At 37.6% G+C, this 72,089-nt stretch overlaps 3 protein-coding genes, 1 long non-coding RNA gene and 1 pseudogene across 4 annotated transcripts; 4 read left to right on the forward strand and 1 right to left on the reverse strand.

Moving 5' to 3' along the window:
* Nucleotides 1-5,407: 5,407 nt before the first annotated feature.
* Nucleotides 5,408-6,828, forward strand: LOC140816144 (uncharacterized). Its single transcript, XM_073175217.1, has 2 exons — nt 5,408-5,540; nt 6,437-6,828. The coding sequence occupies exons 1-2, from the start codon at nt 5,408-5,410 to the stop codon at nt 6,826-6,828; spliced, it is 525 nt and encodes a 174-aa protein (XP_073031318.1).
* Nucleotides 6,829-6,939: 111 nt separating this feature from the next.
* Nucleotides 6,940-10,510, forward strand: LOC140816145 (uncharacterized). Its single transcript, XM_073175218.1, has 9 exons — nt 6,940-7,030; nt 7,139-7,498; nt 7,973-8,066; nt 8,168-8,312; nt 8,553-8,675; nt 8,912-9,206; nt 9,420-9,717; nt 10,006-10,255; nt 10,373-10,510. Exons 1-9 carry the CDS (start codon nt 6,940-6,942, stop codon nt 10,508-10,510), a joined length of 1,794 nt encoding a protein of 597 aa, XP_073031319.1.
* A 5,087-nt stretch (nt 10,511-15,597) lies between these two features.
* Nucleotides 15,598-20,152, forward strand: LOC140816438 (kinesin-like protein KIN-10C). Its single transcript, XM_073175702.1, has 16 exons — nt 15,598-15,916; nt 16,530-16,695; nt 16,783-16,983; nt 17,073-17,256; nt 17,347-17,552; nt 17,653-17,888; nt 17,973-18,012; nt 18,293-18,382; nt 18,468-18,521; nt 18,655-18,736; nt 18,815-19,074; nt 19,153-19,199; nt 19,565-19,586; nt 19,666-19,734; nt 19,824-19,862; nt 19,960-20,152. The coding sequence occupies exons 1-16, from the start codon at nt 15,702-15,704 to the stop codon at nt 20,002-20,004; spliced, it is 1,956 nt and encodes a 651-aa protein (XP_073031803.1). The 5' UTR covers nt 15,598-15,701; the 3' UTR covers nt 20,005-20,152.
* A 12,727-nt stretch (nt 20,153-32,879) lies between these two features.
* On the reverse strand, nt 32,880-39,590 carry LOC140816461 (mitogen-activated protein kinase kinase kinase YODA-like; annotated as a pseudogene).
* A 27,597-nt stretch (nt 39,591-67,187) lies between these two features.
* On the forward strand, nt 67,188-67,677 carry LOC140816261 (uncharacterized). The gene is made up of 2 exons (XR_012114514.1): nt 67,188-67,303; nt 67,468-67,677. It is a non-coding gene; the product is annotated as an uncharacterized lncRNA (long non-coding RNA).
* The last annotated feature ends 4,412 nt before the right edge of the window (nt 67,678-72,089 follow it).

A 72,089-nucleotide genomic window follows, 5' to 3' on the forward strand; every position in this document is an offset into this window, starting at 1 on the left:
AAGTCATAAAGAACATACCACCACCAGCCTCGGTGAAGGGAGTTCGAAGTTTTCTAGGCCACGCCGGTTTTTATAAGCGGTTTATCAAAGACTTTTAAAAAATTGACAAACATCTATCTTCCTTACTCTTGAAAGATATGCCTTTTGATTTTAATGCTAGCTGTTTACAGGCATACGAGTATTTGAAGGGGTGCTTGGTGATGACTCCTGTCTTGGTGGCACCGGATTGGGATCTGCCTTTCGAGATCATGTGTGATGCCAGTGATACGGCGGTGGGGGATGTGCTTGGCCAGCGTCAAAACAAGGTATTTCATACAATTTACTACGCAAGTAAGACCCTTGACGAGGCTCAATTGAATTATGCAACAACTGAAAAGGAATTAATTGCAGTAGTATTTGCGCTTGACAAATTTCATTAATACCTTGTTTTGTCCAAAATAATTGTTTACACAGATCAATCGGCATTGAAATACTTACTTGCTAAAAAAGATGCAAAGCCACGCTTACTTCGGTGGATTTTATTATTACAAGAATTTGATCTAGAAATAAAAGATAAGAAAGGTGTCGAGAATGTGGTAGCAGATCACTTGTGTAGGTTGGAGCTAATTAGTGATGATTGTGTAGATCGAGCTATAAATGATTGTTTTCTTGATGAGCAGCTCTTTGAGGTGAGACACTGTCCTTGGTATGCAAATTTCGCTAACTTTCTGGTCACAGGCACACCACCACCAAATATATCGTTTCACCAACAAAAGAAATTTTTCTCTGACGTGAAACACTACTTTTGGGAGGAACCATTTTTGTTTAAGATTTGTGCAGATTCCATGATAAGAAGGTGTGTCGCAGAGGAGGAGTTTGGGCAAATCCTTAACCATTGTCATGACCGTGAGGTAGGTGGTCATTTTGGACCAACAAGGACGACATCTAAGGTACTTGAATGTGGCTTTTATTGGCCAACCCACTTTAAAGATGCTCGTGCTTATGTGTTAACCTGTGATAAATGCCAGCGGTCAGGTAACATCTCTGACCGTCATGAAATGTCGTTAAACAATATTCTTGAGTGTGAGGTTTTTGATGTATGGGGGATAGATTTCATGGGACCGTTTCCCAGTTCGTTCACGAAAAAATACATCTTGGTTGAGGTTGATTATGTGTCGAAGTGGGTACAGGCAGAAGCATATGCCACTAATGATGCTCAAGTTGTCCTGAAATTTTTAAAGAAAAATATTTTTAACAGGTTAGGGACACCAAGAGCAATCATTAGTGATGGTGGAACCCATTTTTGCAATAAACTATTTGAAAAACTCTTGAGCAAATACGGTGTCACACACAAGATCTCTACCCCATATCACCCCCAAACGAGTGGTCAAGTGGAAGTGTCGAACCGAGAGATAAAGCGGATTTTGGAGAAAGTTGTAGGTGTCAGTCGGAAAGACTAGTCAGTGAGATTAGATGATGCGCTTTGAGCATATAGGACTGTTTTTAAAACACCTATAGCCACTACACCGTATAGGTTGTTGTTTGGTAAAGCACGTCATTTACCTGTAGAGTTAGAGCATCAAGCATACTGGGCAACAAAAGCACTGAACTTTAATTTTATTGATGCAGGTGAGCAACGCTTACTTCAATTAGATCAGTTGGAAGAGTTCCGAAATCTGGCATATGATCTAGCACTGTCATACAAAGAAAAGACAAAGAGGGCTCATGACAGGGGAATCATCAAAAGAGAATTCCAAGAAGGCGAAAGGGTCCTGATCTACAACTACCGGTTGCGACTGTTTCCCAGAAAATTGAAGTCGCGATGGTCTGGTTCATTCGTGATTTCGAAAGTTTACCCATCAGGAGATGAAGAAGTGAAAAATGGAAAGGATGTGACATTTACGGTCAATTCCCAGCGCTTGAAGCACTACATGGGTGGCACAGTTGAGCCATAACTTGGAATTATCCGGTTCCAAGACAATCCGAACTGAGACTGACCGACAGTCTAGCTCTCGACTGTAAATTGAGAACTATTTTTCGTTCCCTTCTCTTGAATTTAATTTAATTTTTCCTTCTTGTCAGTATGTTTTATTTTCTTTTACTGTTGTTTAGTTTTTATTTCGAAAAAAAAAGTGGGTGTCAATTTTCCAGAGAGCTCGGCGCTCGAGCGTTCATTTGTACCGCTCGAGCGCGACCAGTGATTAAAAAATTCTACAGAGAGCTTGGCGCTCGGGCAGTAATATTTTACCGCTCAAGCGCGCCCACTCATTTCGCAAACATAATTCCAGAGAACCTGGCGCTCGAGCGGTAATTTTTTACCGCTCGAGCGCGCCTGCAGATAAAAACGCGAATTCCCTTTCCCCTTTCCCCATTTTGAAATTCCCTCAAATCCCTAACACATCCTCTCGCCCCTTTTCGTTTTCTTGCAGCAAATTCCTCCACAGATCCGGACTCCAGCACCGTGGGCGCACTCGTCCTTAAGAATCAAGCGGCTTCTTCACTCCACAACCCTCTCCGGTCACCCACCATCTCCGTCAGCACTACCATGGCTCCCAAGAAACAGCGAGGTAATCCCGGTTCCTCCTCTTCATCTTCATCCTTTGATAGAAATCGGTTTGTGAGTGAGGCGGCTAGGGCTAGATACGATCATGCTGAGATTCACAGAAACCCTATAGCCGAGAGAGGATTTCGTAGACAATTTGAGGACTGAGATCTAGAGCCTCTTGTGGATTTGGACCGGCGTGGATGGGAACAATTTGGGACTCAACCCAAGGCGGCGGTAGTTTCAGTTGTTAGAGAATTCTATGCGAATGCGGCAGAAGGGAGAGATGGTAGAGTCTTTGTTAGGGGTCGACTAGTTCCGTGTGACTCTGTTACGATCAATGCACTATTAGAAACAGCGGAAGTGGATGAATCTCAATTCGAGGCATTGGGCTCCGACCCTAATTATGATACAATCCTCGCAGAGCTGTGCCACCCGGGCGCAATATGGAAACCATTTGGCGGACCGCCGAGCTGTTTTGACGAGAAGTATTTGAAAGCGGACATTGCCCTTTGGTATCTATTTGTGGCCCGACGGATGATGCCGGTTTCGCATAAGAGCGAGGTGCAAAAGAGCGGGCGGTGCTCCTGTATGCTTTGACTGTGGGATACAACATAAATGTAGGCAAGCTGATAAATTCTCAGATCATGTTGAGTGCCCGCAATAGTCATGTCGGTCTCTTTTCCCCATCATCATCTCTGAATTGTGTGCAAGAGCGGGAGTTGTCTTCCGTGAGGATGAGGAGTGGTTGCAGCCGATGAAGGCTATTTGTGTAGATGACTTAAAGCGAAAGATGGCAAAACGACACGTCGACTTCCCCACTCAAGAGGAGGAGGCAGGTGGATCAAGCGCCACCGTCCCCCATCGCCCACAGCCCCGCAGGCGCACCCAGAATGACAAAATGGATGAGAGCCTTGCCTTCATGGCTCATCAGGAGCAGGTCAACGCCAATGTCGCGACCCATCTTGCCCACCTCGACTCCATGATGTGCACTATGCTTCTCCACGGGGGCGTAGATCCAGGGGCCATACCACCACTTCCGCCGTTTGTTCCTCCCTACCAGTTTCAGTATGACTACCTTCTGCAAGGGGATGCCACCAGAGTGCCACCACGGGAACACGATGAGGATGAGCTTTGATCAGGGGAGTTTACTGTTTCCCCTTTCTTTTCTTTTCTTTTGTCTACTGCATTATTTGTGTTTTCAAATTATTGTTCGTTCTGTCATTTATGTTGCATTTGTTGATGTGTTTGCATTCATGTTTGCATTTGTGTTCTTCGCCTTTTGTGCGATGGGGACATTACACACCTCTAGTATGAGGGGGTCATTTTTCGTATTTGTTGTCTTGCGTATTTGTCATGCATGAGTGTCAGATGATGGTGAAACTAGTAAATTGGTAGCCAATGATGATTGTGGGATAAATGAACTGCATGTTACTTAGTTTGATCACTTGTTATGAAACCCCCGATGTATTGAATTTGGTTTATGCACACATAGTGGATTTTAATAGTGGTGTCGATGATAGTTAAGTTCAAAATAATCTGTGAGGGGAACTGGAGAAACATTAGATGCGAGTGGAACTTGAATGAATACCTGTTGAAAGGAGTGACCAATTAGTAGCATAAACTCAAGTAGAAAATCAAACGTATTCCTCAAATATCCTTCATCCCAATCGTGCATAGGACCTAAAAATCTATTCCTAAGCCAGAAAAAAAATACCCTATATCCAAAGCCTAGGGAGTACGCATGAGAAAACTATGCACCAAAAAAATGGAATAATAAAGGAGATGTAAGGTGAGGGGGAGCCAAAAAGGGATGAAATACTATCCCAAGGCTAAAAATATGGAGATGTAAGGTGTTGAGGAATGTCATAGAAAATTTCTGACAAGTGCATAGTGAAAATGATCTATGTGCTCCCCATCTTTCTAAACCACTTGAGCATGTTGCCATTGACTCCCTATATTTTGTGGTTCGACTATGAAACTCTACCACTGTATGTGTTTACTGGTTGGTCCCAAATAGAAACAGGACTCGGAAAAGAGACACTTGTATTGACTGGTTGATTCGGTAACCCACATGATTTGCGAATAAAACTGTCTGAAACACAAGCTAGAAAGATCCACAGCACACACGACCACACCTTTTGGAAAAATACAATTTTGTTGTGATTTCTGAAAAGGGGTAGTAATGTATGTTGTGATTTGACTAAGTGGATGTGGTTCAAACACCCGCTTAGGCAGGAGATACCTGTTCGCTACTTCACCACCAGTTTAGTTAGTTCAATACCCTCCCTTTTGTGTTTGTTCCATGTTTTAATGTGTAGTATGTAACCTATTTTGCTTGAGGGCAAGCAAAAGGTTAGTATGAGGGGGTTGATACGTGTGGTTTTTACGTGTTTTATTGCATTAGTTTGTGTGTGTTTTCATTGTGCATGCGTACATTTCGTTTACATTTTGTTCATTTTAGAGTAAGCTTATGCATTTGATCATTTCTCACTTGTGCATGACGAATTTGCAGGAAAAATGGCCGGAAAACTAAAATCGGAGCCAAGTGCCAAGCCAAGAAGATAATGTGCAGAACAGGCGAAACTCGGGCGGTAATTTAATACCGCCCGGGCACGAGAAAAATCACGCAAAGTAGATGATGTCCAGAAAGTATGGCACTCGGGCGGTAGTTTTCTACCGCCCGGGCGCGAGATTGATCTTCCGAAGAGTCGAATTACAGAAAGTTCGGCGCTCGGGCGGTAACTTTCTACCGCCCGAGCGCGAGATGCCGCATGTCCCAAGCAGATTACAGAAGATGTGGCGCTCGAGCGGTAATATTCTACCGCCCGAGCGCCGTTTATTTTTGGAAAAAATTCATAGCCGATTCCTTACCTTATGTGCTGAATGGGGATGATATGGAAAGGGAGGTTGGACGTTTTGGAGGACATTCAGACGAGATTTCAGAGCCGCCACAAGCTTTTGAGAGACTTTTGCGATTGGATTGAAGATTCGAGGATTTCTGGGCACCGTTCTTCGCGTTTTTCGTCAATTCTAGTATTTCTAATTTAGTTTTCATCTTTTAAACATTGTTGTGTTTATTTTCAAAATGAATTCGAGTAGCTAAACCTTTATTATTTGTTGAGATTTAAGAGGATCCTACCCCAAACTTTGATCTAATTAATTTATAGTTCGATTGTTGCGTTATTCTTGATTATATTACTATTTTATCGTGTTGTTAAAGCGTAGCTAACTTTAATAACGATTTTATATTGCGAGTGAGTTCGAGAGAATAACTTGTGATAGGAACGAGTAGTATAATCCGTGGATCTACAATTTGCATAGACATATGAGGTTGGATACGCACCGATAGTCATAGTCCTAAGGGTCGAAAACTAGGGGATTTCATAGATCGAAATGCAATTCACTCTTGATAAATAATTAAAGACATTTAATTACTTCACTGAGTAGAATTATTTTGGCATAGCTCGTGAGAGTGTGTTCAATTGAATAGGAAATCCTGTCGGAAGTATAAAATCAACATCAAACGAATTAATTAATTAACGAGGAGTAGGTGAACCGAAACTCCCAACAAATTCATTTCTTATTGAATTTTACTCAACCATTTTAGATATTAATTCTCATTCTTTACTTATTGAATCATTTTATTTGCATGTTTATTTGAGAATAGTAGTAATAAAACAATTAATCAATTTTCGTGGTTAAAGATTTAATAATTGGAAATAATAATTGTCAAATATAGTCCCCAGTGGAACGATATTTGTAATCACGTACATTATACTAATACTTGACATCGTGCACTTGCGATTAATTTTTGAGCAAATAAAATCATATTTTTATTGAGGATTTCACAGTGCAAGTTTTGCTCGATCAACTATCTGCACATTGAGGATAATGATTGAGTTAGTTGTGCAGTGTTTCTTCTGACCAAGACTGCATGCATTTGGTGGGAAGCCACGAAGGTAGACATCAATGTTCAAACCATTATATGGAGTGAGTTCAAAGACTTATTTTATGACAAATATTTCTCTAATGATGTCAAAACCCGGAAAGTGAAGGAGTTATTGGAATTAAAGCAAGGTAACTTGAACATGAATGACTATATTTTGAAGTTTGAAGAAGGTTGTTTGCTTGATCCTTTCATTGCCTCGAATGACAAAGACCGAGGTGAACACTTCATGAGAGGCTTGAAAGCCGAGAATAGAAAAGATGTCAGAATGTCCAAGGCCGCAACGTACAAAGAGATCGTGGAGAAAGCTTTTTTAGTGGAACAGGACGAGAAAAGATTGAGAAGGAAAGCCAATTGAGAAGACAGTTTTAATCAAAAGAGCCAAGCTTCGAATCAAAGATGGAAAGGGGGATACAAAGGCAAAGGAAAAGAAGAACATCGAGGTAAAGCTCCTGTGGTTCAGTCTGAGATGAATATGCTTTTATCTCCCAAATGCAGCAAGCCACGCAAGGGTAAATGCTTTGTAGGAACCAACAAATGTTATAGATGTGGAGGTGCAGGTCACATTGTCATCAACTGTACCCAATCTTCAGGCCGAGGATGAGTCCAAGGGCACATCTTCTCTTTGACCAAAGAGGGTGTTAATCCTGATACGTTGGTTATTTCAGGTACTATTTTGATTTCATGCAATGTAGCTCTTACTTTAATTGATACTGGAGCTACGCATTCCTTTATGTCTGAAATTTTCATGAGATCGTTGGGTATTGCACCTATATTTGAACATCTCCAGTTTAATATTATGCTTTCGTCGGGAGATGTTATTTGCCCAACAAGTGTTATTAGAGCTTGTCCTATTCTAGTGAATGAGAGAATTTTATTTTCTGATCTTATTGTGATTCTTATGATAGAGTTTGATGTGATTTTGGGTATGGATTGGCTATCATCGTATCGTGCAGTAATAGATTGTGTTAAAAATACTGTGCGATTTCCGACAAAAGAAGGTGACAACAGGGTCTTCAAGCATTCAGGTACTTCGCTTGACACTTCTTTTATTTCTTGCTTGAAGGTGAATAAGATGTTCGTTGAGGGGTGTCATTGAGTTCTGGCGTCAGTCATGGATGTGAATAAATAATATATGTGGATGTGAATGATATTGAAATTGTTCGAGAGTATGCGGATGTCTTTGCCGATGATGTGCCAGGGTTGCCACCCAATAGAGAAGTCGAGTTTGTCATTGATGTTGTACCTGATACCGCTCCTATTTCTAAAGCCCCTTATCGAATGGCACCACTGAAATGAAAGAATTAAAGAACGAATTGCAAGAGCTGTTAGATAAAGGCTTTATTAGACAAGTTATTTGCCATGGGGGGAACCAGTATTGTTTGTGAAAAAGAAATATGGGTCACTACGTTTGTGTATTGACTACCGAGAGATCAACAAAGTTACAATTAAGAACATGTATCTTTTGCCACGAATTGATGATCTTTTTGATGAATTGCAAGGGGCAACTGTATTTTCCAAGATTGATCAGCGATCGGGATATCACAAATTGAAGATGAAAGAAGATGACATTCCTAAGACTGCTTTTAGAACTAGGTATAGTCATTATGAATTCTGGTAATATCTTTCGAGTTAATGAATGCGCCATCAGTTTTTATGGATCTTATGAATCGAGTTTTCAAGCCTTATTTGGACAGTTTTGTCATTATATTTATTGATGATATTCTGGTTTATTCGAAAACTCGAGAACTTCATCGAGAACATTTGAGAACTGTGTTGCAGCAATTGAGGAATAACCAATTATATGCCAAGTTAAAGAAGTGCGAGTTCTGGTTGGACCAAGTAACTTTCTTAGGCCATATTGTTTATAAATATGGAATTACCGTGGATCCAACAAAGATAGAAGCAGTGAAGAAATGGCTTATTCATATGACAATTTCTGAGTTACGAAGTTTTCTTGGTTTGGCAGGTTACTATCATCGTTTTATAGCCGATTTCTCAAATATAACCCTGCCATTGACTGCATTGACAAGAAAAACAACTAAGTTTGAATGAACAAATGAGTGTCAACAAAGTTTTCAGGATTTTAAGGATAAATTGACATCGGATCCAATGTTGTCACTTCCTGAAGGAGGTGAAAACTTTGTGGTGTTCACTGATGCTTTTAAGAAAGGACTTGATGCTTTGTTGATGCAGCGTGGTAAGGTAATTGTTTATGCTTCCCGTCAGCTGAAGGATTATGAAAAGAATTGTCCGACTCATGATCTTGAGTTGGCAGCTGTGGTTTTCGCTTTGAAAATTTTGCGACATTATTTGTATGGAGTGAAGTGTGAGATTTTCTCAGATCATAAAAGCCTTAAATATTTGTTTACTTAGAGGGAATTGAACATGCGTTAGAGGAGATGATTGTAACTTGTTAAGGATTATGATTGCACTATTAGTTACCACCCTGGGAGGCGAATGAAGTTGCAGACGCATTGAGTCGAAAGTCAAGAGTTGTGTTGAATTCTATGATTCAAAAACCTTTATTGTTGGACTTGCAAAGGAATGAGATCGCCTTGGTCGAGAAAGGTACGATAGCTCGACTTTCAGCTTTGGTGATTCGAGCTACTTTGAATGACATGATTAAAGATGGAAAACAGAATGATAACCAATTGCTGGAAATGAAGTCTAAGGCTGAGCTGAAAGGAAATTATGAATTTGGTTTAAACCGTGATGGGTTGATGACCTTCAGAGGTTGAATTTGTGTTCCTATAGACAATAATATTCGGCGATATGTTTTGATTGAGGCGCATACGGCATCATATTCGATACATCCAGGTAATACCAAGATGTATCAAGATCTTCTTCGACTCTTCTGGTATCCAGGTATGAAGAAGGATATTGCATTGTATATTTCTGAATGCCTAACATGTCAGCAGGTTAAGTTTGAGCACCAAATACCTGCAGGTTTATTGCAGTCATTTCCGATACCTCAGTGGAAATGGGAACACATCACAACGGACTTTGTTGTCGGACTTCCAAGGACGCAGAAATATTATAATTCAATTTGGGTTATTGTTGATCGTTTAACCAAGTCATCACATTTTTTTCCTGTCAAGACAACTTATTCGATGAATCAATATGCTGAGGCTTATGTTCAAGAGATTGTTAGACTTCATGGGATACCAGTGTCAATTATTTCTGATCGTGATCCAAGATTTACATCTGAATTCTTGAAGACCTTTCATAGAGCTTTGGATACAAAGTTGTCCTTCAACACATCTTATCATCCTCAGAGTGACGAACAATCAGAACGAGTTATTCAGATTCTTGAGGACATGTTAAGGGCATGTAATTGATTTTCCTGGAATTTGGGATTTGAAGCTGCCTCTTGTGGAATTCACATATAATAACAACTATCAGTCCTCGATTGGCATTACACCTTATGAATCTTTGTAAGGGAGAAGGTGTTGTTCACCTTTGTTTTGGGATGAAGTAGGTGAAAGAAAGATTTTAGGACCAGAGTTGATTCAACAAATGGTTGATGTTGTAGCATTGATTCGAGAAAGAATGAAAAATGCTCAGTCTCGACAAAAAAGCTATGCGGATGCTCGAAGAAGGCTTTGGCGTTCGAGATAGGTGATCATGTGTTTGATAAGATAGCTCCTCTCAAGGGAGTTATGAGATTTGGAAAGAAGGGGAAGTTGAGTCCTCGTTTTATTGGACATTTCGAGATTCTCGACAGAATTGGCGAGCGAGCTTATCGAGTGGCTTTGCCTCCGGATTTGGATATGGTGCATAATGTATTTCATGTCTCAATGCTTCGTAAATAAGTATCGAATCAAACTCATGTACTTTGTCACGAACCACTAGACTTAATGCCAAATTTGAGTTATCATGAACGGCCGGTACAAATACAGGATCGAAAGGTTAAAGTTCTTAGAAACAAAGAAATTGGGATCATGAAGGTGTTATGGAGTAATCATGTCATCGAAGAAGCAACATGGGAACCCGAGGAAGAGATGAAGCATCGTTATCCTGACTTGTTTACGTCTTGAGGTAAATTTCGGGGACAAAATTTTTTATAAGGAGAGGAGAATTGTAATATTCGTTTCTTTTATTATGAATTATGGCATGTTATGGTGATGGTTTATGGCTTTACATTATGATATGAATGTTATAGAATGGATTAGATAATTGATGGGTATAATAGAAAGTTGAATTTGAGTTAGATAATTAGTGGAAGTGCTGAAACAACATGAAATTGTGGCAGTAGTTGTGGTTTTTAGCATAATGTTTTTTATATTGATCCAATTGATGTAAGACCACTTTCATTAGAAAGATAAATATAAGGCTATAACTTTCATGTTTTGAGTTTGTTCAAATCATTAGGAAAGACGAGCCAAAAGCGCCCCGAAGTGTGCCGAAGTGTGTCATGTGTATCGTCGTTCCTACAATGACATATGTTGGGAGAATGAGAATAATTTTTTACTCAGACCTTCAAATGATCGGAGGCTAATTGGAGATTTAAGCCAAGACATAGGGCTACAACTTTCCTGTTTACCACTTTTTCTAATTCTGAAGGGAAGAGGCGTTTCAGAAGCAATTTTTACAATAGCTGTGCACAGAGCGCGCCCGAGCGGTAAGATTTGACCGCCCAAGCGTGGCTCGCTCTGGATTTTTGGGTTTTTGACAGTATGGTCCGCGCTAGGGAGGTAATATGTGACCACCCGAGCGCCCAGCAAGTTAAAAAACGTGTTTTGAGGATTTGGAAGGCTTTTAATAAATGTTGTGTCACTTTTTCCTCATTTTCTCCCTTTTTCCTTCTCTTCTCTCCATCGGTTAGTGCCAGAGTTCCTCATTTCTCTTCAATCCAACTTCTTCCAAGACATTAATCTTTGATTGAAATCTTAATCTTTGCTTGGAGCTTAGACGTTCTTCTCCTCAAGAGTTTAGGAGCAAGGTAAGAAAGCTATTCCATGGGATAGTGATTGAAAGAAAAATATTGGGTTGTTTGGTTTGAATTTTGAGGTAAGGTTGTTAATATAATGATTGATGGTATTATTAATATTATTGTGTTGTAGGAATCCCTCAAGAGCTTAGCAACCACTTGTGCATTGGGCTGTAAGTAGATTCTTGTTTGAATGCATCTCATAAACTATGTATATGATAAATGATGTTTTAAATTATTTTAGCTCCTTTAACTCATTGATTATGTATATTGTATGTATTGATAAATTGAAAAGAAATGAAATTGATGCCAAGGGCAAAGTAAAGGAGCTAAGGTTTTAGCACGTATACCACGTGTTTGATAAAATGTTTCAATGAATGTTTTTATGGCTTGATGGTTATATGGTATAGTGGTGTTACCTTTGGTAATTCTAAACCACACGACGAAAGTGGATCAACATAATGACATGTACAGTAACTGATTTTGACTTAGACGTACATGTATACCATCGACGGATGACCTATCAATGTCATGCAAAGGAAAAGAAAGTAATGTTTTATGGAATCCCATCTTATAATTGTTATATACACATTTTATTGACGGATGACATATTACAGATAAGAAATGATACAGATTCCTTCTTTACACTATGTTATATGTATTTGTTATTACAATGTCTACTTGCTGAGTTTTTATAACTCATTTCAATTATGTTCATGAGATGCAGATGCAGGTAACCGAGATTGATACGACGGGGTGTTGAGATGGAAGAAGGAAATGTGCAAAGCTTGGAGGAAGGATGGAATAATTATTTTGTTTATGGATGGTTAAGAATTTATTTTGTTTTGAAATTGTTGAAGTTGTGAATATCTTTTGTTGTAAAACACTTGATATTTTTGGGAGTTTAAACTTGACTCTGTTATTTTGGTAATCAAATGCAATACTTTTGTTTTTGTATATCTTTATGTAGTATTTGTGGGATTTTTTATGATGTATTGGTTTTATTACTTGAGACAGGTGGTGAGTTCCTTTTTACGGAGAAACTCTGTCAAAATTTTTAAAGCACATACTTTCCTCCAAGTCTTTTTTTTGAAGCTTCCGCATTATAGAGTTTACTTTTTCAAAATGGGTTAGGGTGTCACAATAATAATAAGCCTTGAAAATATTTATTTTATCTTGGTCGTCTCCGGCCTCTTTTCCCCTGCGTATTATCAAATATTCGGTTAAAATATACTATTTCCATAAAATCATGCAATTAGACCATTAATCATGTAGTATGCATCATGTAAGAATTTAAATCAATTAAATAAAACAATTAAGCAATTTAAACAATTTGCATGCATGTGGTTTACATAGGTTGGATTTTGGACGTTACAAATCCTCCCCCCTTTAAAAAAAATTTTGTCCTCGAAATTAAGACGTACTGAATAATTTGGGATATCGACTCCTCATCTCTGTCTCAGTCTCCCAAGTGGCTTCTTCATCCGAGTGATTCAGCCACTTGACTTTGACCATTTTTATCACCTTATTCTGCAACCTTCTTTCTTTTCTACCCAAGATTTGAGTAGGCTTCTCCTCAAATGACAGGTTTGATATAAGTTGCAGTGGCTCGAAGTTCAGTATGTGTGAAGGGTTTGACATGTACTTGCGGAACATCGATATGTGGAAGACATTGTGGACTCCTACGAGATTAGGTAACGCCACTCGGTATGTTAATGCTCCCACTTTTTCGAGTATCTCAAATGGTCCAATGAACTATTGTCAAATCTCATAACACTCTTCATAGATGTTATCTTCATAAACATGTGATCACCTACTGCAAACTAGAGGTCTCGCCTTCTCTTGTCCGCGTAGCTCTTCTGTCGACTCTGAGCAGTTTTTATTCTATCTCGGATATTGGCGACCATTTCTGCAGAGTGCTGAACTATCTCGGTCCCATCATAGCCCTTTTTCCTACCTCGCCCCAATGGATAGGCGATCTATATTTCCTTCCATAGAGTGCTACGTAAGGAGCCATCCCTTTAGATGACTGATAATTGTTGTTGTAAGTTAATTCCACTAGATGTAGTTTCGGTTCTCAACTCACGTGGAAATCTATTGCTCATGCTCGGAGTAGATCCTCTAAAACCTGTATGACTCTCTCTGACTGACCGTCGGTCTGAGGATGAAATGAGGTACTGAATAGTAGCTTAATCCCCAATGCTGCATGTAGACTATTCCAAAACGATGAAGTGAAACGTGTGTCTCTGTCCGACACTATAGACACTGGAATCACATGCAGTCTAACTATCTCTTGAATATATAGCTCCACATACTGTGTAATGGAAAAAGTCATCTTCACTTGTAAGAAATATGCTGATTTTGTAAGACGGTCCACTATTACCCAAATGGCATTGAGTCCTTTCACTGTGTTTGGCAATCCTACCACGAAATCCATAGTAAAATTATCTTACTTCCACTCAGGGATGAGGAGTGGTCGAAGAATTCCCACCGGTCTCTGATGCTCTGCCTTTATTTGCTGACATGTCAAGCATTTGGATACAAAGCGCATAATGTCTCGTTTCATTCTCGGCCACCAACATAAAAGTTGCAAGTCTTTGTACATCTTGGTACTTCTAGGATGAACAAAATAAGGGGTATTGTGAGCTTCAGTAATAATGTCAACTCTAAGTGAATCACCACTAGGAACCCATAGTCGACCTCGATACTTAACAATGCCGTCTTCGACTGAATATAACATGCTGCCTTCAATTCATCTCGTTGTATCCATTTCTGCAATTACTCATCATTAGATTGTCTGGCTCGAATTCTATCTCGTAAAGTTGAATGCACTATCATTGTAGCAAGATTAGGGGCCTTTCCCCTAGCATAAATTTCAATATCAAAGCGCTGAATTTTCATTTGTAGATGTTTTTGTACTGATAAATGTGCCAAGACTGTCCATTTCCTATAAAAGCGTCCGCCACTACATTAACCTTGCCGGGATGGTACCTAATGTCACATTCGTAATCCTTAACAAGCTCTAGCCACTGTCTTTGTCTCATATTCAAGTCCTTTGGGGTGACGAAATATTTAAGACTTTTATTATCCGTAAAGATCTTACATTTCTCACCATACAAGTAGTGCCTTCAAATTTTCAACGCAAATACAACTTCTATGAGCTCAAGATCATGCGTCGGATAATTCTTTTCATATACTTTCAGCTGTCTAGACGCATATGTTATGACTCGCTAATGTTTCATAAGGACTGAGCCCAATCCTAGCTTCGAAGCATCAGTAAATACCACATATTCCCCTTGCTCTGTCGGCATATCTAAAACTGGTGCTGTAGTGAGTGTTGCTTCAATTGATCAAAGCTATTTTTGACACTCCGGCCCCCATATAAATTTCGCATTATTCTTCGTTAAAGATGTCAAGGGTACTGCAACGGACGAAAAAATCCTTGATGAACTTATGATAGTAGCGGGCTAAACCCAAGAAACTGTGTATTTCCATCACACTTTTAGGCTCATGCCATTGCTTGACTGACTCGACCTTAGATGGGTCGACCTCAACTCCCTCTATTGATACTATGTGGCCTAAGAATGCCACTCGCTCTAACCAAAACTCGTACTTGCTGAACTTTGTATATAATTTCCGATCTTTTAAAATTTGCAAGGTCGTCCTCAAATGCTGATCATGCTCCTCACAGCTCTTGGAATAGATCAAGATATCATCGATGAAAACAATAATGAAATGATCAAGTCATTTGTCTGATAGACAAAAAGATAAAAAAAAAAGAAAAGAAATTAGTGATTATCGTTATTGTTAATAATATTTATTTATTATTATTATTATTTTATCAAATAATTTATTAATACTATTATTATTATTTATTATGAAAATTATTTATTACGAAAAAAGGTAATGCAATAATAAATAATATAATTTCAAATACTGAAAATGAATTTGTTATCATTAAGTTTTAGTAATCTTTGATATGGGGAAAATTGAAAAAGAAAGTGTATTTTATGATTATTGTATTATAAAAGGCTATATTTGATAATAATTAATAAAAAAGTTATTTTTAAAAATACAACTTTTGATTTGGGCGTAAATTATCTTATGGCTGGAATTCAAGTGTATTGACCAAACTACCCCTGACCCCAGTTTTAAACTTTGGAGAGCGTCATCCGAGGCGCCAGAATCATAGATTTCGAAAATCTCACACCCAACGGCTCGTTGCCCCCATTATTATCGAATCCTCATATCGTATCCTCCCTCTTCTATCTCTACCTCACAATTTATCAAGAATTTCAATGGCTTCTACAGTTGCAGGCTCAGACAACATGCAATCCAGTAGGTGCTCGAAGCCCGCAAATCGAGTGCGAATAGTGGGGAAGATCCGAGGATTTACAGATCAAGAATCTGAGTCCTTGACCCGAGAACGGAAGTCTTGGATCACTGTTCAGAATCCCCACGAGAATGGACAGCTTGCTAAAGCCAAAGTTTCTCTCGACACCCGATCCACTGGGTAATTTGTTTCCTTGCCTTCTTACTGTTTGATTTTCAGATTTGGGGGTTTGAGTTTACCTTCTTGATTTTCATGCTTAGCTACTGGTACCGTAGAATTTTTCGTGGTTTTTAGTTTTTATCTTATGATAGTACTGTTGTTTGTGATTAAGTAGATTTTGATTTCAAGATTCGGGGAGTAGCTTTTTACCAGGGGGGTTTTCCCCAACTCACAATTTTGAAGTCTTTTATTATGTCGACAAATTTTCAATTGTAGTGAGATTATATGGTAATCGCAGCTTTGTTTTTTAGGTTATGGGTGATGGGTTTTTCTTGAGCACGTTTGGTTTTAGCACTTGGACCTTTGATAAATAGTTTTAAGATTTGATGCACAGACCTGTCCTGCATTTGTTTTTTGTACCGGTTTTCTTGTTATTTTGAACATAAGTCGACATCAAGAATGGAAGGAAAATCGGTCATTGGTATATTCTTGTCTCTGTAGAAGAGCCTGAAAATTTTTACTTGCATAATTAGAGTTTAAGAATTTCCACACGTAGGTGAGTCATCTATTTAGTTAATTAATCAGATTACAGTTTAGGATGTGTTTTCACCTTTTCTATTTTATATATTTTCAGCCGCAAAAATGCTTATGAACTGGATTACTGCTATGAGCAGAATGAAGATATTGGCCTGATATACTCAAGAGAGATTAGACACATGATTTCAGATGTTTTTAATGGTCAAAATGCATCTGTAATTGCCCTGGGAGCTAGAGGAAGCGGAAAAACATTTACTATACAGGTCTTTCCTGTTTGCCTTCATAATAGTTTTACTATTTTTCTTGGATAATTTGATCCATGCTTGATTTAGATTCTTTCTTACATGAAGGGATCTATAGAGAAACCAGGTTTAGCAACTATTGCAATGTCTGAAATTCTTTCTAAAGCACGTGAAAGCAAGAAAACAGTGTCTGTATCCCTCTATCGGGTTACACAAGACCATGCTTTTGACCTTTTAGATCCTGATTATGCTGAGGTTCATGTACTGGGTGACACTCAAGGCAAACTCAACTTGAAGGGACTTTCTCAGGCAAGAAAACATGTTTTTTATTTGCTTAATTAATGGAATTTTCTGAAGCTGAATTTTAATTATATTTCTTTGCTAATGTTGTTTTGTAGGTCAAGGTGAAATCAGTTTCAGAATTCGAAAATATGTACTTTAGACATCTCAATTTGCAGAAAAGCCAAAAAATATCAATGGATCCTCGACGCTATCACAAGGGCTTGATGGTCCATATATCATCTGAAGATGACAAGATAATACCCAAGTTGGAGAACAAGATTAATTTTGTTGATCTAGCAGGTTTATATAACTAACAATGTAATTATATGCTCTTTCTTTCTATTAGTCCGATGATCATTCATGTAAGCTTTTTTCATATTGTCCAATTAGGCTATGAGGATCCTCGCAAGAGTGGCAGCGACAGAAACACACTTACTGAGAATTACAGGAGTAACAAATCATTGTTTGCATTGATAAATGTCATCAATGCTCTGAATTCCAATGAGATACGTGTGCCATATCGAGAGAGTAAACTCACTCGAATCTTGCAAGATTCCCTCAGTGGCACAAGTCACGTGTTAGTGTTTGCTTGCTTGGTAAGGTTCTACAAGAAATTTAGGTTAAAAATTTAATTGCAGTTTTTGAAATACTTTTATATATTAATTATTATTATTATTATTATTTTTTATGATGCAGAACCCTTTCTTTTGCAAAGACTCTATCAGCTCACTCAGTTTCGTTTCACGGTCCTGTCATAGCACCAAGCAAGTTTTGACTGACTCTACAAATAAATGTCAAAGTTCAGCCAAATCTAAGATGTTTTCGTCGTTGAAAAGTGGAAAAAGTACATCTACTTCTTTGATAGTGAAAAAGCATATGGGTCGTAGTCAATTACTTTCTGGAAAGAAGGCTGACTGCATCCTAAAGGGAAGGTAAAACTACCTTAATGTCCTATTATTTTACAGGATATATTGCTTCAAATAGTTTTTACTAAATTTTGGGCTACTCTTTTCAAGGAAACTCTTTGATGAAGAAAACATAAACAATCCTAAGCAGGTAATATGTATTAATATATCTTATCCATCAACCTGTTATGCCTGCATTTATTTCTTTTTCCTTCAAAACGCCCTCCTCCAGTATGTCTATATCAAATTTTTTTGTCTTGATGCAGTACTCAATTAAATTTAAGATTTGATTATGATGATTACCTTTTCGTTTTAACCTTTCAGCAAAGAGATATGCGTTTTTATATCACAATTAGTAGAAAGTTAATCCAAAATAAAAAAACAAGATGCCCATTTCATACAACTATATGTTGACCTAAAATGTCATGCAGTTGATATGCCTTTCTGAAGATACTTCATCCCACAAAAATAAAGTCCTCCAAGATCATGATTTGGTTGTTGCACCATTTTCGCTGGAAGAGGTATTCAAACCACTCGATTGATTCTTTCTAGTAGTCCCATATAAATCTCGAATAGCATTTGATTGCTCATTTTATTTTGGATCAGGATAATGTATTGCCCTGTGCCCCTAATGATGAGGCTATTATTCAGGAAGAGAAGGTTATAAATTTTTAGCTTGAATTGTAAAAGACAGAATATGTAAAATTATTTGCGGGATTCCAAAAACTCTATATCATTCATTCACTCTTAACATAGGCAAAACTCTCCTAAACTTACGGTTCTTATTTCTTAGGATCTTTCTACACACGGTCTCCATTCTCAAGAAACTATAAATGAAAGTTGTGATGGAAATGATCTTCTACTTTTTGATGATGGTATGAATTAAAACCCAACAAATTCGCTCATTTGGTATAACGACTTGATAATTCTCAGTAGATGATTCAATATTGTAGGTAAGTCATGCGAGTCGAACAAGACTTCACACTTTGATGGATCTGTGCCACTTAGTCAGAAAATCAAAGAATTATCCAAGAACTTAAAGTTGTTGTGTTCATCAACTCCAATGAAGGTGAAAATTCCGGAGAAGGAAATTATTGATTCATCCAATAGTCAATTAAGCTGCAATGATACTACTCCAATGGTGAAATTTGATGGTACGAAAAATCGAAGCCCAAGGGGTGGTACCTTCAGCATATGTGGTTCTAGTTTGAAGGTTTGTTACAGTGAATATATCATCACATAATTGATTAATTGCTGTATTTTTCTCATCAACCATTCTTTTTTATTGCAGAATTCTCTTGTTAAAGAACAACTGAATTTTCTGAATTCAGCTAATAAGTAAGTGAATACGCCAAAATTCACTCTCTACTCCATGTACTACGCTATATGATTTCTTTAGTTTATCTTACTTGTATATGAACTAAAAAGTAGATTCTTGCATGCTGATCGTATGCTACAACCACAATAGGCAAAAGTTATTTGCAAGTTCAGCAAAAATATATGCACAAGTTTAATTTTCAATCAAGAAATTCTACTTTCATCAATGGCCAAGTAGACATTTTATATATTGTTGAAAAGGTGTTGCTAGACTTGTGATTGATTTTTATTGGGAATTACATAATGTTTAGTGAGCTCCAATACAAGTAAGTGTTGCCACCTTGTAAATTTGGTCTAATAATTTGACCTTCCCCCTTTATTTGCAGGGAAGAGTTGAAAAAACTACGAGTAAGTCAATTCTCACAGTCTAAATTTTACTGGCACGAGTTAGGGAAGAAATCTCATAGTATGTATTGATATCATACAGGGTATTGGAGAAAAAAGGGCTTCCTACATTCTCGAACTTCGTGAAGAATTGCAAGAACCTTTCAAGAGTGTAAGTAACATTTATTTGCAGTATTTCTTGCATCGGACGAGAATATATTCCGGGACTGAATTTTTTTTATATTCTTTTGGGTTCTCCAGCTTGATGATTTGCAAAATATTGGCATGTCAGCAAAACAGGTATTATTGTCATTGAAGATAGATTTTTTTAAAAATAAAAACTTTCCAAATTCTTTAGTTCTTTCATCTGCATTTCCACTTCTTTGTTGTTATACAGATCAAAGGCATGATGAAAGGGGTGGCTGCCGAGCTTTTCAATTGAGTGAAGTTGCTATTATTTTCTTCTATCCATTCATCCATGCAATTCATTCCATTCCCCTGTTGTAAATCCAAATACTATTGTTTGTGCTATTGTATGGGTACAACTTAAATTATGGAAATTCAGTTATTCTAAATCATATTCTTTTACTAACCGACTTTTCTTGTAAGCATGCCAGTGCCTATTCCATTTTTGAGAGCATAGTTTGACTTTATTGCGTGAAATTTGAACTCGAGTTTTGGTCTTGTATTAACAAAATGATACATAAGTTTTCATTTAGTTGGTTGTTAAAATACGTAATGTATAAAATTATTAAGAGTAAAATAATTTATAAAATTAGACATAAAAAAGCTACAAGCCAAGCTAATTGTTAGGATCGATTTAACAATTTAGCAAGGTGAATAAAACAGAATGCTCGAGTTAAAAGAATCTCAGCTGGTTTAGGCAGATTATTCCTCAAATGATCATATTAATCGAACGAGTGTCTTGAATGCTTCAAATTCTGTATCCTTAAGACCATCTCCAGCAGCACAAGAAAAAAGTACATTCCACTAAATTAGGATATGGATTTCCCTCAACAGCACTGCATTTTATTGATCTTCCTTTTATTTTTATTTTATTATAATATTAAGATTTATCACAGAATTAGAAATATTCGTCTTATTGGGTGCAGAAATTTGATGCAGGTTGCAAGAGATGTACTTTGACATGCAACATATTTAAGACAAAAATAATACAGAACTTGCACAAAAATAATTTGAACGGTTGGAGATGGTCTAAACACTTCAATGACTGAGTGGATCTTTTTCAGAAAGTTGGCTTTCGTACAGATTGCATAGTAGACACAGTAGGCTCTATTAGGTGTATGCTATGGTGCACCAGCCGGAGAACTTTTCCCTGTGAGTTGAGCTATATCAGTCGTGATCAGAAACATATATGATGTGACCGGATAAAGAGGGTGCAAGATGTGTGAGCAATTTCACCGGGTCGGATTATGCAAATGATGAGGGATGACAGTACAGTGAGATGTGTCTAAACCAGATATTTTTCTCCCGAGAAAAGCTGGTGCTGACCTACAAACATGAAGATAACCACGTGAATGAATACCGGAAGGATGTCTAGTGTGGCCACTCCGATGCTAAAGTCAACAGGTGAACGAAAAGAACTAATATAGCAAAGAGAATGGTGTAAGTGATGTATATTCTAGAGGATAAATGATATGAGCAAGATATATGTCAATGAATGCTTTAATGTTTAAACAAACCTGGTATTTATAAAAAGAAAGTCAATAATGATGTTGTTTTCAGTGTTAATTTACTAATTATGGCAAGATGGTTCCTGGTACCCTGATTTTCTGACACGTCAAACTGTCCCTTTCGCTTTGTCAAATCCAAGCGATTTTGTCAGTAATGATTACCAAGATAAGATATTACATACTTGTGCACTCGAGTGAGGTGCAATTATCGAGGTAACCCTAGTAGAAAGCCATTTCCCGGGAACTCGTCTGGAAGCCCTGGCTTCTGGTAACCCGGAGGATAATGTCTCGGGCATTCATTTGCCCGAATATTTGTCGGATTGGCCCAAAACTTATCATAACCTGATCCATGACCTGGGATCACCTAATACCCATGACCCGGGCCTCCTCGGGGGGTATCACCACTTCCTTTCTAAATAGTTGAGCTAGAGTCTTTGTCGTTGTCCCGATCACTCTCTAGTTCCTGGTCAAGGAAAATTTTTATCGTCTCACATTTTCAAGCGGGTAGGACTGATGTCATGATGATGTGTACCATAGAACTTTAATGGCCCAAAAACACTTTGAATTCCGAGAAAGTGAACAGTCTGAGACGCTTCGTATTCCAAACCTGCCCTTTCATGTCCTTCCACAATTTCCAAGATGCATCCTGACCGTCCTTTACTTAGATCAACGGTGTAGATCCATTACCTCTATTAATATAAATCGAACCACTTTCTCCATTTAACACCTTTTTCGCTCTCGCTTTCTCCACAATCTTCCTCGCACCTCCGACGTATTGTGTGCTTCAGCTCCAGCGATTTCCAGTCTCTAACCAGTCAACCTTCAAACAACTCGTAAGTTTTTTTTTGCCTCCCTTCTTTCCAAAATATGTCAACTCTACTTCTTCTACTTCCGGAGCGACTGTGCACGGCTCGCCTGAGTACGAGTCTGTAGCAGCATGCTCTGGTTCTTCTTCCTCTCCCGAGAAATTCTCTGTTGATCGCCTCCCAAACAAATCAAAAAAACCCAAAATCAAACCCCATGCCTCAGGTCCTTCTCGAGCTATAAAAAAGGGCAAGGGTAAGACCCGGGCTTCTAGCTCGCCTCTCCATGGGGTTCCGAGTGCTATTTTATTCTCTGTTATGGAGAGTACTCTATGCCCTGGGGCGGAGGAGGATCTCAGAGTCATGGGCTCTATTCCCATCCTCTTACCAAATCTGAATTCTCGGTCCCTCAGATCAGGCTAACCAGCCACCAGAGGGTTTCTTTACCTTTTTTGAAGACCAGCTTCGTAGCAGCCTCAGATTCCACATCCCTTCTTTTTTGATCGAAGCGGCCCATTTCTTTGGGGTCCCGATAAACTAATTTTATCCCAATTCTTTCCGTGTAATGGCTGCCACTTACATTCTTTTTAAGTTGCACAACTTATTAATCTCCTCATTCTTCAATACTTTTTTGTGTGCTGGCTTGGGGACAATGCTTTTTCGTTGTCTGCCCATCTGAAGAGCCGGTTCTTTGATGATATCCCTTCTTCTTTAAAGGGATGGAAAAGCAGGTTCATTTATATCACCCTTCCCTTCCATCTTGGATGCTTAACTGCCTTCCTTCCTAGCCTTCCTGCTCAGCCCTGGTCTTCCCCAATCTTACAAATTTGAAGAGCCCTTCATCTGAAGCCAAGAGCTCATGGAGAGGAAGAAATTTTCTTCTTCTCTCCTCCTCTCCGAGGAAAACTTGTTGGCGTACGGGTTGAGTGCCCGGGCTGAAGACCTTATTGACCGGGTGATTGATGAAGTAGCTAGCTCGGGTGCTCAACCTGATAGTTTTTACCTCCGACCTCTTCATTTACTTTTCTTGTTGGTTTTATTGTTGTTTCTATCATCTTTGTCCCTTTGTGCAAACAATTCGAAAATGTAAGGAGTGAACAAGGCATTTCCCGAGCAACCCAATCTACTTCTCCTCCTCCGACCCAATCTCTCACCAAGCCCCTTCACTCCAGCCCGCAAAGAGTCCGAGACAATCTTTTCTTGGAGGGAGCTTCCCACACAGAAGTCAGGATCCTCAAGAAGATGCTTCTTCCTGCTGAGGAGGCCTATCTGAAGGGTTGGTTCTTTGCCGACCCCAAAGCTTTTTGAAGAATCTAATCAGGTCCTTTCCGTAAGTTCTACTCTTCTCCCCCTTTTTTTTACCAACTCATGCTGAACAGGGTGTTCAAATGCTGATCTTGGCTTTTGAAGAGGTAGCCACGGTGGCTATGAAGGAAGTTGGTCGAGCCCAAGCCACCCAAGAGCTTTATCAGCAACTTCAAGGGGAACTATCATGCGTTCGATCAGTTCACGAAGAAATGATCACTGGCCTTCGCAATGCTTTGGACGCGGCTTATCAGCAAATTTCAGCGGTCCAGGTAGATCTTGCTAAAACTAGAGAGAATGTTGATGTCGGCCTCTCCCGAGAGGAAACATTACAGGGGCATATCTCTGCCTTAGGGTCATATCTCTGCCTTGGAGTCAGAGAATCATTCTTTGACCGAGGAGATAGAGAACCAACAGTCCCGAGCAATTGCTACTGAGACTGCCCTGGCAGCCTCCGCGTACTCTCAGGAAAAATGGCGAACTTCCTTCCTCCATTCTCCTAAGTTCAAGACGACAGTTGAGGATCGTGCTTACTCTTTCTTCCGATCTGGCTTTGACAATTGCCAAGAGAAATTTGAAGAGGCCGGGCTTCTTCCAAAGGGTAGGTAAAACTTTCTCGACTTTGATCGAGCCACTAGCGTCCCTTCCCAAGGAGGCTGAAAAAGGAAACCAAGAGGCTGAAGGACAACCAGGTCCTAATGAAATAGATTTAGAGTAGTTTTGTAATTTTTCTTTTCTGGTTCTTCTCATGTAATTTTGGCCTTCGGCCTCTCACTTAATGAAATCTTATTTCGCCCTATCTTTCCCTTTGTAGATATACTCCAGACTGAAAAACGTCTTGAACTTAATTGAGAATTTAAAAATACTTTAATTCTTGAATAATAACCGGGTTTTTTTCTCCATAGAATGTCAAACTTTCAGAAATTTTCTAAGTATTGGAGAATAATTGGTGTTTAATATAATACAGGGGCCTCATGCCTCCCGGGTAAGCTACAAATCCCTTCTTTTTTCTGGATGACTTGGGTATAGAGCCCTGGGCCAGGGTACGGGTCCCTGGATTTATTGGATAACCAGGTACGGGGCCCGAGGCATGGTACTAGACGCTAGACTTACTTTATAACCTTGATACAGGAGGCCCGAGCCAGGGTACGAGTCTCTAGACTTATTGGATAACCGGGGTACAGAGCCCCGAGCTAGGGTACAAGTCCCTGGACTTATTGGATAACTAGGGTACGGAGTCCTTGGGCCAGGGTACAGAGCCCCGGGCCAAGGTCCCTGAACTTGCTGGATAACCGAGGTACTGGAGCCCTGGGCAAGTCTGTATCTTTTTCTTTTCCGGTTCTTATGGGGGGCACAGTTTTGCTTAGAAAAATCTGCAATGTGGCAACTGCAGAGGCAATCACCAGACGGAGAAATGTCGAAGAGTTGTGGTGGTTTTGGTCACATGAAGAGGGATTGCCTAACTTGGAGGATCAGAGTGGAGGCGGAGGTTCTATGATATGGTCTTATAGTAGAAACAGTCTAAGACCACTGTGTAGCAGAAAGTTTTTCCTGCTCCAGGTGTTGGGTAATCGATTTTCTTGTGTCCAAAAAGAAGCGAAAGTTTTTAAAAAATTATTTGACGTTCAAATAATGCTTTTGGACACTCGTATAATTTAAACGAATAAAATAATTTATATGATGTTTATTAACAACCTTAATGAATTATTCACTTGGCACCAACTATTCCGAGATTAGCTTAGATAGCTCTAGTTGTATTCCCTAAGAACAATCTTCTTGAAGTTTTCCATATCCAATAGAGTTCAGTGACAAGAATATTTGTTTCTCTTCTAAATTACACTAGAAAATTTAGAAGAGATTTAACGTTTGAGACAAAAAATAATAATTTGATGGTTCAAACCCTAAACCAAAAGAAGGTGACCGAAATTTTGAGAGAAAATTGAATTGAAAGACTGACCCTATGGTCCCAACGAACTAGAACTTTTTCTAGCTTGCATAGCCTTTTTATTAGAAAAATTGATCTCGGCTTGACGACAATGATTCACTAATCTTTTGTACGAATTCGGATCGTCATAGACAAGAAACCGATACAAAATCTTCTGGTTCAAACCATTCAAAAAATGAGAATATTTTGATGCAAAATTCTCTCTGATGTGAGGAGCGTACGACAACAAATCCTTAAAATGCTTTTGGTAATCCTTCATGCTCGAATTTCCTTGCATAGTGGTCAACAGTTCCATCTCCTTTGCCTGATAAAGAGCTGGCATAAAGTGATGATTGATGAAGGTCGGACAAAAATGTTCCCAACGAATCCACCCATGCTTATGAACTAGAATGACAGAAACATGTTTCCACCATTTCCGAGCTTTTCCTTGATTCATGAAATCAGCTACCTCCATCTTCTCATCCTCATCATAGTACAGCACTCGAAAAAACTGCTCAATGATATCGACCCAAGCTTTAAAAAATCAGCATTCTCATCTCCTGTCAACTGTGGAGGTCCAATCTCATGAAATCCATAATGTTGACGCAATTCCTACATCTCCTTTCATTGTGGTCTTGATGATGCCTTTTGTCACGATCTCTACGATGTTCTCGGCCAGACTCATTGTCGCCATAACGGACATCTCCCACACTTCCGTGACTGCATCTATCTCATGACATCTGAAAGGAAACAAAAATCAATCTCTAAATCCTCGAAACAAAACTACTAATGTCCCAAAAATCTTTGAATGCTCTGATACCACTAAATGTAGAGACTTTACCTGAGTCAATACTAAATAGACTAATAAGCATGCAAAATTTAAATTTCTAACAAAGATTAACCAACGAAAAAAATAACTTAATCATCTTACAACCCAAACAAAAATAGAACAATAATCTTTGCCTTAAACATTAAATACAACCATATCGAAACATAATCATGCATGATTATACGAAAATGTTTAAGGGAATGTTATAAGGTAATAGGTAAAGTTTGGAATGATTTCGGACGTCGTTTCGAGGTCTAGAGATAAATATGGAAATTTAAGCTTATAGGGGTAAAACAGTAATTTTACACCTAAAATTGTTAGACGTCCTGACATTGTCCTGAATGCTGTAAATAACGTTAATATATTTATTTTAAATGTTTATGAAATTTATGATGAAACTTTAATATTAAAAGACGTGTTGCGTGATTGGTTTAAAAGAAAAATGATTTATATATATGTATATATATATATATATATATATATATATATATATATATATATATATATATATATATATATATATATATATATATATATATATATATATATATATATATATATGCATGAATTTTTATAAGTGATGAAAACCTGAAACATTGGAGGAGGTGAAGTGATTGTGACTAATATGATGATACAATGATATGATTGAAAATATCGTGAGAGAAAAGACCCCAGAAGAAGCCTGTTTATGGGAGAAGACCCCAGAGGGTTCCCGATGACCGTATTTCCATCGACCTCAGCTGAAACGAAAGTCACAATTAACGATCCGAATTCAATAAAAGGAAAAAGTATATGTATATGACGAAAAGAAAAATGTATATGATGAAAGGAAAATGTTTAAGTTTATGCATGTTAATGAAAAGTTATTTTAAGTAAAAGTATTTTCACTGTTGCATGTGGATACATGTATTACTTGTTATCAAGGTTAAGGTTTGCTGAGTCAATAGACTCACTAGGTGTGATCGATGCAGGTGAGTATGATATTGATGTGAATGGAAGACTTGATGGTAGATCTAGCTAGATTGAAGGTATACACAACCCGAGAACCAGCGCTAGTTTTTCCGCACTTATGTTTATGACTTATGCTAATGATTTAAATTACTTTTAAGATTTTAATGCTTATGATACTTTTGAGAGGTTTTGAAAGGATGTTAGAGTTAAGTTTAATTTTGAAATATTGTTAGTTTAGGTTTGTTGACGTTTTATGACCTTATGTTTTGAATACGTTCTTTCGGATTTTCAAATAATAGTTGGTTGGTTTATTTTTAAATGATGCATTGTTATTTTAAAAATATGTTTATGTATATGTATATATTCGGCCGAATGAGTAAAATAGAAAAAGAATAAAAAAATTCTAGAATATTTTAAAGAAAAACGAGCAGTGGACGTTTTATTATATTTATTTCTTTAAGCATTATTATACCCTACTTATAAGTGGGAGTTTTGATTTATTGTTACTATATATTACATTAAATTATTGGAATCATTTAAATGTTAGTTTGGTATTACCAACAATTTAAAGTGAATGCCTTGACTTATTATAGACGAATATATCATAATATTAATTTCTTGGTACCATTTAAATGTTTGTTTGGTTTCACCAACGATTTAAATTGGAAACCTTGATTTAATATTTACAAATATATATATATATATATATATATATATATATATATATATATATATATATATATATATATACTTAACAAAATTTATAAGTTTTGGTGTATATTATATACTTATAAAATAATAATATATAACATAATATAAATATGATTATTTAATATATTGGAACCATTTTATCAAGTGGATTTCAATACTATTCATTAACGTTAACTTTATTAAAATACCAAGAGTGGATCTTCTAATCTCAACTACTTAAATTAAAATTATAGCAATTACAAATTACCAGATTCAAACAATTAAAATAAAAAAAAACAAAACAAAAGGACATTGTAGTGGATTTGTAATTAACTTAGTTTCCATGTGGATACGATATTCGGATTTACCGAATTATACTACTTGTGGACAACCTGTTCTTTGGAGTACAACAATCAAAGTCGCACCAACTCACTTGTACTGCGTAGACAAGAAGTTTGAAAGTATTTTTTTTAATTTTTTTTACCGTGAGAGACAAGTGAATATGACTCACAATAGAGAGTAGAAAAAAATATTAAAACCAAATTATAGCAAATTTTCGGACTTTTTTTATAAATTATTTTTATTTTGGAATTACACAAGGATAATTCGTGCTGATGAAGAACGAAGAATCACAAATTTACGAAACGTGGACGATAAAAATGATACTGATCTGACTACAAATGAAAGAATAATGTAGATATGAAAATTTAATAACGAGATACTTACTTGAATTCAATGAGCCAAAAGCTCTGATACCAAATGATATGAATCCTCGTACGCAAGAAAGCAAACACGATTAAATTGGAATCCCGCTCTCAATTCAATAATGAATAAGGATCTGTGTTGTGATGTCCCGATCTTTTGAATCAAATATTGCGTGATTTTCACCCCTAAACTACATGGTTTAGTAATAAACAATCACAAAGAAAACAATCGACACTCGATCGAACCTTCACAAATCTAGCCCTTGACAATCCGCGTAAAAACGATAGACAAACGCCACAAAACATAAACTTTGATAAATTTGATTTTCATACAAACAAAAAGCTTTTTTGTTGTTTGAGAGAAAACTTAATAACAATATATTCTATCAATGACTAGTCTAAATTGTGTGCAAAAATTTGTCCAAATCTTATTTAAATATCAAAAGATACTCAGTAATAAGTTACATAATTAATTAGGACTCCAAATTAGGTATTTCCGCATGCGTCACGCTGCGGTGCTGATCAAGTAGCGCCTAGGCACTACTACCGCTTCGAATTATGTAGCGCCTAGGCGCTGTGGTGCTAGTCCATCCACATTGCTTCACACTTAAAAGCATTCATATGGCATTCAAACTCACTCCCTTGCATCATGACTTATATATACACATCTCTATATCACCATATAATTGCTTGCAAGCTCTCCTCGATTACTTATGAATCTCTTCAAACTCACTCCCTTGCATCATGACTTATATACACATCTCTATATCACTATATCACCATATAATTGCTTGCAAGCTCTCCTCGATTAATAATTGCTTCGAATTATTGCTTGCAAGCTCTCCTCGATTACTTATGAATTCATGCAATGCTTCTTTGAAGCTCTTCATCCGGCCCTTCGTGATTGATCTTTCCGGCAACTCTAAAAGATCCCACGATTCCCTTAGAGCTTGGCCTCCCATGACCGCATCATGTATATTATATCATGTATTGATCAACTCTTGGTAATGCATAATATATTTATATACACATCTGTATATCACCATATATATATATATTATTTAAAAATTAAAGAATCATATTTAATTTCATTGATTAATTTATTACATTATTTCTAGATTTCTCTAAAATATTTTATTATAATTTTGTAAACATTAGTAGTTACTATTGTAGGAGGCAGAATACCATGAGTAAAGACGAACAAAAGAAGGAACTCATAGCGCGAGGACGTCGTGAGATGTTCTCGATTGTAGTCACTCCTTCAAGATAAAATATAAAACCTAACCAAAATTTTACCCAATTCTCTTTCAAAACAAAATTTAATTATTAATTTATAATCTAATATTCTCCATTAAAATTTAAAGATATTAATATAGAGATCGGTATTCCAAAAGTTAAAAATAAAAGGATTAAAACATAAATAAATTAAGAGAATAAAAAAAGTAAAGTAATTTTGTGATATCTTGATCTATCGATTTTTCCAAATAAAATTTATTCCCCAAACATAAATCCTCTTTATACGACTGCATCAAATAATTTCATTTTAACGCAAGTTAATAAAATGATCCGTCTGTGTTTGAAGCTGCCCGAGGTTAGATATGCCTTAACATATTTGTATATTCTTTTGATCTATGAATCTTGATACCCCAGGGATGAACCCATCAAGATCCGGCCCAAACTCCCGGCCCATCTCTGAGGCCCACAGGTGACTGGCCCATGACAAGCCCAGGTATTCTCCTATAAATACCAGGTTTGAGCGTATAATAATGGATTCAATTCAATATTGTTTTCAGCAGCACCCTTAGCTGCTCCCCCCATATATCCTCAGTCACTGACTTGAGCGTCGGAGGGGCTACGCCAGGTTATCAGTTGATATTCAATAAAATCAGGTTCCTCTTTTCAGTTCATGAATGTTGTTGTATTACGAGAGGGAAGGAGAAAATTTTTATTTTCCTACTAAGGCATCGCCTGGTAGAGGAGCAGAGGGCAGGAGAGAAATTTATTTTCCTACTAAGGCATCGCCTGGTAGAGGAGAAGAGTGAAGGAGAAAAATTTTATTTTCCTGCTAAGGTGTCGCCTAGCAGAGGAGTTTGAGGGTGAGGGTGGAGAATATGTATTTTCCTGCTAAGGCGTCGCCTGGCAGAGGAGTTAGAGGATGACGAGGTGGACTCTTTATTTTCCTGCTAAGGGAGGAGTTAGAGGGTGTGGGCGGTTGAATTTTTATTTTTCCTGCTAAGGCCCGGCTTAGCAGAGGAGTTAGAGGGTGGATGTGTTGATTTTATTTTCCTGCTAAAGAATCACCTAGCAGAGAAGTTAGATGGAGAAGTTGAATTTTTACTTTCCTGCTAAGACCCGACTTAGCAGAGGAGTTAGAGGGTTGAGGTGTTGATTTTTATTTTCCTGCTGTGGTATTACCTAGCAGAGGAGTTAGAGGTGAAGGTGTTAATTTTTATTTTCCTGCTAAGACCCGGCTTAGCAGAGGAGTTAGAGGGTGGAGGTGTTGAATTTATATTTTCCTGCTAAGACCCGGCTTAGCAGAGGAGTTAGAGGGTGGATGTGTTGAATTTTTATTTTCCTGCTAAGGCATCGCCTAGCAGAGGAGTTAGAGGGTGATGGAGATGCTGATTTTATTTTCCTGCTAAGGTGTTGCCTAGCAGAGGAGTTAGAGGGTGTTGGAGTTGATTTTTAGTTTCTGTTAAGGCATCGCCTAGCAGAGGAGTTAGAGGGTGATGGAGATGCTGACTTTATTTTCCTGCTAAGGTGTTGCCTAGCAGAGGAGTTAGAGGGTGTTGGAGTTGATTTTTAGTTTCTGTTAAGGCATCGCCTAGTAGAAGAGTTAGATGGCGGGGGTGTTAAATTTTATTTTCCTGCTAAGGTATCACCTAGCAGAGGAGTTAGAGGGTGGGGGCGTTGAATTTTTATTTTCCTGCTAAGGCCCGGCTTAGCAGAGGAGTTAGAGGGGTCGAGGTGTTGATTTTTATTTTCCTGCTGTGGTATTATCTAGCAGAGGAGTTAGAGGGTGAAGGTGTTAATTTTTATTTTCCTGCTAAGGTGTCAGGTGAGAGTTTTATTTTCCTGCTAAGGCATCGCCTAGGAGTGGAGTTAGAGGGTGAAGGTGTTAATTGTTATTTTCCTGCTATGGCGTCGCCTAGCAGAGGAGCAGAGTGGAGGAGGATAATTAAATTTTCTTGCTAAGGCATCGCCTAGCAGAGGAGCAGAGTTTTGGAGGAAAAATATTTTTTTGGTTAGTCGATAACGAAAGTTGTTGGGGGAGCAGATGCTTGCGCTCGGGCGTGCGGTTATATCAAAATTCACAATGTACGGGACGAGGATGGGCGCTCGGGCGTGGGGCGATCGTGGCGCTCGGGGCGCTTGGGCGAGCTGGTGCTTGCGCTCGGGCGAGCGTGGCGTGGCGCTTGGGCGAGCTGGTGCTTGCGCTCGGGCGAGCGTGGCGTGGTGTTGGGCGAGCTGGGGGTGAGGGCGAGCTGCTGTGGGCGAGCTGGTGCTCGGGTGCTGGGCGAGCGTGTGGCGCTCGGGTGTCGGGCGAGCTCGGTGAGGGCGTGACGCGGGCGAGCTGGCGTGGCACTCGGGTGCTGGGCGAGCTGGGGGTGAGGGCGAGCTGCTGGGGGCGAGCGTGGCAGGCGTGCGGGGGGCGAGCTGCTGTGGGCGAGCGAGGCGCGCTCGGCAGGGGCGCCCGGCATGAGTGCTCGGCGAGGACGAGCGTGTGCGCGCTGGCTGCGCGTGCGTGGCAGGAGGGTGAGAGGCGCTTTGCGAGGGTGTAGCAGCGTGTTGGCGAGGCGGGCGGTTGAGGCGAGGGCAGTGTCGCGGCAGTGCGACTCTGCGAGGGGCGAGCGTGCGGCAGTGACGAACGACTGGAAGAAAATGCACAACTCGCACCCGGTAACTCAAGAACAACACAATTAATCGAACTTTGAACCTACGATTCAGTTCGACTCGGGAGGGGGAGACTGGTGATACCCCAGGGATGAACCCATCAAGATCCGGCCCAAACTCCCGGCCCATCTCTGAGGCCCACAGGTGACTGGCCCATGACAAGCCCAGGTATTCTCCTATAAATACCAGGTTTGAGCGTATGATAATGGATTCAATTCAATATTGTTTTCAGCAGCACCCTTAGCTGCTCCCCCCATATATCCTCAGTCACTGACTTGAGCGTCGGAGGAGCTACGCCAGGACACCCTCCTGGCCCCCTCTTAACGGTCTTTTTCTTGATTTCAGGCTCAGGGTCATCTTAAAGCCACGTCTGAACTAGTGACGCTCGTTGGGATCGGACCCTAGATTTCCCGTGAGTATCAAATCTGATTTCATTGAATAAATAAAAAAAAAATTGTGTGTGAATATATATATATATATATATATATATATATATATATATATATATATATATATATATATATATATGTACATACACAGATGCATACACTTTTCAACTTCACAAGATCCTAACTAAGGAGCATGCTAGTTTGCTTAGACACACGCTGGCTCAACATTAACTGCCCATCAAAATTTTCTCCATTAACAGGGACGACCTTCCCAACTGCTTTCCTGGAGCATATTGGGTATTTGATTCGGGTTCCCTAAAAGCATGAGATGCCGGATGGACACGATGGAGAATGTTGGGATCCCAGTAAGCTAGGCCGCTGCCAGGAGGACTGGTTGGGCATTTTGGATCTTGAGGCAAGATGAATTGATTGAGATGTCGATATTGAATGGCACCACTGGATCCACCAGTTATAGGAGTGGAAGAGCCAGATGATGCACGAGAGGTAGATTTTGTTGATGAGGGTAACGTCGCTTTTAGGTGTTGAGGCGATCTTGGGTGTTGAAGAGGAGTCTCAACTGGAGAGCCCGGGCTTGAAATGTTCCTTGCCATGCAAATATCACTAGGAAAATGAGTTAAAAAAAAAATCAGATAGCACCCTGTAAAGAAAATTGTGTGAGAGATACCTAGAATTAGAAATAGACTTTGATACGGCAGAGGTACGCATGGCAAGACTCTGTGAGTCCAACTGATGTGGAGTTTTCACATGTTCAATGCCCTGTAAATTACTCATAATCATATTTAATAAAACAAAGATCATGTCTTATTACTTAGCCAAGCTTCCAAAAACAAGATAATTAAATAAAGGTTGACAGATCATACGCTACCGCGTGCTTACTGCACAAATAATTCAAAATTCACAAAGCATATAAAAGTTCGACTTTATGAACTCGGGATTCCGTTTGCACTCATGAAAAAAAGAAGCATGCAAACAACCCGATCATATATCAATACCTACACAGATTTCCTGGTCTTTATTTGCATGCCCAAGATAAATTTACTGAATAAACTCTCAACAAGCCAACAGAACTCAAATTTTCTTGATCACAATGATGATGCGGAGAAAACTGGTTAAAATACCAAGGACATTAGAGCACTTGTCACTGCAATGTGATCCGACAATGTAGAATTTAGTAATTGGTTTCCTGGGGATACACCACTTTTCATTAAGAACGGGTGCTCCAAAAGCTGAGCAGCTGTTGGACGTTGCAAGGGATTCCACAGCAAACATTGCCTTATGAAATCTTTGCATTCATCCGAGAGATAATTGGGGATCACTGGAAGTTCTTTACTGTTCACAATCTTGAACATGGCCACAGCCTTCAGCGCAGAAAGTAGATAAAATTTGTCAGATATTAATCAGACACAAGAGGAAACTAATGGCAGTTCCGGTAGTTTCAGTACTTCTCCATACTGACTCCAAGGTGGTTTTGAGGTTGCCATCTCCACAACCGTGCATCCAAGACTCCATATATCAACTGCTTGATTGCATACATTTGAATTCCTGATGACCTATTGAACAACAAAAAAGGAATTATGCATCTGGGAAAAAATCAGAACCATAAAGGCTTGAGATAACAATAACTAACCTCAGGTGCCATCCAGTATAGGTTATCTTTGTGCAATAATGGAATGGATTGACTAGCAATCTGCAAAACCGCTTGTAAAATAAAGAAAAAAATGTGGAAAAAAAAACAAAATACAACGCAAAACCAAAACTTTGTGTCTGATATGAAATATGAAACAGCCAAGGACCTTTTCGATTCACCAACGGTCAGTATACTTATTGTGCCATTGTATACATCAACAAATTCTATAATTCAACTATTGTTCATGTTAAAGTAGATGTCCTGCAAGCCAACGGTTGGCTTGAGAATTTATTGACTCAAGTGTAAATAATAATCTTTATTTTAATATAATTTAACTTTTTATAGTTTTATTTTACTTTATCTGTATACTCATTCAATCAGCATAGATAAAGTTCTCGATTATATTTTAATACAAATGAATCGTAATCCGATCTTGAAACTCATTTGTAAACATTGTATATTTTAAATTCGTTCCTAGTCGATTCAGCTGCCTAAAATAAAGATAAATGCCGTTTGAGCTTGAGACTAGCATCTGTAATATTGTGTACCGTGTTTCATGGTAAAGGCATAGAGACGTCCAATCATGCAGATGGGTAATCATACGATGATTGTACCGAACAACCCTCCCTCGAACTTTCCAAGTGGTTATCATTCATCGAGAGGAAAAGTCTGTGGTTGCGACCCGGGACTACACTGAGACTCTACATACTAGGATTGTGCTTTGACTCCTTTATCGACTCTGCGAGGATCACAAGGTGGCGAGGTTTGGTGTAATTGCGAAATGTGTAGGAGCCAGTGCATTATAGTCGGGGATTCACCGCTCACCAACGGATGTAGATATCCAATGTAATCTAACGAAATAGTAGTGCATGAAATCTCTGGCCAGAATGTGAGATGTACATTAGGGAAAGAATTATCTAGTTGTGCATGCGATCACACTATGAATATTTCATGATTGTATCACATATCTATCGAATCTAATATACAACCCTCAATGAACCAATGGTTGCAGATTCGATCGGGATATATGAGATGAAGGGACCGTACTGTACGTTAATCATAACCGATTGGTTCTTGCAGGCACTATCAGTAACACCTAGGGGATTATAGGGCGATGCTGCTAGATTCTCTTACCATGATTCGATGAGTTTTATCAGAAAATGATTTCTGACATTCTTATGATCAAATGTTGGTTTATGGAATGGGGCAAATTAGTGTAAGCCCAAATAAAGGAGAATATCCTGAATCACAATGAGTTTTGAACCCGCGGCTAGCTGTATCCCTGAACCATTGAGGGTCACACAAGCACTGGATCATTTTGTTCCCGTTGAGAGAATAAATTCAAGAAGTTGAATTTATATAAAATTATGATATAATAAATTCAAGGAATAGATTTATAATAATTAAATTTGGAGAGAATAAATTCAAGTAGTTGAATTCATATATATAAAATTATGATATAGTAAATTCAAGGGGTTGAATTTATTATAATTAAATTTTAAGAAAATAATTCAAAGAGTTGAATTAATAAGATAGTAAATTCAAGAAGTTGAATTAATAAGATAGTAAATTCAAGAAGTTGAATTTATGATATTTAAAATTTAGAGAGAATAAATTCAAGGAGTTGAATTTATAAAATTTGAGGATTTAAATTATTAAACTCAAAAGTTGGGTTTATTAAATATTAAATTAAATATAGTGGGAAATATGTTTAATGTGCTTCTAGGAGTACAGTCCAAAATACTAAATAATTAAAGTTCTTAATGGACTTTAATATAATTAATTAAACTAGTTGGACTAGTCCAATTAATTAACAAAGCCCATTAAATTTAATTAAGGAACCTAAATCAAAAGAGTAGTGGACGTTTCATCCACACAGTTTACATTGGGATGGAGAAATTCTGTTGTGATGGCTTGGTGGTTAAATTTGATGGGGAACAACATTAAGCATACTCTCTCTTTTGCAAACAACAAAAGAGATTTGGGTTACGGCTGTAGAATGAAGGTGTCCAACTCAAAGTCTTGAGATACAAAACAAGGATACATGAGAGTAACTAAACACTGCAGCACTCTCATGGAATTAAGGCAGCAGATATATTCAATTTATGACGACAACTGGTACTGCAAGGATGGATGCAATCAAGCACTCAAGGGTAGTTCAAATTTATAGTGTATGATTTTTCACAAAGGTGAAACAAGAATCTTGATGAAGTGTGGACAGCACTACCAACCACCAGAGAAGTCTTTGCTGAAGGTCGGTGTGAGGAAAATAAAAAAGCTGTCACTATGGACCCCACCAACCCAACCTTGCAACACATTATCAAAGTTCCGCTTTTGTAACAAAAAACAATTGAAGCCAGCATGGAAAGCCACAATGTAAAGAACCATGTCATACTGGAAAATTCATGGTAAACATGCTGATTGATTAGAGGATTCCTCATTAGTCTTACTTTCCATCTTTCTTTCCTAGTGCATATAATTTGACTTCTCTGGTGGTTATGCAGCGATGGGGACGAAGTTCCACCAATCCTTACTCATTTTACCAACAAATTTGATCATAATTAATCTGCCATGTTGTGCATTGGTTAAGTTTATTCGAAAATAAGACAACCTAAGCACAAAAAATTACCTGGCTTCCATGTTGCGCCATGCCAAAATCTGCAAGCTTAACACAGCCATTTGGGTCTACAAGTATGGTGGCCCCTCTAATGTTTCTACCAAATGAAAAAGCACAAAGATTTATGGATGATAATGAATGTTTACTAACTAATGAATGAATCAAACCAAAATTCTCGGCAAAAAACTGGGAAAGAAGGATGTTAGATTTACCTATGCACGGTATGTTTAGCATGTAAATATGCAAGTCCTGCTAAGATTTGCTTAGTGTAACGGTGGATGGCTGATTCTCCTAAATTTCCATATTGCTTTAGAATCTTATCCATGGAACCTCCAGATACATATTCCAGATATATATAGAATTTATCATGCACCTGATTGTAGTAATAAAATACAATACCAATAGAATTAAATAATAATAAAAAAAAGTACATCCACAAAATACAATATAATTAACCTCACAAATACTGTTTGGCAACAGTTGCCGTAATTTCATGACAAATACAAGAAAACATTTATATGATAGGTGTATTATCAACTGGCAAATTTGGTTTTGTATAATCAGCCGGCATATTTTGTTTCAAATATATAATGCCTTTGGATAACAGAAGCTTACAACTATACATCCAAAGTCTTAATGCAAAGCTGAAACCTATAAGAAATTAATAAGAAAATATTAATGATAGAACTAACCACTTCAGAATAATAATATTGCACAATGTTTGGATGCTTTAAGCAACTCAATAGCTGGATCACCTATAAGAAACAGAAAATGATAGCATGATATGTGAAATATATGAGAATGACTGAAATAATAAGTTGCATTTGATTGAAATAATAAGTTGCATCTGATAGAGATAGAACTCCTATATGACAAATAAATATTTCTCTGCGATTGAACGGTCTAAAGACCAATTAACTCACTTGTACCACCTGCTTGAAAGTTTGAGTCGATTTAGCATCATCAGCTATGAATGAAATCTCTTTCATGGCACACAGTTCACCTGTTTTGCTAAAACCAGTGGGGCACCACTTATCAAATTCAAAAAGAGATTCTGAACATGGAATTTCCATAGGTGCGACTAACTTTAGAAATATCAGATAATTATTATAAATGAAGTGAATGGCTTGATAACTTGATATAGTATCAAACAATTGTAGTTACGAAAAAATTTAGCCAATGATAACAACATATTCAAATCTCTTAAATAGCACTGCAAACACTACGATTCCATATTTGTTGATCCCTCAACATTTGCACTGAGTTCCAATTTCTCATTATGTCCAAGAAATTAAAGCTTGCATAGACAAATGAATCTATAACCAAGATGATATTCTTAATTCATATAACAATCATATAGCATTGGAGAAAACGTTGGCACAAAACAGAATGGAAAGTTGCACGTGATTCAAATTTGCTCACCTATTAAAACCCAAGTAAAGATATCCATATTCACCTCCACCGATCAACTCCCCTTTCTTCCAATGTGAGACAGAGCTTATATGACTTTCCAATCTTCCAGGACTATGTGGCAATGAAGATGTTGCGGCTGAACTCAAATGAGAGAAGGGCGGTGGAGAATTTGAAGTTGATGTGGGAGGAAGAGGTAGGGGGAAGCTCTGCTGTTTGCCATAGTTAGGCCAATTGCAAGGTGAATCAGAATGGCTTTCTCCATTTCTTGGATGATTTCTAGGACTAAGATTTGGATAATTTTCTGAGCTACTTGGAGCGTGAGAAAAGTCATCATCTTTATGAAACTGTCTTTTTGGCACTTGAACATTCAAATTTCTTTTTCGACGAGGTAAAGAGGAGACATTTCTATCGGAAGAAAGGTTCCCAGAAACAACAGGGGATTGATTCTTCATTGGAATTCTACAGGGCAAACAAACAAACATGCAAAACGAGGTACAACTTAAGCACATCAAGAACCAAGACACAAAAATTTATCATAATAGATGAAAAATCGAAAACACAGCTCGAAAATGTGGTCTTTGAAATTTCACCAACTTAATCAAAATCAGAAATTTAAAGCAAACTGAAGAATGTAAACTGAACTACAAGATTCCACCTTGATGGGTTCCCTGCATCTGTTTCTTTGCTTCCAACGACACCACGATCAACTGCATCTCCCAAACACGAAACAGAAATCAACCCAGAAACGGTATCTTCTTTCTGATATGAAGCAGAAGCACTCGAACTCGAAAAAGCAGAAAACACTTCATTGAGAGAAGAATTCAACTGGAAACTAAAGCTTGAATCTGATGAAGCGGTGCTGATACTCGATTGCGCATGACAAAGTTCCCAAATCTGCTGTTTGCGCATAGCAGCAGCCACCAGTCTCCCCCAGTTGTCGTAAACCGGAGACATTTTTCTTCCAAAATGAAGTTCAAATCGAAAATCACTGCGTAAAACCAATGGCACGGAAGAAAAGATAACGCGTAACCGCTGTGTGATGTGCTTGATATGGACATCATTCGAACGTTCTCTCTTGAAAGGATGCTTCGTAAGTCTACGGGTGTTTTTTTGTTCACACTTGATAATCGTCGGAAGTCACAATCTCGCCAGATTTGATATGCAAAAAAGCTTCAAATGTTAATTCTATCTTTTAATAAAAGAAAAATTACCTCATACAAGCACACGTGTTTTATTATTTATTGTACAGCATGATCCGAGATCGAGTCATTTTCTCCTAATATAAGTAATAAAAAAATTATTTTAACATGTTTGATGCAATATTTTTGTGTTATTACTCGAATATATTTGCATAACATAGGTGGTAATATCTCATGAATAGGCCCACTACCCCTTGGCTCATCCCTAGTCTATAAATACCATGTTTTAGTGTTTAATTCATCATTCAATATATTATTTTTCAGCAGCACACTTAGCTGCTCCCCCTTATATCATCACTCTCTGACTTGAACGTCGGATGAGCTATGTCGGGACACCCTCCTGGCCCTCTTCTAACGGTATTATTCGTGATTTCAGGTTTAGAGCAATCTTGAAACCTGCGTTTGGACTAGTGACACTTGTTGGAATCGAACCCTTAAATTTCACATGAGTATCACTTGGCGCCGTCTGTGAGAAACTTTGAGTTGAGACGTAGGGATGGTGGGCAGGAGAGGGAGCAGAAGAGCTAACTCAGCATCGTCGCGTCCTCAGATGGAACCCGAACAATCGCATGTTGAGACGAGGCCGGAACAACCGCGTCTTGAGACGAGGCCGGAACAACCTCGTCAGGAGACAAGAGCTGAGCAGCCCCGTCACAAGTACAAGGGTCGAGCAACCCAAAATCCCAGTGAGAATGTGGGGAACTTGACCCTGGAAGAGTTGGGGCAATTTATTACCCGAACAATGGACGAGGCCTTGAAGAGGAACCAAGAATCTATGTTTGCTGAGGAACAGGCCACTCGCCATGAGCGAGAGGAAACTGAGGGCCACCAGATAGGGTTGAAGAGACACATCCCCTCCCAAAATGAGGGGAATATGGAGATGGGAGAGATGTGGAAATAAATACGGATGTTGAGGCAGCAGTTTGGAAGCAGAGCGCCGGCTGCCAGCAGAGCGCCGGCACCCAAGAGAGTAAGTCTTTTTTCACTTGTCATTTTGGAAGAAGAGCTTCCTCCAAGTTTTCGACAATCAAATGTGGGAGAGTACGATGGACGTACTGACCCAGAAGAAAATTTGTGGAGGTTTGAGAACGCAGCTATGTTGCATCAGTATTCAGATGGAGTTAAATGTAAGGTGTTTTTGGGCACGTTGGTGAGGTCAGCCCGACAATGGTTTAACACCTTGCAGCCCAACTACCTACGATCTTTCGAGGATTTTTCCGCTGCTTTTTGCACAGATTCTCTAGCAGCAAGAGGCACCAAAGAAAATTATTTGAGCTTGTTTGTGATGAAGCAGCAAGAGACTGAAACTCTGCGAGAATTTATCCGGCAGTTTCAACGATGCAGTGCTGGATATACCAAATGTTTCCCATGATATCATGATAAGTGCCTTTACCCAAGGACTGATGGGAGGGGAGGGGAGTTCTTTAAATCGTTGGTCAAGAAACCTCCATCAAGTTATGATAATATGTTATCTCGAGCGGAAATATATGTAAATCTAGAAGATGTCTAGCGGCATAAGAGGATGGAGCAGCGGCCTGGGGGAAGTAGAGTTGAGGGAGCGGAAAGAGGAGGTAGGAAAAAAGGTGCGGGCGAGAGTGAAGAGGATAAAGCTAGGGGAATAGGACAATTCTCATCCCATGTTCCTCTGGATAGGAGTCATGACAAGGTGATGGAGGTGAGGGAACCCGAGGGGAGGTTGGAGAAGTCGCAAAGGGTTGAGAGCAGTGCTAGATTTCCTTCGTGGGACAGACGAGAAGGATCCTCATCCGAGAGTTGACAGAGGTCTCGCATGTCCCCTAGGTGTGGTCAAGGCCCTTCGTGGATAAATCAGAGGGTCGGTGAGCAGAGAGGGGAAGGTCGAGGTCAAGATATCTCACAGGAGCCCGTCAAACCAAGGAGAGAAATGAATGAGGATAACCACCCTACGAGAGAAATGATTCATATGATCTCGGGAGTGCTACTGATGGAGACTCTGGGCGAGCTCGGAAAGCACACGAGAGAAGGTTAGAGAACTTAGAGATATCTAGAGGTGGAGACTTACCACAAGACCCTTTAATCAGCTTTGGGCCGGAAGACCTCCGAGACGTTGTGACTCTATATAATGATGCCTTGGTGGTGACGGCCACCATTGCCAGTTATGATGTGGCAAGGATATTCATTGATAATGAAAGCTCCGTAAACGTCTTGTTCAAGAGCACGTTGGATCAAATGAAGGTGGAAAGATTTGAGTTTGAGCCGGCCTCCACCCCGCTGTATGGGTTTGCAGGACACGACATCCCGCCTTTGGGTCAGATTGTTCTTCCCCTATCCTTGAGGGCTGATCCTCGGTGGGTAACAAAAATGATAGCCTTCACCGTGGTGGATACCCCTTCAGCGTATAATGGAATTCTAGGATGGCCAGCCCTGAACGATTTCAGAGCCGTAGCTTCAACTTATCATCAGAAGCTTAAGTTTCCTGTGGGAAAAGGAGTTGGAGTCTTGTGCGGGGACCAAAAATTCTAGCGTCGGTGTTATGAAGGGGTAGTGAGAGAGGAGTGAAAAATAGCTCGTGTAGAGGTTAACGTGATTAGAAAAAGAAGAAATGGATGACTTAGTCCTGAGGAAGGTACGAGAAGAGCAGAGACGAAAGTTGGGCCCAAAGTAGGAGGGTCTTTTCAGAGCGATCGAGAAGCTTAATTTTGGAGCCTACTACTTGGAGGATGCACAAGACAAGGCTTTGAAGAGGCCCTAGAACGCTTACCACCTTAGGAAATATTACTCTTGACTTTATCGTTGATGTATTTCGTCTGCTGAATTTGTCCTATGTAATCGATTGTTATTTAATAAAGCCAATTTCTTATATTAAGTTTGTGGATGTTGTTGTATTAAGAGGATGATATGATTTAAATTTTTCCTACTAAGGCATCGTCTAGTAGAGGAGCAGAGGCGAGGATATTGTGATTAAATTTTACCTACTTGGGTTGAGCCTATTAGAGGAGCAGAGGGCCTAGTAGAGGAGCAGAGGTGAGAAGATTGAGATTAAATTTTCCTATTAAGGCATCGCCTAATAGAGGAGTAGAGTGAAAGAGAAAAATTTTATTTTTCTGCTGAGCCATCGCCTAGCAGAAGAGTCAAAGGGTTAGGAGGTGGAAGTTTTATTTTCCTGCTTAGGCATTGCCTAGCAGAGGAGTGAGAGGGTGAGGAGTTTGAATTTTGATTCTTCCTGCTAAGGCTCGGCTTAGCAGAAGAGTTACGAGATGATGAGGTGAGAGTTTTATTTTCCTACTAAGACCCAGCTTAGCAGAGAAGTTACGAGATGATGAGGTGAGTGTTTTATTTTCCTGCTAAGGTATCACCTAGCAGATGAGTTAGATTGTGAAGAGGTTGAAGTTTTATTTTTCCTCCTAAGGACTATTTTAGCCGAGGAGTCAAGGGGGTGGGGAAGTGAAAATTATTTTCCTTCAAAAGCATAGTAGAGGACCTTGAAGATGGGGGCGACGCAGGCATACCATGTTTAGAAAAGTTTATTTGGTTTGTCGATAACGAACGATGTTTGCCTCTACGAAAATTATGGGGATTGATCTGCTGGGCGAGGGTGCTAGGCGATCACTCGCAAGGGGGCGAAGGGGGAGGCTGTGCAGGGCGAGTGCTCGACATGCTGGGGGAGGGTGTGGTTGGCGAGGAGGCGCGAGGGCGTGCTTGGGTGAGGGCGTGTGCTAGGGCGAAGAGGCGAGGGCGAGAAGGGGCGAGGCGAGAAGCTAGTGTGAAATGTGTGTGGCGAAAGTTCACAGGGTGAGGTCACGCAAGGCGAAGGGCAAGGGTGCGCTGGGCGAGTGTACGGGCAAGGCGTCGAGGCGAGCTGGCAGAGGAAGGCGCGCATGGCGAATGTGAGCATACGGGCCAAGGCTGCGCACTGGGCGAAGGGCGCGCAAGGTAGGGGCGAGCGTGCGGGCAAGGTGAGGGCAAGAGCTCGGCTGCCGAGGGGCGAGCAGCCGTGAGAGCTCGGCTGCTGAGGGGCGAGCCGACGTGAGGGCGAGGAAGGGCGCTGGGCAGGCGAGACGCTACGCGAGCACTCAGAGTGGGGCGAGCCCGCGGCGTGGGGCGGGCCCTCGGCAGGGGAGAGGTGGCTAGGAGAGGCGAGCGCATGATTACGATTTGATTTGTTTCCAAATTTTTGGAGAGTGACGAGCGGCGGGAAGAAAATGCACAACTCGCGCCCGGTAAACCGAGGACAACACAATTAATCTAATTTTGAACCTACGATTCAGTTTGACTCGGGAGGGGGAGAATGGTGATACCCCATGGATGAGCCCACTAACCCTGGCCCATCCCTAGCCCAAATGGAAGGCATGCCCATGACGGGCCCAAGTATTTCCCTATAAATACTAGGTAGGAGTGCTTAATTTATTCATTCAATATATTATTTTTCAGCAGCACCTTTAGCTGCTCCCCCTTATATCCTCAATCTCTGACTTGAGTGTTGGAGAGGCTACGCCGGGACACCCTCCTGGCCCTCTTCTAATGGAATTATTCGTGATTTCAAGCTCAGGACAATCTTGAAACCTGCGTCTGGACTAGTGACACTTGCTGGAATCCGACCTTAAATTTTCCCATCAGTATCAATAGGGAAAATTATAAAAATTGACATTTTAGTATAATTAAAGTTGAATTATATTTTATTTTGATCCGTTTATATAATCGAAATTTGGTTTTATTATGATTTTTTTTATATATATATATTTAGTTCATTTTCATCAAAACGTTGGTATAATATTAAATATGTTGAAATTGTTTAACGTTAAGAAATCAATCTACGGTGTTATATTTACACATCAATAATTAAGGATTAAGAATACGTAAACTTCTAGTTAACTATAAGAGCAAAATTTAAAACAAACCCATTCACGTAATGATTTTGATTGAATCGGTTGAAATGTCTAGAAATAGTTGAATAAACACTTCCTAAATTTTCTTAATTAAAAAATAATTCAGTCTGGTTAGAAATTGAACTTGGTATTCTCAATTATCAATCTCAATTGGCTAAGAAAATATGCGCAGAGAGAAGTCAAACGTCATTAGAACAAGTAATGGCTTGACTATGTTAACTTAATGGTAAATTGAAAGTAAAATGTACGTAAGTTTGTTTCTCGATATTCGAACAATTCAAGCTCTTACGTCACCCTTATTTCTTTTAGGAAGATACACACTAGAATGTTTTTATCTTTACAATCAATTTGTCAAAACTCAGTTCGGTTTGGATTTACATTTCCAAAATTGAAATTCCTAGTATACTCAAATGAATGAAAAAACAGTATACAAACCGTTCTCAAATACAATGAATGTTAGGATCGGTTGGGAGTGAAAGAGTGTTTAGAAGGGTGTTGAATAAACACTCGACAATTTTCACAATTTTTCGAATAATGAATCAGTTTAGTGCTAAACTGAATTCAGGAATCTTGTTGTCAATGTCAATTAGTTAACTAATGAAATTGCGGAAATAAACTGAATGACAGATAGAATAAAAATTGAAATTAAGAGACGATATTTATGGATTTTCGGAGATTTCAAACACTCCTATGTCACCTCTTTTATCTTGAAAATATGATATTTACTAAAAGACTTTGATCTATATAATGATTTGTACAAACCCACTTCAGTTTGGACTTAACAATGCCAAAACTGAAGCTCTTATCAACAAGATTTATCAGTACTCAACTGATATTTAACTAATTAGCACAACCGACATCTACAAGATCGAATAATACAATAAAGAGTGTTTGCGCTTTTAAGCTCGAAGTATAGCCTTGAATGTTGTAATTATATACGCTTAATATATATATATATATATATATATATATATACACACACACACACACACACACACACACACATATATATATATATATATATATATATATGTGTGTGTGTGTGTGTGTGTGTGTGTGTGTATATATATATATATATATATATATAAAGCGTGAGCTTTTGAGAGCTTTTTAACTGAAAGAGTATGCACAGAGTTTTGCTCTGTGCTTCCAATGGTAACAATGAATCAATTTGAATCTTTATATCCGTTGTATAGCCACGTCAACATTCTTCTGACAATCGTAGACTGTACCATTTCTGAAAAGCAGAGTTCCCACTATGTGTTGCAATCTGCTCTTGTACAATTGTCGTTTGATAGCTACGTTCCTTAACTGATGACGTGTCAAACTGATTTTTTCAGTTGACAAAGCCGATAATATTAACTGATTGCTCTCAACTGATTGTAGTTTAACCGATCAGTTTCAACTGATCATCTAGTTGACTACAAAGTTCAGTTAGCTTGATTCAATTGCATTAAATAGGCACTAATCTTCAGTTCGGGCAACTGTTAGTTTACGATTTTTTAGTCCAGTTACTTTCAGTTTTCTTAATCAGTTGTTCAATATTCTTACACTCAGTTTGTCAAACTCCGAAATTAAGTTTCCAACAATTTCCCCATTTTAGGTGTTTGAAAAAACTTAGAATATACGAACTGATCAAAGCTTATCGTGTTCTGTAAACTGGCCGGCTCCTAACTAATGTCCTGAACTGGTCTAGAACTCGTTCGGTGAAATCAGTTGGCTCGTCAGCTGAACTGATTTCGCTGCTTCAGTTGAACTTGTCAGCTGGGCTTCTCATCAGTTGAGCTCTTCATCAACTGGTCGGGCTTCTGAAGGTCTTCTGCTGAACTATCTATCAGCTGGACAATCAGTTGAACTGGTTCAGTTTGGGCAATCAGTTAGCACTTTCAGTTTGCGTCTAGACTTGATAACTTTGTGTTCACTTAGGTAAATTAATTAGACACAAAATAACAAGTTTGTTAATATCAAAATCAAAATTGCGAAACGAAATGTTCCAACACACCATTTTTGAAATTACATATTAAATATATCATATATTAAATAATTAAAAATAATAATTTAATAAAAATATTTTTCTTTACAGTCTCGGTCTCCATTCCTCGGTCGAATATCCTTTGAAAACACTATTTTATACGTTCTAATAGAAAATAATATTTTTAACATGTAAACATGTATATCACGTTTAACTAATGCAATTAAAATATTTAATTAGACATTTTCCTATATTTGCATGCAGTTGAATTATGTTATCGTATTTTGGACTTTATATCAAACTTAGTGGATGCCTTTCTCACCCCGATATGTACTCGACTTGACCATATTTCTATCGTAGTTTGAGCGTGCTTTCTTAAAAAAAAATGTTATAGCGACAAAGATATATTTAAAAAAAAATTGTTTGGACATAGCGAAGAACAAAAATAGTTTTATGATAGACATGTTTTACAGTCTACTTTAGATACATTTTATCCACTGAAGATCTGTATTTTAAAATTATCATTCAACATATATATTTTTATAGAAAAATTCAATGGTGTTAAAGATTAAACTCATAATATAAAGCATGTAGTGGTTGTTTGAGATTAAGTACTAAAATAAGATATGAAGTCGATTGTATGGATTGTACAAAAGTAATGACGAAGTAGAAAAACTAACATGAACATACATATAACTATGGTTTTTACTCGCCATTAAATGTAAGAATATTTTTACCTACTCATCATTGTGAAATATATATTGAGTCAAGCAATAGTCATTGAAAAATTCAGTCTTAATGTCTGAAGCAAATATCATAAGTAGTTGATTTAGTAATGTGATATTACTAAATAATTAATGATTTTTAAAAAAAATGAGGTATGACATATTTTGGACATATGAGGTTCGAATGATTTGAAATTTTGATATAACATAGAAAACTCAAAGATATAGAAATTTCATGTTTTGAGTTTTGAAAAATTTGATCGTTTGACTGATCCAAAATAATGTACCGTGTTGAAATGTTATTCTTTTTTTTTATTAATATAATATAATATAATATAAAAAAATTAAAAATTAATTAATTATTTGAGTCGGTGGAATTCATCATATGTGATAAACGAGACAGAAAGGTGAGAGCAGATACGAGGTGATATAGTGTTTTGGTTTTTTTTTTTTTTTTATCTTGTGACTTATCGGTTTATCCAATCGACGAATCGAATTTAGTTCTGAGATCGTTGACACGAAGTCTTCGATTTGAGGTATAAATTTTAGATTTTTGGTGATGTTTGATATCCGTCGATTTTTTGAATAAATCCGATAAATTATTAAATCATACTGAAATTGAAGATCGTTGAATAGTGTATGATTTTAACGAAAGTAGAGAAGATTATAGTGGGGTTATTTTGAATTATTCCCAATTTATTATAATTAGGAATTTTTAATCGTTGGATTGAGATTGGAGAGTTGTGTATTAGTTGTTATTAATTCTGATTATATATTCGGAATCTACTGAAGTATAGACTATACGTTGATATAAAGTTTTCGTAATTTGACGGATGTTGTAAAATAGCCTATTATTTGAAGTTAATTAATTATGATGTATTTGATGGTAGTATTGTGAATGAAATACACCGGAATAATAAATTGTTGAACGATAAGAATTTATAAGCGTTTTTTTTATATTTTGTTGAATTAATTGTTGTTGAGCTATTTGATGTGATATATTGAGGTTGTTATGATTGTGTTGATACGGTGACAATGAACTGATAATTGTTATTGGATTATTTAGATACATCACACGCCTTGGGATCAAAGAAATAGCCAGATTTTATATATACTCGATTATCAGGTACGTGTTGACGTACGAACATATGTTGTTATTGTTTAGTATTGATGAATATTATTGCGTTGAACGATGATAAATCACTGGTATTGGGTGATTTGACATTATATCTATTGTTGTTTATTATTGTTGATGTTGGCTGTCGTTGTTGGGAGATGTCACGTTGATGTTGTTCGTTTAACGATATTGCTGTCGTCGGGGTTGGGGTGTGACGTATCGTTGATGTTATTCGTTCGACGATATTGTTGTCGCCGGTGTTGGGGTGCGACGTATCGTCGATGTTGTTGTTCGTTCGACGATATTGCGGTCGCCGGAGTTAGGGTGCGACGTATCGTCGATGTTATTGTTGCAGTGTGATGTTGTTGAGGTTGTTGATGGACTGATTGTCCAGAAACGGCAAAGAGGGTATTTCTTTTATCATTTCAGTTATATATTATGTTGTTAATATAACTGTTATATATTGCGATAATGATTGTTGTGTAGGCTCATCCTTTGGGGACTGTTTATGTTGGACATGTTACAGGACTATGCTGTGAGACATGATAGTGGTGAAGGACTAGGTGTGTCTAGTCAAACAGTCCTGTAGTTGATAGGAGATAGAGACAGTATAACATATTGTCTTATTTGAGTTGTATGTGTGTATTTATTATACTGTTTCTGTTACACTGATGTAGATAGTGGGGTGATTGCAATATTTTGTCGTATATGTATTATATTAGTACGTCACCGAAAAGAAATTTTTTTATGCATATGACGTCACATGTTGTATGATTACGTGGCGAGGTTTGGGACGTCACATCTAATTAACTTTTATTTTAGTTTCTAAAATAAGATTTAACGCAATGAATTTTACAATGCACTAAAGCAACAAACAAGAATGACCATAAATGCTCTTTTACACAAATTGTTGAAATAAATAATGTTATATTACTATCGTTGAAGAATTAGAAGAAACAACAATATATGAGGATAAGTTGACATAATAGAAATTAGCAAAAAATCACAAAAGAAAGAAAATAACACAGATGTGTAAATCAATAATAACCAAGAAAGTACTACCACTAAAATTGAACATGATGAGAAAATATTTATGTTCACTTAGGTACCGTTTGGTTGAAACAAATAGTATGGAGATACGTAAAAAAAATTAATAATAAAATATATAAAAAAGATAGATAATATAATATTTGATTTGATCGATTAATTTGATTAAATTTGAGATAATGTGATATTATTGTTTTGTATTTTGAAAATGTTAATAAAATATTTATAATATTATTTATTAAGGTTAATATTGTAATTTCAATTCAAGGATTTGATTGATGTGAGATAAATGATTGATGATTTGATTGATGTAAAATAAATGATTGGTAGATGAATAAAATATGATATTAGATTGGATAATATAGTGCATCAAATAAATAATATAGTGTATCAAATATGATATTAGATTGGATAAAAATATGGATCAATAACATAGCGAACCAAACGATAGTTAGAGAAGAAAACAGATGCAACAAAAAGGTAAGTATAAAATTAACAACAAAAAAGTTAAAACTCATGAGGATTTTCAAAGTTAGTGACATAAGACTGAATAAACAGTCGATATTTTCATTCATCGAATTAACTTCTTTTTTTTTTTTTTCCAAAATGAAATTATTCTTACGTGAGATGCATGTATATTTTTCTAGTATACATTGGCTTAACTCAAGGTTTTAAAAAGCACTAAATATGATAAAAATATGATAAAAACATATCAAGCATCATATATCGCAAGATTAATAGAATTAAAACACATAAAGAAAATTTTAATTTTTAATATATTTTCAATCATTTTACGTCAATCAATAGCTAAATTTTTAGAAACAAAATAAATTTAGCTTAAACTAAATGCATAACTTTTAAAAAAATATATAAATCTTAAAATTGCAATAATGAATTGTGACGTCCCATAGTCTTATATTCGTGTAAATCGTTCACACACACACACACCATGTCCAATATATTTTCATAAAACGTAGTCATGAGTTGTCAGATAAAATAGTTGTCATGAATTAATGCAAAAAAATAAGAATTATCTCGTAGGGACTGTCGCCACTCGCCAGACACGTTAGAAAAATAAAGACCGTACACGTTAGAAAAATAATAAATCGCTTTCCTCGCAAAGAACAAAAATCCGTCACGCATCGATAAAATAGATTAAATAATATTTGCTTGGATCGTTTGTTTCAGTGCAAGGGGAATTTTCGGAAATATTTGGAGGTGGGAGGGGGAGATGACGGCTGTTAGGGAGATAGATGCGTGTTGGAGTATCATTTTTTCGTACTTTGAAAGTTTAAAATTTTATATTTCGGCATTTGAAATTTTACTTGAGTGACGTTTGAATTTAAATATCCATAGGATGTTTAAAATTGTTATCTTTGCATATATAAAGCAAGATACCAAATCAGTCCAGGATTATCGGAGTTGTTCTTTCTTGCATTGCTCCAAAAGGTGAAATCGCTCACCTTAGGCGCTCCTCACCCTCCGACCCGACAGGAATGTGAGAGGAGGTAAATCATGGTGACTCAGCCAACCAGCAGCAGCTAGACCTTATGCTACGCCGCGCACAAGGAGCTCCCCCTCATTGGAGGGAATTTAACTCCCACACTGCCGCTTGCGAGACTCGATCCCTGGTCATTGCTCCAAGATTTACTGCTGCTGACCAACTGAGCTAAGCCCATGCAGGCAACATAAATGGTGTAAAATAACTGTTCTTTCTTGTATATACCTTCAAACGGATCTTCCACATTTGATCACCTAATTAAACCTACGACCGGAGATTGGATTCCTTGTTTAGATTACTTTAGAGATCCTAAACAAACTTTGTGTTGAGACTGGATCGCCGTAGTTTCAGATATCTTGCGGTGATGATGGACGTGGAAGTGGCATGAATTTTTCTTGTGTCAAAAACAAGTGGCCGAAAATTGTGTGTGGGAGGAGAGGGAATAAAATTTTGGTGAATAAAATTTTATTTGCAAAAATAATCTTATTTCATATTACCTTGAATGAAATATTTATCGAAACGTCCACTACTCGATTTTCTTAAAAATATATTAGAAATTTTTTTTCTTTAATCGGCCGAAACCATACATATATATTTTTGAAATACCTTTGCACAATTTAAAATAAATCAACCAACTATTATTTGAAATTCAAAAGAAAGTAATTCAAACATAAACTCGTAAAATGTCAACCCGCCCAACCTTAACATTTTAAAAAATAACTCAACTCTAACATTCTATCAAAACCTCTTAAAAGCATAAAAAAAATAAAAACTTTAAGGTAACCCAAACCATTTAGCATAAGTCTTAAACATAAATCATAATCGTAAGTTAATTGCAGAAAACTAGCTTTGGTCTTCGGGTTGTGTACACCTTCAGTTTTACAAGATCAACCATCAAGTCTGTCATTAACATCAACATCATTGTAACGTACCGTATTTTCATACTTATAAATTTGCGGAAAAATTAAAAATTTTCTTGAATGTAAACATCCATACGGTCGCCACTCAACATTCATAAAAATAGATCTCATAATCATTTGTCACCAATAAAATTTTGCTAAAAGAAACTGTCTCAAAATATTTCGCATCCAGATATTTAAAAATCAGAGTATTTTTGAAATTCGCATAAAACGTAAGCATTGCGGTCCTCGGGTCTAGCCTTCCACTCAGTCCAAGCCTGCCCCTTGGTCGCCACCTCCTGTCTCCTCAACATAGGCACCTGCATCGATCAAGTGTAGTGAGTCTAAAGACTCAACACGTATAAACTGGAATAACGAGTACTACGTAATAAAATCGCATGCAACTTTAAAATAGGACATACATAACTTGAAACTTGAACTTGCATCATAAACTTGAACATACGTACGTACATAACTAGACGTGCCATCAACATAAACCTTCATAAACATACTGCATACTTGAACATAAATAACTTCATCATTTTGCGTAGAGGATGTTTCAAAGCAAGTGACCCGTAACATAATAAATGCCTGATCAGACAAACCACAGTACTGGGCTGACAGGGATGTATCCACTGCCACATACATGAGATCCCCGTTCATAATTTAACGGGCTGGTTGGTCCCCGTTCATAATTTAACGCTTTCCAACCACGATCTAACCCATTCATAATTTAACGGACGGATTGGTCCCCGTTCATAATTTAACGCTTTCCAATCCTAAACATAATTTGGTCACAAGACATTTAGCATATCTCAAAACTTAAAATATTTTCTTGTTGCACGTCGACATACTTACTTGGCATTGAGGGATTCGTTGGACTTCGATCGGGGCCGTCGCTGCTGCACATACTAACTTGAATTTGCATACTTAACTTGCATAACTTAAAGTAGAAATCATACTTACTCTCGAGTTCAATCATTACTTAGGACGTTCTAAAAATTTCCCATGACACGACCTTGACGATCCTTGCACTAACCCACGACATCAAACCTCAAAGCATGCTAAAATATTTTCCCCAAACTATGCAAGACACGGACCCCGTGCCCAGGTCCGGCTCCGGGTCCGTGTAGGTACTGTAAAATGTGTGTGCAGAAAAGGAGAGACACGGACCCCGTGCTTAGGTCCGTGTAGGGGTCCGTGTAGACTCTGGAAAAGGCACTCCGGAAGAACGAAGGCACGGACCCCGTGTCGAGGTCCGGGTAAGGGTCCGTGTAGTCTCGGTTTCTTGGCACTAAGGAGGAAACAAAGGCACGGACCCCGTGTCAGGGTCCGTGTACGGGTCCGTCTACCTACTGCACGACGAGACCTACGAGAAATTTCTTACACAATGCCTATTCTCCCAATTGACACGTGATGGATCAAGATTCAACACTTTGAGACCCTCCTAGGACACCATAGTTATGAGCTAAACTCGTATATACGTCCCAACATAGCGAAGCCCGTCTTATCACCATACAATCTCATAAACACCGAAATTGACAACGAGCGTTTCTTACGACTACTAACGAATTCAAGTGCCTATCGACACTAACCGGCACCCCAAATATCAACCTAACAACATGCTATACATACCTAGAAGCAGAAACGATCACCCTTCGATTCCCAACGAAGCCTGCAACCACAAAACTTCAAGAACACAATTTTCGTAACAGTCGCAGTTTGAGCAGTCCCACGAAAAACGCCATAACTCACTCAATTTTCACCCAAAAATCTCGAATTTTATATCAAATCGAAGGCATCGAAAAGTTCTACAATTTTCTAGTTGAAAATTTTCTCAAAATCTCGACTGAAAATTCGAAGGTTCGACCAGAACAGTAAAAACGTGTTTTAGATCTAAAAATTTTCCTTCAAAGTCGATCCCCACAATTAACCGCTCAAACTATGAACATCATACATGAGATTTCAGCATAAAACAACGCAACACATAATATGACTTGATCGACGCAACAAAAGAGAGCTTATACGTGCCTTTTTGATATAAAAATACCGATACGACGATACCGAAGCGGAGACGGTGTGAGGCTCGATCCGGGACGATGGTGGCACTAAAATCCTGCAACAAGACCCACGAGAACTTGCTGGAAAAATCGAATGGAAGGGGCGGCTGCTTCTTAGATGGAGAACCCTAGGTTTTGGACTCTCACAAATAATAGAAAATCTGAATTGAACTTGTGTGTGTGTTAATCGGTGTTTAGTATGTGTAAAAACATGTAAGTGTGTGTGGGTGTATAAAACGTGTGTGTGTTTTAATTAGGGATAAATTAGTGCTAAATTAACTAATTAAAAGTTAACACACACTACTTTAATCAAACTCCTTATTTAAAATAATTACACACTAATTTTAAAAGTTTTAAACTCTTAAATTGCTAAATACATAAATAAAGCCTTAAAATGCTAAACTAAATAAATTATTTAAAATGCCCATCTTAACTTAAAATAAAATACCACATTAAAATTGCCAACATCGTCAGCGGTCTTTTCCTCGATCCCGCTTCGAATAATCGCCTAAAACATGAAACTCGAAAAACATTTTAACGTGCATCACTTAAACATAAATAATTTAAAATAATGCATTTAAATAAATCATGCAAGACTAAAACTCTTTTTTTAAAAATTAAATGAATGATTTAATAATTAAATAAAGGCATGAGTTTTACGTGTACTAAATTTGGGCACTACAATCGTACTCCCCTGCATCGATCACAGCTAATGATTCTATTGACTCAGCAAACCTTAACCATGATAACAAGTAATACATATACATCTACATGCAACAGTGAAAATACTTTTACTTAAAATAAATTTTCGTGAACATGCATAAACTTATACATTTTTCATTTCATCATATACATTTTCTTAATCATCATATACATATGTGTCTTCTTTTTATTAAATTCAGATTGTTAATTGTGACTTTCGTATCAACTGAAGATCGATGGATCCATCTACGTGTAACCACAGTACTGGGCGGCGGGGACATAATCTACACTCTCACCTGTCATTGAGCCATGGCCTTACATATCATCATATCATGTCGATGGAAATACGATCGTCGGGCTCTCGCTACAGCCTTCTCCCATAAACGGGCTTCCTCTGAGGACATTTCCCTCACGATATCTCCAATCATATCATTGTATCATCGTATTAGTCACACTCACTTCACCTCCTCCAACGTTTCATATTTTCATCACTTATAAAAATTCATGCACATATAAATCATTTTTCTTTTAAACCAAGCATGCAACATGTCTTTTAGCATTAACGTTTCATCATAAAAATTTTCGTAAATATTTGAAATAAACATTTTAACATTAGTAATAGCATTCAGGGCACTTCCATGACGTCTACTATTCCTTTTTCCTTTCGTTGAATTCATATAATTAATTGTTACTTTCGTGTTCGTCTAGATCTACGTGTTGGGCGATGGATCCATCTACATGTAACCATAGTACTGGGCGGCGGAGACATCATCAACACTCTCACCAGTCAACTGAGCATTGGCATTACGTATTAGCATACCATCGTATACATATTCGTATCCAAGAAAACACGATCGTCGGGCTCCCACTGGGACCATAACCCTCACGATATTTCCAACATAACATCGTATTAGTCACAATTATTTCATTTCTTTCAACGTTTCATATTCTCATCACTTTATAAAAATTTAAAATGCATATAACGTTTTTCTTTTAATCCAAGCATGCAACATGTCTTTTAACTTTATCGTTTTATCATCTTCATAATCGTTTAAAATAAACATTTCAACATATTAAAAATCCATAAACATTTAAAATATTATTTTAGCATCAAAACATTTAAAATAACATTTTGACATATTAAATCATAAACATTTAAAATGAACATTTTGACATAAAAATTTCTTAAACATATAAAATTCCATAAACATTTAAAATAACCATTTTATCATATAAAACTCCATAAACAACCATAAATTATCATATTAGCACATAAAACAACATTCAGGACTGTCATGACGTTTACTAATTTCTAGGTGTAAAATGACTGTTTTACCATTGGACGTAAAATTTCACGTTTTTGAATTTTTCTTAATTTCATTGACTTTAACATGTCCCAAATAATTATTTAAGCTTACATGAATTTTCTCATATTTTTATTTAGCTTAAATCGAGGACTTTTAATTTAATCTTTAAATAAGACGTATTACTGTGTTTTAATCACAAATTAAACCAAACCTTAATATAAAATTCCCAAATTAAAAAATTAGAATTTTAATAATTATTCGAGCTTAAATATAATTTTTCATAATTTTATAAATCTTAAAACTAGGTTTTTCAATTAATTCTTTAATTAACGTTTCGTGCGGCTATAAAATCTCGGATAAATCCAAAACTCATTATTTTGATCCCAAATTTTAAACATAACATTTTTATTATTTATTCTTGTAGAACCCGTAACTTAGACTACGTATAAGCCATCCATAATTCCTAGTATTTAAATTAAAATGATTTTTATTTAAGGAGTATTTAAATTCTTTTCTTAAATTTATTTACTTGACGTATTAGTTTAATTGTTATCTTCTCAATTAAATAAGTGAGGCCGGACTGAAGATTGAGTATTGAGATAAGCTAATAAAAACTCATTTAAGAAGTGGTAATTTAGCATGTTCATTTCATTAAAGTATGTTTAATTATTTTATGCAATTTATGCATAATTCATGCATGATAGAATTTAATTCATGAAATTTTTAAAAGTTCACGCATTAGGATTTCTAGGTGCATTTCACGTTTGAACGAGGATTGGAGACCGGAGAATTTTCAGGAAAATTATTTTTATTACAAGATCTATTTTTATAAATTAAATTAAAATATTTTTAAGTGTATTTTTCAAAAATGAGAATTTTTGGGTATTTTTACCCGTAAGATTTTATTTTTAACGGTACGTAAATTTTATCGATTCGGGAGACTTTTAATGGTTCGGCTAATATTTTCAAAATCTATTCAACACGAAATATTTTACGGGAGTGTGTTTTGATTTAATGACCTAATTTTAAGTCTATTGAACCTAATTCTCTTTTAATATTTTAATTAAACAAAATTGGGCCCATTAACTAATTGTTTACTATATAATAATCTCCTACTCACTCATTTACCCTAAACCAAAGTTTTATATAGGCCGACACCCTCCCCCAGTTGCTTACTCTCTCGGTTTCAGCGCCTCCATAGTAGCAAGCCTCGGTTTTCACTTAATTTTTTTTGTGCAAAGAAAACTTCTCCCCGGTTTCCCTCCCACGTTCTGGTTCTACAAACGCATCAAGGCACGCATGTATTCTTTCCTTTGTATCATTCATGTCATTATTATGTAAATTTGCGTGTAAGTGCATAGCAATCTTTCGATCCATCATGGGTGTACGTTCTGTTGAAGTTTTGACACGAAATCTTATTCTTTTGGTTGCATGTTCACGGTTTTTTTGAAGGCATCTCACGTTCTGATTGTTTTGGTGCAAAGGGCCGCTGTTGTATCGTTGTAGGGGCCGAGTGTTGTGCAGATCATAGAGGTCTAGGGCTGTGCTTCGATCGTTTCACGGCTGGTAGAAAGAGCCGTGAGTTTCGGGTGCAGCGTGAGTTTGTGTACAGCGTGAGATTTGGGTTGTGCTGCATGTGGCCGATCGTGTGACTAAGGTAGGTCCTTTAAAGTTTAAGCTAGCTCCATGTGGGGGAGTTAGAGAGGACCGAAAGATTATTGGAGGTGGGTGACATGTGTTGTGATGAGTTTTTGGGAGATTAGTGTGCATGAGGTGGTGTGACATGAGAGGGCCGAGAGTTTTGTTAAGTGCTGGAAGCTTCAACCGTGAGTTGTAGGGGCTGATGTGGGAGTTTTTAGGACCTTTTAAGTTTTTTTAAGTTATGTTAAAAAGTGGAAAAAAATTTGGTTGAGTTTTGGTTTGATTCGGATTAAAAAAAAAAAAAAAAAAAGGGGGACTCCGGACTAAATTTTAATACGAATTAGTTAAATTGTGATTTCGGCTCGAGTTTACGTCTAAGAATACTTTTAATAATGTTTTGGGACATTTTAAGGAGTTCGGTAAGTTTCGGGTAAATTTTAGAGGTCCAGGGATGAAGCGATAATTTTTGGGTTTCCAGGGGCAAAATAGTCATTTTGCACTCGGGGTGAGATTTTGGTCCTGACAGCGCCTGAGCACAAATCATGATATTTTTAAATGTTCATGCATCACGTTTACGATTTTACGCTATTATAATAATTATGGTGCATGTTTGGTTTAAAGGAATTAAGAGAGAAAAAGTAAGAAAGTGAAGAGCACTCCGTCTCCGCCACGCCGCGTCGTTATTTCAGTTTGTTTTCTGTCAAAACAAACCAAGGCATGTTTACATCTTCTTTCACTCTTCAATCAAGCCATATAGATATTTTTAAATATCGCAAGTACATGATTTTAATGCAAGAAAGATCGAAATTGTTCATATTTAATGATGTTATCTAATTATATTACGTGCAAAAATATTCATTTTGAGATTTATGCGATATTGCTTGTGGTCACTTTACTATCAGTATTAAATCCGGTCCCCAGTAACGGTCCGGTCACCAGTTACCGGTTAGTTCAGTTGTTTCACCCAGTACTGTGGCAGTAGTCTGATCAGACGTAAATCTGATCCCCAGTATCGGTCATAAACTTTGCGGTCCTCGGGTTAGCCTCCCGCTCAGTCCAAGCCTGCCCCTTGGTCGCCACCTCATGTCTCCTCATCAACATACTCACCTGCATCGATCAAGTCTAGTGAGTCTAAAGACTCAACACGTATAAACTGGTAGTAACGAGTAGTACATAATAAAATCACATGCAACTTTAAAATAGGACATACATAGCTTGAAACTTGAACTTGCATAATAAACTTGAACATACGTACGTACATAACTAGACGTGCCATCAACATAAACTTTCATAAACATACTGCATACTTGAACATACATAACTTCATCATTTTGCGTAGAGGATGTTTCAAAGCAAGTGACCCATACATAATAAACGCCTGATCAGACACACCACAGTACTGGGCTGATAGTGACGTATCCACTGCCACATACATGAGATCCCTGTTCATAACTTAACAGGCCAGTTGATCCACGTTCATAATTTAACGCTTCACAACCACGATCTAACCCGTTCATAATTTAACGGGCGGATTGGTCCCCGTTCATAATTTAACGCTTTCCAATCCTAACTTCAAACCCGTTCATAATTTAACGGGGTGGAGAGGTCCTCGTCCACGTTCACCGACTTCCAAACCCATTCACTTTTGGTCACAAGACATTTAGCATACCTCAAAAACTTCAAATATTTTCTTTGCACGTCAACATACTTACTTGGCATTGAGGGATTCGTTGGACTTCGATCGGGGCCGTTGCTGCACATACTAACATGAAATCACATACTTAACTTGCACCCCTTAGACGTAGAAATCATACTACTCTCAAGTTCGATCATTACTTAGGACGTTCTAAAATTTCCTATGACACGACCTTGGCAAAACCATGACATCAAAACCGTGCTAAAATATTTTTCCCAAAATATACAAGACACGGACCCGGTGCCCAGGTCCGGCACCAGGTCCGTGTAGGTACTGTAAAATGTGTGTGCAGAAAAGGGAAGACACGGACCCCGTGCCTGGGTCCGTGTAGACTCTGGAAAAAGGAGACATCGAAAAGGAAGGGCACGGACCCCGTGCATGGGTCCGTATGGAGGTCCGTGTACACTCGGGTCCTAGACACTGCTGAGGAAACAAAGGCACGGACCCCGTGCCCTGGTCCGTGAAGGGGTCCGTGTACCTACTGGAAGTGCAAACTCGCGAAATTTCAATACATGCGATACTTATCACTCTATACTCGATTGTCCGGACCATAAACCGACACCCCGAGACCCATCTTAGCATGCTATGACATCAAACCATATTCGTACCAATTCCCAAGCAACGACGTTCATCTTACGATACATACAAATTCAAAAACGTGACAATTGACACTAATTTATTTCCTACGACCTCTAATGGATTCGAGTGCCTATCGACACTAAACGACGTACCACATATCGACCCAACAACATAATAATCATACCTAAGTGCAACAACGATCGCCCGTCGATTTCCAATGAAGCCTGCAACAAATAAACTTCAAGACACAAATTTTCGTAAAAGTCGTAGTTTGAGCAGTCCCACGAAAAACGTCATAACTCACTCAATTTTCATCCAAAAATCTCGAATTTTATATCAAATCGAAGGCATCGAAAAGTTCTACAATTTTCTAGTTGAAAGTTTTCTCAAAATCCCGACGGACAAATCGCAGTTTTCGACAGAACAGTAAGTTACGAGATTTCAGATCTAAAAAGTATTTCAAACGCATTCAAACCATTTTCCGCTCAAACGACGAACGTCACACATTGGATTTTCACGCATAAAATAACACGACGCATACTATGACAAGATCGATGTAGAAAGAACAGATTATACGTGCCTTTATGACGATAACGTTACCGAAAGATGACACCGAAGCGGAGATGGAGAGAGGCTTGATCCGGGACGACCGTGGCACTAAAATTCTTGAAGAAAACCAACGAAAATTTGCTAGGAATTATAGAGGGAAGGGGCGGCTGCACTGTAGACTAAGAACCCTAATACTTTTCCTCTCAAGATAATCAAAACTAAATGAAATATGTGTGTGTGTGCTTTGATTGGCTCTAGGTGTGTGTAAAAGTGTGTAAAGCGTGTAGTGTGTGTGTGTGGCGTGGGTTTAGTAATTTAGGGAATAAGAATTTACCTAATAATAAATTAACCATTAATTAAATGGTAGTAAATCACTAACTTTACTAATATTCCTTAATTTAAATAAAAACACACTAATTTAATAAAATTATCCTTTTACCAAAATAGAATGCTCAAAGCCAACTTTAAAAGTTTAAAACTCATAAAATCACTAAATACATAATTTAGGCTTGAAAATACTAAAACCAAATAAATTATTTAAAATGCCCCACTCTTAACTTAAAATAAAATGCCACACTTTAAATTGCTAAAAATCGTCACCGGTCTTTTCCTCGATCCCGCCTCGAATAATCGCCTGAAACATGAAACTCGAAAAGTATTTTAACGTGCATCAATTAAACATAAATATTAAAATAATGCAAATTATTGAATCGTGAATTAAAACCCAACTCAATGAATTAAGCATGCATTAAAATCATTTAATAAAATACATAAGGAATTTAATAACTTGCACGCACGTGGTTCATGTGAATCTCAAATTTCGAGACGTCACAATCTATCCCCCTTAATTTGAATTTCGTCCCCGAAATTCGCTAATCCTCGATAATCCAAAAGTTAGATTCTTAATTCTAGTATCCCAACAATCCACGCTACCGTTGCGCTACTCTGATAAATTAAGCTTTATGTTGTCCTTACGTCTCTTCAATCCTAATTAAATTGCCTACCAAAAACCTCGTTTGCAAAATACAACTTAAACGGCTTATGGTAACTTAGTTTACTTTACTACGACCTCGAATTCTGACTTTTCTCGTCGTTCCCAATATTAGAAATGGAGGTTCAAACTTATCGTATCTTACCTTCTTTATACTATACCTGTAATGTCAACGACCTATTACATTAGCATTTATGCAGTTCAACTTAAGAACTCTTAGCACCAAAGGTTACTGATCAACTTCTATCCTCGGCAATACACTTAAAAGATACACCTTATCTTAACTCCATATGTTAATATTGGCCTACAATCCCTGAATCGAATATTTACCTTACGATACAAACTTACATAACTTAGCTATTTACGAGTACATCCCAAATATAAAATTGTTGCAACCTTTAATTTCGAGTAACATAAATCCGTAAAACCCCAAAATATATAATATCGATCCTCTCCTTAAATAATAAAACTTTCTAGCATCAATCACAAGCTTAAACTATTTTCTTCACGATTACAATATAGTTAGAGCCTAAGACACTTGAGCCTTCCTCATTGGAACGAATGTCCCACTTAGACGTATCCCCAATACTCAATTAATTCTAGCGTATAAAACTTAATAAGCTTCCTTTATTAATAATGGACTAACTCTAATGAATCAACTCCACTTATAACCCATAGAATTCTAGAATCCCCATATCAAGCTTGTAGATTTCTTACTCAATAAAAATCTTAATATTCATTTATTGATAACTTATGTTGAACACTGCTAATTCTCTTTTGTTTTTATTTCACCCAAAAATTTTGTATGAACAAATATCCCATAAATTTGAAATTCAACCTTACGCAGTCCAAATAGTTTTGGATAACATAATTCCAACACACATATTCACTTATTCTCAAGTTTCTTAATAACCTACAAAAATTCCCAAGACAAGATGTCTACCTCAATTCTTACATGCGTCGTCTATTAAATAACCTAATCATCAACCATACCCAACCTTCTAGAAAATCAAATTCCAACAAAGGTACAAGCTTAACTGTTACAATCATGACTAAAACTTATGACACATCGACTTAAGTTCCCAAAAAAAATTTCGCTAACTCAATGTCTACTCTTATAACTGAGCTAAACGATCAACTTTACCTCAAATCGTTATCACCCGGAATTTTTAAATTTGCCGCAACATTAATTTCGCTAGCGCTTAACTTTTCGAGCCCAATGTCGATTCATCTTACAATCCCCTTGATTACCATTTCTTATAATATTATAACCCAGATACTTCAAGGTTCTAATAATTCCTTTGAGCTTAAATCCTCGAGAATTCCTATCATTTAAACCATTCAGTTATCACTTACCGCTAAACTAGTTCTCAATTTCTTAAAATTGTAGCATAAATTCTTAATGTCCTCGAAAATTTAATCCAATTGTCCTAAAGTACAAAAATTTTACAATTACCCATAAGTTGTTGGTGTTCCTAATTCCATCTTATAGATTTCTCGTAACACAAACTTCAATAATTTTAATCTTATTAAACCCAAAATCAATTCCATAACCTCGAAAAGCTACTGATCGTACTCAAGTGTTCCTTAAAAGTTCGAACTAAATCCTCAAAAATTTCGAAATTTGCAATTTGGTCCTTAAAGTTCCCACAATTTATATTTTTGACACATCGACTTAAGTTCCCAAAAAAAATTTCGCTAACTCAATGTCTACTCTTATAACTGAGCTAAACGATCAACTTTACCTCAAATCGTTATCACCCGGAATTTTTAAATTTGCCGCAACATTAATTTCGCTAGCGCTTAACTTTTCGAGCCCAATGTCGATTCATCTTACAATCCCCTTGATTACCATTTCTTATAATATTATAACCCAGATACTTCAAGGTTCTAATAATTCCTTTGAGCTTAAATCCTCGAGAATTCCTATCATTTAAACCATTCAGTTATCACTTACCGCTAAACTAGTTCTCAATTTCTTAAAATTGTAGCATAAATTCTTAATGTCCTCGAAAATTTAATCCAATTGTCCTAAAGTACAAAAATTTTACAATTACCCATAAGTTGTTGGTGTTCCTAATTCCATCTTATAGATTTCTCGTAACACAAACTTCAATAATTTTAATCTTATTAAACCCAAAATCAATTCCATAACCTCGAAAAGCTACTGATCGTACTCAAGTGTTCCTTAAAAGTTCGAACTAAATCCTCAAAAATTTCGAAATTTGCAATTTGGTCCTTAAAGTTCCCACAATTTATATTTTTGGTCCTACAACTCTTTGAAATTTGCATCTTCGTACCCATAAATTTTTTTTTTTTTTCGACTTAACCTCATTAACCTTAAAATTCTTTGCACCCAAAATCAAATCCCCAAAATTTGGTAAATTCGAAAATAATCCCTTAGAATATTGCTTTACACTTAGGTCCTTAAAATTCTCAATTCATGTAATTCAATCCTTAAATATGTCTAGATAGAACATACACTTTAAATAAATTCTTCGTCTTATACTTCCAAAGATCGTCGTAGTCTTCGAATCATTAATCCTTACATGAAACCTTCAAAAATTAATTAAGCTAGCAACCACGAACCATTTGTAATTTCTTAGAAAATCTACAAGTCCCAAAAGCATTCGTAATTGTCAAATTTAACTTATGACTCACTAGTCTAACATCAGTACTACTATCCAAAAATTAATATAGAAAAATCATTTACAACTTTTTCTAACGCCCAAAAGCAAAATTTTTACTCATGTCCAATTCCACCATACCAGCGTGCAAGAAAATTAAATAGTTTTTCATTTCATGTCGTAACATGCATAAAAATTTTAAAGACCCATTCTCAACTCATAACGACATGCAAACCCGTACTCCAAAACGTATGTCATATAAACATACATGTGATAGAATTAAAACATGCACATGCCGAAATCATGACTTCATGCTTACTACTTAAAAGACTTTAAAACTTTAAAACTTACAGACTTGAGGTGTGACTTCGAGAGCTTCTTGCGACTGACAGTAGGCATAACCCTTTACAAGAACACCGCTCTGATACCAACTGTCACGTACCGTATTTTCATACTTAAAAATTTGCGGAAAAATTAAAAATTTTCTTAGACATAAAATAACATTCAAAGTTTGCCATAAAAATATCCCAACCAAGTCCCCCATAAGACATGGCGGTTCAAAGTACTACAATAAAATTTGCTCACAAAAGTTTTGCTCAAAGTATTTCCCTCGAACCAAGAAATCAGAGTTAATTAACATTTGCGTAAAAACATAAACTTTGCGGTCCTCGGGTTAGCCTCCCGCTCAGTCCAAGCCTGCCCCTTGGTCGCCACCTCCTGTCTCCTCATCAACATACTCACCTGCATCGATCAAGTCTAGTGAGTCTAAAGACTCAACACGTATAAACTGGTAGTAACGAGTAGTACATAATAAAATCACATGCAACTTTAAAATAGGACATACATAGCTTGAAACTTGAACTTGCATAATAAACTTGAACATACGTACGTACATAACTAGACGTGCCATCAACATAAACTTTCATAAACATACTGCATACTTGAACATACATAACTTCATCATTTTGCGTAGAGGATGTTTCAAAGCAAGTGACCCATACATAATAAACGCCTGATCAGACACACCACAGTACTGGGCTGATAGTGACGTATCCACTGCCACATACATGAGATCCCTGTTCATAACTTAACAGGCCAGTTGATCCACGTTCATAATTTAACGCTTCACAACCACGATCTAACCCGTTCATAATTTAACGGGCGGATTGGTCCCCGTTCATAATTTAACGCTTTCCAATCCTAACTTCAAACCCGTTCATAATTTAACGGGGTGGAGAGGTCCTCGTCCACGTTCACCGACTTCCAAACCCATTCACTTTTGGTCAAAAGCATTTAGCATACCTCAAAAACTTCAAATATTTTCTTTGCACGTCAACATACTTACTTGGCATTGAGGGATTCGTTGGACTTCGATCGGGGCCGTTGCTGCACATACTAACATGAAATCACATACTTAACTTGCACCCCTTAGACGTAGAAATCATACTACTCTCAAGTTCGATCATTACTTAGGACGTTCTAAAATTTCCTATGACACGACCTTGGCAAAACCATGACATCAAAACCGTGCTAAAATATTTTTCCCAAAATATACAAGACACGGACCCGGTGCCCAGGTCCGGCACCAGGTCCGTGTAGGTACTGTAAAATGTGTGTGCAGAAAAGGGAAGACACGGACCCCGTGCCTGGGTCCGTGTAGACTCTGGAAAAAGGAGACATCGAAAAGGAAGGGCACGGACCCCGTGCATGGGTCCGTATGGAGGTCCGTGTACACTCGGGTCCTAGACACTGCTGAGGAAACAAAGGCACGGACCCCGTGCCCTGGTCCGTGAAGGGGTCCGTGTACCTACTGGAAGTGCAAACTCGCGAAATTTCAATACATGCGATACTTATCACTCTATACTCGATTGTCCGGACCATAAACCGACACCCCGAGACCCATCTTAGCATGCTATGACATCAAACCATATTCGTACCAATTCCCAAGCAACGACGTTCATCTTACGATACATACAAATTCAAAAACGTGACAATTGACACTAATTTATTTCCTACGACCTCTAATGGATTCGAGTGCCTATCGACACTAAACGACGTACCACATATCGACCCAACAACATAATAATCATACCTAAGTGCAACAACGATCGCCCATCGATTTCCAATGAAGCCTGCAACTAATAAACTTCAAGACACAAATTTTCGTAAAAGTCGTAGTTTGAGCAGTCCCACGAAAAACATCATAACTCACTCAATTTTCATCCAAAAATCTCGAGTTTTATATCAAATCGAAGGCATCGAAAAGTTCTACAATTTTCTAGTTGAAAGTTTTCTCAAAATCCCGACGGACAAATCGCAGTTTTCGACAGAACAGTAAGTTACGAGATTTCAGATCTAAAAAGTATTTCAAACGCATTCAAACCATTTTCCGCTCAAACGACGAACGTCACACATGGATTTTCACGCATAAAATAACACGACGCATACTATGACAATATCGATGCAGAAAGAACAGATTATACGTGCCTTTATGACGATAACGTTACCGAAAGACGACACCGAAGCGGAGATGGAGAGAGGCTTGATCCGGGACGACCGTGGCACTAAAATTCTTGAAGAAAACCAACGAAAATTTGCTAGGAATTATAGAGGGAAGGGGCGGCTGCACTGTAGACTAAGAACCCTAATACTTTTCCTCTCAAGATAATCAAAACTAAATGAAATATGTGTGTGTGCGCTTTGATTGGCTCTAGGTGTGTGTAAAAGTGTGTAAAGCGTGTAGTGTGTGTGTGTGGCGTGGGTTTAGTAATTTAGGGAATAAGAATTTACCTAATAATAAATTAACCATTAATTAAATGGTAGTAAATCACTAACTTTACTAATATTCCTTAATTTAAATAAAAACACACTAATTTAATAAAATTATCCTTTTACCAAAATAGAATGCTCAAAGCCAACTTTAAAAGTTTAAAACTCATAAAATCACTAAATACATAATTTAGGCTTGAAAATACTAAAACCAAATAAATTATTTAAAATGCCCCACTCTTAACTTAAAATAAAATGCCACACTTTAAATTGCTAAAAATCGTCACCGGTCTTTTCTTCGATCCCGCCTCGAATAATCGCCTGAAACATGAAACTCGAAAAGTATTTTAACGTGCATCAATTAAACATAAATATTAAAATAATGCAAATTATTGAATCGTGAATTAAAACCCAACTCAATGAATTAAGCATGCATTAAAATCATTTAATAAAATACATAAGGAATTTAATAACTTGCACGTACGTGGTTTATGTGAATCTCAAATTTCGGGACGTCACAGTTCAGTTCAGTTCAGGGACCACTTGCATAGACCATAATCTCACCAGAAAATTTATTACAAGTTATTTCAGTACAGGACTCCAAGGAGCAAACATTTCTACCATGAGTTTTTCAGTTCAGCTACGCACGTATTATAATTGCTCATGATAAATTATTTTCACGATTATGCCTCATGACATGATAATTTTACTCCCATGCAAATTTTACTATACTATTTACTCGTTATTTATGATATATGCATGTTGAGTCTTTAGACTCACTAAACTTGATTGTTGTAGGTACTGATGATGTCGGGACCGAGGGCGGGGACCAGTGAGCTAGCTTGGGTCGGCAGTAGTGGCACCCGAGGACCTCAGTTTCAGCACTTGCCATTTTATTTTTAATGCTCAAACATTTTATCTCTCGTTGAATTATTTTAAATTGTTACTTTGCAAACATTAAATTCTTCCGCTGCTATTTTTCAACATTAAACATTATTTAACAGTTTATTTTATGAATTTGATACTTTATTTAGTTTAAAAGAAAATTTTTAAATTTCCCGCAAATTTTCAAGTAAGGATTTTCGGGCCGTTATAATTCTACCCTTGTGAGCCATGAACCACACCCATGGACCCATGGTTCCAATTTTAGTTCTAAAAATCTCGAAATTGACACCTGAACGAACCACCCGAGCCATCTCCCCATTTACTCGAGCCATGGTCAAGCCACCTCAAGCCAAACCCGAGAAAACCCACCTAGGCACCCTCCTGACCAACCCTGACCCATAGAACGTAGCCCTAGCTCGTTCAAACCCTGATGAAACTTGACCCAAGTTCTGCCTCTGTGTGTGCGTGAGTCTCCTAGCCTAAGTAGGACTCCTAACCCAACTAGGACACTTCCAGCTTTTAACCACTTGACCACTCGTGACCCTAACCTTCCCTAGACCACGCCTAGACCCTGCCCAGACCAGCCTAAGCCCTGGACCCAAGCAGCGATCCACTGAACCTTGACAGCAACCTCACTTATAACTTGCTGCCAAGAGCTTCTCCCTCACGTTTTCTGTGTTTGGCTCGAGCCACGTCGAGCCACCCTGCACCAACCCATGACCAGACCCTCTAGGGACCCTCATGCACCCTTAGAACCCATAAGACTTGACCCCATCTCCTAAAACCGAAGCCACAACACAAGCTACAAGAACTAGACGAGAAACCCACCTAGCCTAGGATTCTTGTTTTCTTGCTTAGCCACTTAACTCACGAGCCAGCCCTTAAACCAGCCCCTCATTCACCCTCCTAGGACCCTAAAGAGTCGACCTAGCCCAGCCCAGAGCCCCTTGGCTGAGCCTTTCCTCCCTGCACAAGCTACTGTACCTACGCCTCCCCTTGGCTTATTCTCGGGTGGGTTGCTAGGACTCCTCCCAGCCCCTGGTGCTCGAGTCCTAGCAAGGATAGGAGTCTTCCCCTAGACCCCTCACGGACCCTAGCTTGCCCTAGTGCCAGCTGAACCAAACCCAGCAACCAAACTCAAAGAGCCGAGCCTCTCAAAACCTCATGACAGAAAAGTGGTTCCAGCTTGTATGTTTCTTGTTTGCTATGATTGTGTGTGTTTTCTAGGCCTCTGTGAAGCGTGTAAAAACGTGTTTGATCATAGCCTAATTCATGGCAGCCCCTTAAACATCATACAAGCATGGTTTTGAATCAATAAACACAAGTTAGACACATGCATATGTATAGTTGCGAAAATCATAATTTGTGTGCTTGGTTTTCATTCAAAACATGTTCAAATAAATATTATGGTGTGATAGATGTTTGAAGGGAAGAAATATGGCATGTCTTTGCGTAGATTACGCACGAAAGACCGTTGACGATTCGAAGAACGATGGCAAGGAACGACGGCTTGAAAAAGTCTAGCAAACTTGATGCTTTCCCTTTGAAAATTTGAAACTTTCTCTTGAATTATAGGTGTGTGCCATGTGATAAGTTTGAGAGAGGAGTTTGGGGTGATTGGGGAAAGTGGGCGGGGGTTTATGTGACCCATTAGTGACTAACTAAAATATTTAAAATAATTTTGCTTGAATAAGTTTGTGAATTTATTATCTGGGTTGCCAAAACGTTCGTATTTTTGTTAAAAATCAAACACCGATAAAAATTACGTTTCGGCGTATAAAATCACCTCAAAACCCCGTATTTTCAAAAATATGAAAATCATTACCCTTATTTTAAATAATTAAAAACAATTGTTTAATAAAAACATTTTCTCTTATTCAGTCATCGGTCTCTGTTCCTTGATCGCAACTCAAATAAAATACATTTTAATGAAACCATGTAGAAAAATATATTTTAAACTTGTCAATATGAACAACATAATTAATTAATGTAATTAAAACAATTAATTGAAATGCACAAGGAATTTAATAACTTGTATGCATGTGGTTCGCATGGACCTTTAATTTTCGGGGTGTTACATATACGTTTTCCTTTTAATGAATTCATATCGTTAATTGTGACTTTCGTATTAGCTGAAGATCAATGGATCCATCTACCTGTAACCACAGTACTGGGCAACGGAGACATCAGCGACGCTCTCACCCATCAACTAAGCCTTGTCCTTACATATCATCATATCATGTCGATGGCAATACGATCGTCGGGCTCCCTATAGAGCCTTCTCCCGTAAACGATTTCCCTCTGGGGGGGGACTTTTCCCTCACGATATCTCCAATCATATCATCGTATCATCTTATTAGTCACAATTGCTTCACCTCCTCCAACGTTTCATATTTTCATCACTTGTAAAAAATTCACATATAAATCATTTTTCTCTTAAACCAAACATGCAACATGTCTTTTAGCATTAAAGTTTCATCATAAAATTTCATAAATATTTGAAATAAAAATTTTAACATTATTAATAGCATTCAGAGCACTGCCATGACGTCTACTATTTTTCAAGTGTAAAATGATCGTTTTACCCCTAGAAGCATAACTTTCTTTATTTATTCTTCGACCTCTAAACGACGTCCCAAATCATTCAAAACTTAACCTATTACCTCAAAGCACTCCATTAAATATTCCTTAGGCTTAAAATTTAGCTTTTCGATAAATTACTCGATTCATTTTTAAACTTAGACTTACATCCCGGTTTTGACTCGTGTTGATTCGAAACTTAACTAAACTTACCAAACTTGAACCATGACTTATTAAAACCTAAATAAACCTTTTTCACCCAATTCAAGCCCAACAAGACCTATGATCATGCCTAGAAGCTGCTGTATTTTTCTGCACAAGAGTCCTAGTTCTAGTGTGATTCGGTCCTAAGCTAGCTTCGACCCCAGCCCCTTAGCCACAGACCAGACACTTGTCCACCCACTTAGGACCCTAACCGAACCCTAGGTAAGCTTCTGGACAGACGCTAACCCCCATGCGTGACCAACCCTTCGCCCTTATGCTAACAAGCCATGCGCGACTTCCCTCATGCCGCAGCCCCTTTGCCTACGGATCAGCCCTCATGTGACCTATATAGGACACTGGCTTAGCCCTATTAAGACGTTTGGACGTGACCTAACAGCAGCCAACAGCTGCATGCACCTAGGAAGCCGTAGCCGAAACCCTAGCCCTTATAAACTCGATTTTGGCTCAAGCCTTTGCCCCTGCTGGTGCAGCCCTTATACAACCTTGTCTAGGCCCTTAAACCCTTTAAAATTCATTCTTCCCATGACCCTATGATGGCAGCCCCTTTATGCATCATTAGGAAGAGTTTTAGGTTTCCAAAACACATGCTCTAATCATAGTTTGGCATATAAACGAAAATAATTACAAACCCAACATGCTTTTCATGCAAAAAAGCATCAAATATATATTATGGTGTAATAGATGAGAAAAATAAGAATTAAGGCATGCCTTTGCGTATATTACGCTCGAAAATAAATTGACGACGCGAAGAACTTCGGCAGAGAGACGAGGGATGCAACCTTGCTGATTTTTCCTTCAACTTTCATGGCTTTCCTTTCTAAAATACGTGTATGTGTGTGCTTGGCTGGTGGAGGAAGAGTCCTTGTATTGTTTCAAGAGGTGGGGCGTGAGTTATGTGTGTTTTTTTGTAGGGTTTTTAGATTTTTATTTTGATTAAACATTCAAAAGTAAGCCTAGGCCCATTAATCATGGTATATTACACCCATTAAGCCAATTAGTAAATATTTAAAATATTTTATTTAGGAAAGTTTGTGAAAATATTAGCCGAGTTCTCAAAAGTTCATATTTTGATCGAAAATCAAATAACGGTTTAAAAATACGATTTGGCACGTAAAAACACCCCAAAAGTTTCCACTTTCGAAAATACCATTTAAAATGTACTATACTTTAAACAATCTAAAATAATTATTTAATAAAAATATTTTTTCCTCATATAGTCCTCGGTCTCCGTTCCTCGATCGTATCTCGAATAACATTTTAAAACACATTTTTATGCATTCTAGTTGAAACCCATATTTTTAAACATATAAACATGCCTGTCATAAGTACTAGATGCAATTAAAACAAATTTCATTAAAATACATAAGAAATTTGATAATCTTGCATGCATATGGTTCATGTGGACCTTCAAATTTTTGGGACGTTACATTTATAGAGTTTGATTTCTGATAACATCAGGAGTCCTTCTCTTATTAGGATTCATAATTCTACTCCCACCAGGATTCCTTATTTTAACTAAATAAAATTATCATGTTTATTATATCATGTACTAATCAGTTATTGATAATGCATGATATATTTATATACACATCTTTATATTTCCATATAAAACATATATATGTATATATATTTTAATATACACACACACACACATATACACATCTATACATACACATATACTATACCCATAGACATATTATTTAAAATTAAATAATTATTTTTATATTTCA

The sequence above is a fragment of the Primulina eburnea genome, chromosome 16, assembly GCF_022965805.1.
Source record: "Primulina eburnea isolate SZY01 chromosome 16, ASM2296580v1, whole genome shotgun sequence".
Taxonomy (NCBI): Eukaryota; Viridiplantae; Streptophyta; class Magnoliopsida; order Lamiales; family Gesneriaceae; genus Primulina; species Primulina eburnea.

What these genes read in the sequence shown, in the direction of transcription:
- LOC140816144 (XM_073175217.1), top strand. Translation starts at nt 5,408, where the DNA reads ATGGGGATGATATGGAAAGGGAGGTTGGACGTTTTGGAGGACATTCAG. An exon ending in TTCTGGGCACCGTTCTTCGC is followed by an intron (nt 5,541 to 6,436) that starts GTTTTTCGTCAA and finishes TTAGTTGTGCAG; the next exon opens with TGTTTCTTCTGACCAAGACT.
- LOC140816145 (XM_073175218.1), top strand. Translation starts at nt 6,940, where the DNA reads ATGAATATGCTTTTATCTCCCAAATGCAGCAAGCCACGCAAGGGTAAA. An exon ending in CAGGGTCTTCAAGCATTCAG is followed by an intron (nt 7,499 to 7,972) that starts GTACTTCGCTTG and finishes ATGAATTGCAAG; the next exon opens with GGGCAACTGTATTTTCCAAG. An exon ending in TGTTGATGCAGCGTGGTAAG is followed by an intron (nt 8,676 to 8,911) that starts GTAATTGTTTAT and finishes TTGCACTATTAG; the next exon opens with TTACCACCCTGGGAGGCGAA.
- LOC140816438 (XM_073175702.1), top strand. Translation starts at nt 15,702, where the DNA reads ATGGCTTCTACAGTTGCAGGCTCAGACAACATGCAATCCAGTAGGTGC. An exon ending in TCTTCTACTTTTTGATGATG is followed by an intron (nt 18,737 to 18,814) that starts GTATGAATTAAA and finishes TCAATATTGTAG; the next exon opens with GTAAGTCATGCGAGTCGAAC. An exon ending in TTGGCATGTCAGCAAAACAG is followed by an intron (nt 19,863 to 19,959) that starts GTATTATTGTCA and finishes GTTGTTATACAG; the next exon opens with ATCAAAGGCATGATGAAAGG.